This window comes from Vicugna pacos, chromosome X (assembly GCF_048564905.1).
Source record: "Vicugna pacos chromosome X, VicPac4, whole genome shotgun sequence".
NCBI lineage: Eukaryota > Metazoa > Chordata > Mammalia > Artiodactyla > Camelidae > Vicugna > Vicugna pacos.
In genome coordinates, this window is record NC_133023.1 from 102,434,902 (window position 1) to 102,506,990 (window position 72,089).

General features: G+C 36.1%; 1 long non-coding RNA gene across 3 annotated transcripts; it reads right to left on the reverse strand.

The window, feature by feature from the left end:
- Positions 1-1,785: 1,785 nt before the first annotated feature.
- Positions 1,786-34,956, reverse strand: LOC140691904 (uncharacterized). Of its 3 annotated transcripts, XR_012067522.1 has the most exons (11): positions 34,865-34,956; positions 34,480-34,593; positions 32,811-32,932; positions 27,322-27,378; positions 25,949-26,008; positions 17,014-17,129; positions 10,863-11,192; positions 10,105-10,243; positions 7,949-8,020; positions 5,187-5,305; positions 1,786-2,337 (listed from the first exon to the last, which is right to left on the reverse strand). It is a non-coding gene; the product is annotated as an uncharacterized lncRNA (long non-coding RNA). The 3 variants fall into 3 exon arrangements; XR_012067523.1 differs by lacking the exon at positions 34,480-34,593; XR_012067524.1 differs by lacking the exon at positions 10,863-11,192.
- Positions 34,957-72,089: the final 37,133 nt, after the last annotated feature.

Genomic DNA, 72,089 nt, shown 5'->3' on the forward strand with positions numbered 1-72,089 from the left:
AATTAGACAAGAAAAAAAGGTATACAGATCTTATTCCAAAAGATTAAATATAGAATACCACATGATGCAGCAATTCTACTTTAGTTTATAATGTAGAGAATTGAAAACATTTTTCCACAAACAAACTTGAATACAAATGTTTATGGTAGCATTACACATAATAGCAAAAATCTGGGAACAGCTCAAGTTTCCAATTGCTAAATGGATAAATTTAATGAAGTACATACATATATATGTATATGTATATATAAAAAAGGGAATATCATTTGGCCATAAAAAGGAATGATGTACTGACACATACCAAAGCATGACCCTGAGTACATTTTTCTAAGTAAAAGAAGCTGGTCACAAAAGACCACAAATTGTATGATTATATTTATATGAAATGTCTAGAATAGGAAAATCTACAGAGATAGAACACAAAAGTTGCCATTAATATATTTTACAATAATGTTTAAATTCACACATGCATGTATCTGTAGGCATACATATATAACGTTTGGCAAATACTTGAGTATATTTCTGTCTCCTCTCTATACTCGACTTCCTTTAGATTAGGGACTATATCATATTTTTTTGGTATCCCAAGAGTCTAGCAAATGCCCACACATGATATATTTCTAGAATGAACATTGCCATGGTAGTAAAATAATTTATAACTTACTTTTTTAGAGAAGAATTGAAAAAATAGGCTAAATTCACCTGAAATCAATAGGGTCACTTAAGTAGTATTTAAAGTAAGTATGGAAAGTTATCTAAATGTAAAGACTGCCGAAAACCATTTCTTAAAAATAATTTTAACAATATTAACTAAGGCACCATTTAACAATACTTTTGCAACCTTATTAGAAGGGAACATTTCTTATTAATCCTAGCAAGAGATAATCTAGTGTCCTAGTACATAAAATTAATTATTTTAATAATTGTATTCTAGTAAGTATAATTTCAGATATTACTTTTCACTTAAGTGTATGGTCTATTTTGGAATCTTAATTTGTTTCCAAGAAATTCTACTATAGTGACTCCCAACCTTTTTGGAATCAATACATGGTTTTTGTTGATTATAAATCCCCACTTTCTAAAAAGTGTTTATTATTAAACAAAAAGGTATGTGTGTTCTCCAACTTAATCATAGATTGCAGAAATTCAAAGACATAGATTTGCCACCACAAGTTGCTGATTGTTCTACTGTGGCTTCTTTAAAATTAAGATGATTAATCTGTCATTCATTCAACAAAAACATATTGAGTGACAAACAGATGGCCAGCACAATGCTAATCTTGACTTATAAAAATAATGAATTTCCTAAAATAGTTTTGAAGATCCCTGGTTAGCATCTACCACTTTTCTAATTCTTTGTATTATCAATTCCTTTATTGTTAGTAGTCACCAAAGCTCATAAAGCTGCTTTGGATTATAATTTTATATACACACAGAAATATATAGGCATACAAGTATACTGTTGTCTCCATACATATTCCCTCCCCTCAGTTGGCATGGCTAGGATCCTAGCCTTCCAAATGTCCAGAGAAAACAGTATAAAATCATTATTCTGCTTTAAACGAAGGGATTATCAACTATATGATGGATACATTTTAAGTATAAATGTCAATTATATCTCATTGCTCTGATTCCAGTGTGTTATAATTTCTCGGCATCTTCCTAGAGAATAACAGGGCAGTAAAATCCTTAAGTGATTCACCTAATATTTCGGCATGAAGACTTGCTTTATGGAGACACCCTCAGACTGAGAAAGAGACTAGAGAGAATTGTCAAGGTTTTTTTTTTAAATTTTATTGAATTATAGTCAGATTACAATGTTGTGTCAATTTCTGGTGTACAGCACAATTTTTCAGTCATACATGAATGTACATATATTCATTTTCATATTATTTTTCACCATGAGCTACTACAAGATCTTGTATATATTTCCCTTTGCTATATAGTATAAACTTGTTTATTTATTCTATATATACCTCTCATCATCTACAAATTTCACTCCCAGTCTGTCCCTTTCCATCCCCCTCCCCTCTGGCAACCACGAGTTTGTAGAGAACTGTCAAGGCTGATCTTCAAAAATAGTCCTTCATTGGGAAATATGTTGAAACATTCCCCAGTTTTCAGGTTGGTTTCTAAAAAGGTCATGACATTAACCACAACTGGGTAATGAGCATCTTCATCTCTTTCCTTCAAGATTAGAAGAATATCATTCTTACGGCATCCTGAAACACAGGACTCACACACTTCACCACACAATGTAACTTGATGATTATTCCCCTTGAATCTAGATAATGGCTGGCAGGCAGTGTCAGAAGTCACCAGGCGGCATGCTGTTCTCTAGGCCAAGGGACACAAAGAGCTCTGGTCAGGTAGTGGGGCAGGTACAATGGGCCCCAGGCACAGAAGGAGGCTGGTGGGGAGGGGCAGAGCATGCTGCTCAGGCTACGTGAGGTGCCATCAGCCTCAGGAACATACAGTCTCTAGTGAACTGCCTCATACCTGGGCAACAGAGGCACCCCTCTGTGCTGCCCACCAAGGCTAGGCTGTGGACCACCTCTAAAGTGATTTCAATCTTCTTAAATTTGCTGAGATATGTTTTGCCACCTAACATATGATCTCTCCTGGATCGTGTTCCATATTGCTTTAAAAGAATGTGAGCAGAATATACATTCTGTGTATGTCTATTAGGGTCAGTTGATCTATAGTATTGTTCAAGTCCACTATTGCCTTACTGATTTTCCGTCTGGATATTCTATTTATCGTGGAAAGTGGAATATTGAAGTCCCCTTCTATTATTTTATTGTTGTCTATTTCTCCCTTTAGTTCGGCGAATATTTACCTTTTACATTTAGGTACACTTATATTGAGTGCCTATATATTTAAAATTGTTGTATCAACCTGGTCAATTACTATCTTAGCCATATTAAGTCTTCCAATCCATGAACACAGTCTATCTTTAAATTTATTTAAGTCTCCTTTAATTTCTTTTACCAAATTTCTACACATTTTTCAGTTTACAAATCTTGCACTGTTAAATTTTTCCTAGATATTTTATTGTTTTTGATTCTCTATAATTAGAATTGTTCTCCTCATTTCATTTCAGATTGTTTATTGTTAGTATATATATACACAATGATTTGTAAATATTGATCTTGATGAATCTGTTAATTATATTAGCTTTTGGATTTTTTTTTAGGATTTTCCACAAGTTCATGTTGTTTGTGAATGAGTATGGTTCCATTACTTCCTTCTCAGGCTGGATGTCTTTTATTTTTCTTCCTAATTGTCTTGGTTTTAATCTCGAGTACAATGTTAAAAAAAAAAAGTGGTAAAAGTGGACTTTTTAAAATTCCCAATCCTAAAGGGAAAATTTTCAATTTTTCACCATTAAGAATGATGCTAGCTATAGGTTTTTCATAGATGAGTTTTATTAGAGTGAGGAAGTTTTCTTCTATTCCTAATTCCTAATTTGTTGATGGCTTTTATCAAGCAATGTGGTTGAATTTTGTCAAATGCTTTTTCTACATCTATTGCGATGATCATATGAATTTTGTCTATTATTGTTAAATTACCTGTTTCTTCTCCTAATTTTTTTTTGTATTATGGGTCTCTTTTGTTAGATGTGCATGTTTATAAACACTATTTATTCCTGATTAATTGATCATTTACCATTATAAATTATTTCTCATTTTCTTTAGAAATATTTTCTCTTTCTATTTCTACTTCATCTGATATTAGTACAGGTACTTTAGCTCTCTTATGGTTGCTATTTGTATTGCATGTATTTTTCTATCTTTTTATTTTCACCCATACATGCAGAATCTGACCACAGTACAACTGTTTTTGGCAGCTTCTTTTACAGGATTACCCAGTAAAATTTCTGGCTACTCTGCCATTTTTAACTCCACCTCATGTAGTATCACTGGGATGTTAGCTTTCCCTGACTCTTTAACAATGAGATCTCTGTTGTTTTGTACGATGTCTCTGGGAACTGATTTTTCCATGATCTGCTCTGAATGAAGTCAACCACTTCAGGCAGAACCACAGAGATGACAGTCTCAGTGTCCTATAGCACTTGTCTTTGGGTAGAACTTTTGTGTCATGGAGCTGAATTTAGAGGGTGGACAGAGTGAGATGCCAGTCCTTACAGCCTGTCTTACTATCTAGGGTAGAATTTATGCACCACAGCCCTGGGGTGTGTGATGGGAATAGCCCCTGGCTAAAATGCCACAAACTTCAACTGACCTTACTGTAATTCAGCAGATTTTCTTGAATAAGTGTTTCTAACTTTGTTGCATCTGTTTGGTGTTTGGTCAGTTTCCAGGGACTTAAATGGTCATCTTTGATAATTTTGTCCTGTTTCATTGTTACCTTTTGGGGGAGATGATTTGCTAAGTTCCTCATACACAAAAAGGTATGCTGAAGTCCTAACCCCCAAGAATGTGACCTTATATGGAAATGGGGTCATTGCAGATGCAGTTATGATGTGGTCATTCTGGAGTAGGATGGGTCCCTAATCCAACCCAATGTGACTGACATTCTTGTAACAGATGAACAGGCACAGACAGAGACACGGGTAGAAAGGTGTGAAGATGTTGGAGGACTGGAGTTATTCATCTGTAAGCCAAGGGATTCCAAAGATAGCTGGCAAACCACCAGAAGGCAGGAATAGGCAAGGAAGGATTCTCCTACAAGTTTCAGAGAGCATGCCTCTGCCAACACCTTGATTTTGGAATTCTAGCCTTCAGAACTATGAAACAATAGATTTCTTTTGGGTAAAGCCACACAGTTTGTAGTACTTTCTTATGGGTGTCCTAGGAAACAGATACATCCTCATGTTTTCAGGCTGTGAGTGGCCACCAGCATTTGTCCAAAGGAACTCTATAGCACCCACACTGCTGACTTTTCTCTTCCATCCATCCCTGAGTGCTATCCTCTCACATGTTGAGGTTTTCACATGACAGTTATAGGAACTGAGAACCATTAATACCTCCTCTTAAGTGCTCCTGCTCATAGAAGAAATATCTTCACAAGTCTTATCTTGATTCTTTTCCCACTGTTATATATGTTTATTAACAAGTAATTTGCATTTCCCAGATTCAATATTTAGGCAGAAAATATATTCCATCACACTAACTCTTCCCTTGTCACCTAAAGATCTGAGTCCCTCTACCTAAGTTGCTTACCTCACCTCCTGAGACACAAAATAAGCAGGTAAAACGCAGGATCTTAGAAGCGAAGAATGGAAGAATAATCAGTAGCTGGTGGGATGGAGAGAGTAGAGGACTCTTTCCCTTCTTAGACTCTGAAATGAATAAAAGAGTTACTTATCAGGAGTTGTCAACAAGACAGAGAATATTCTTGGTGCCTCATCCTCTTAGCTCCTGAGTTTTCTGAACTTTTCTTTGGATGCATGGTTGTTATTAGCACATTTCCACATTTTTACATTCTGTGATATGCTACTAGGTGCCTGCATTTCCTTGACAAACTGAGCCTGGAACAAGTTAGAGGGAAATATAAGGGATAATACCAGAACAAACACAGGGTTGATTTAAAAATATGAAAAATGGGTTCTGGAAGTTCTTGTGAAAAGAGATATAAGAGCATTTGTGTAAATATATATCAGCTACATTTCTTACTTTTGAAATATACGGTAATATAAGAGTGAGGAAAATGTAATCTGGATGCCTCCTTGTCTTCCTGTCTGCATCTGTTCCCTTGTTTTTTCAAATGTCCATAAAACTAGTTATCTTCTTTAAATGTAAGAAACATCACACATTCCCTAATATTTGTGTGTAATACAGAAAGACTTATGATAGCCTATGACCATAAATTCATGCTCTCAAGGGAAATTTCCAACTGAAACAGGTCACCTAGACTCTGTTTTGTTTCTTCCTAGCCCCAACTCAAGATATATTACTTTCTTTCTAATTTTCCAAAGCAATTCTAATAGAAATAATAGAATACAGTAGAGAGATGCCCCATCTAATTTGGATACTATAGATATAATGAAACTGTGTTGATGGGGAACTTTCCAACACATGGTACTGGGCTGGATTATTCTGCATTTAGTTTAATAAGACTGAATGATTAGAAGCATCTTTCACAGTAGCCATGTACTTATTTTAAATTGGTATGGGAAAATAATGGAGATTCGTTGTCTCAGGTGCTCCTGTGCATCATTCCCATCAGTCTACTAAATATCTATAACTCCCAAAAGACACGGCAGTATACAGCTCAGTCCCAGGGCTTGGTCATGGTCAATGAAACATATTTCAGAGAATAAAATGATTCTAAGTATCTTGATCCTTTCTTTAAATTTATTAAAATTCATGAAAAGTAACCAAAGTCAGATTACACAGAAACATTTACATAGATCAATTTCTCTTTTGTCCAATTCTATCTTCCTTGAAGTATTTGAGCTCTTGACATGCCTCCTTAAACTTCTTAAGCGGAAAGAATAACAACTCTAAACTTTCCTTCAATCATTAGCATGAGTACAATTTCTTCTCCTCTATTTCACCCACCCATCAGTAGTAGCTTCAGAGAAGTCTTTGTAGCAACCTAGCACATAGTAGGAGATTCTAAGACCCATTACACCATGAAGCTACACACAGATGCACAGACACATCTAATCGCATAATAATCTAAAACAAACAATAAAACCTTACAAGCAAAACAAGTCAAACTGATAAGTCATCAGAAGAACTCTAGCAACACACAATTCAAAGTCCAAACAAATAACATATGCACAAATCAATATACAAATAAAAACACAACAAATAACACAGTGAAACAAAAATAATAACAAAAAAATACAAAATTCCAATCAACATGCATTAAAAAATACCAACCAGAATACCAATAAGAAAGAGCATGTGAAGTCTAAAAATAAATTTAAACTCACAAAATTCAAAAGAAGTAAAAATCAAACAAAGCAAAACCCTACACATAAAACAAACTGGTAGGAATAGTAAAAGTATAACAAAAACCAAACTCCAAACTCCAGAAACTACATAACAAAATCCCCATACAACATGCCCCATGCACACACAGATGTGTGGATACACACACCAAGGTATACACAAACACATATACGACACCTCCCACCACAATATAATCACACAAAAAAAGCTTTAGAACAAATGTCAAAGAGTCACTGTTACCAACAAGAAAAGACTGGGGTAACAAGATCCAGCCCTTGGAGAAACCTTTGGAGTGCAGAAAGGATGGGAACAGACACTATGAACAGTAGACAGATGTGGTACAACATAATGTTATTAAGAAAGAAAGTAATTTCCTTCCATTTCATTATAACCTATACATCCCCCAACACCTTGAGGTGAGGAGAGACATGGGGTGCAAATCCCCTAATCATCATTTACCAATGCTTGATTGTAATTTAAAGGAATTTTCCTGGAAGAAGGCATCAGGATACTCCACATTTCCTAATACAGCAATGTAAATTAGGTAACTATTTCATTTCTGTGTGTGTGTCTCATGACAGCTGTGGCTTAAGAAGAGATACCCTTAAAACATGGAGAAAGAAAAGCCAATGCAATATTTCCTGATTTTCAAAAGGTCTGAGAAGGGAGTTAGGGTGATTGATCAAGACTACCAAGAGGAAACTGGATTTATACTCTACAATGGAAGTAAGAAGATTATGTCTGGAATATAGGAGATCCTTTAGGACATCTCTTAGTATTACTGGACCTGTGACTAAGATAAATGAAAAACTACAACAATCCATTCCAGGCAGGACTACAGATGGCCCAGAATCTTCAGGAAAGAAGGTTTGGATCACCCTACCAAGTAAAGAATCATGATCAGCTGAAGTGCCTGCTGAAGACAGAGAAAATACAGAATGGGTAGTGGAAGAGGTAATTATAAATGACAGTTACAATCACATAACCAGTTACAGAAATGTGTAATTGTATTTCCAACTTACTTTGTTATGAATGTATTTGTGTATACTATACAGCAAATCTGCTTGCTTCCTTCTCTCTGTTGTCTCATTATCCTGTAACATAAGATGCATTGACTTTAAATCATGGTAATTAAATATTTTAACCTTTACATCATAGTATTTCAGTCATGGGATATCAAGGAGAAGAGTAAACATCACTCAAGGACTTTACTTCCTCTTACGGGGAAGGGGTTAGTGCATTTGCAGTTGTACACAAGATAGTTTTATCATGTTAGGAAGAATTATGACCATGTTATTGCCTTCATTTGGAGATTAAGTAAGCTTTCAGGAGATGCATATGGGCTCCAAGTTGACAAGGGGTGGATTTTTTGATGTTTAATTTTATGTGTCAATTTGATTGGGCCACAGTGTGTCCAGATATTTGGTAAAACATATTCTGAGTGCTCCTGTAAGGGTGTTTTGGGGTGAAATTAACATCAAATTGGTAGATGGAGTAAAGCAGATTGCTCTCCTTAATTTTGGGCCTCATCAAATCAGTTGAAGGCTTGATTAGAACAAAAAGGCTCACCATCACTGAGTAAGAGAGAATCCCTCTTGCCTGACTGCCTTTGAGCTGAGACATAAGTTTCTTCCTGCCTTTGGACTTGAACTAAAACATTAATTCTTCCTGAGTCTCAACTCTGCCAGCTTTCAGACTGGAACCTGGGTTAGTTACTCTGGGTCTCCAGCTTACTAGCTCACCCTGCAGATCTTGGAAATTAACAACTTGGGACTTAGACTCTCTAATAAAGTGAGCCAATTCTTTATAACAAACCAATCTCAATCTCTCTTTCTTTAATAGGGGTGTGTGTGTGTGTGTGTGTGTATTACTAATGTGATAAAATCATCAAGGGTATACAGGAATATTCAAAGGAATTGTGGAGCATCTAAACCTTGAAGAGAGAGCTAGCAACACTCCATAAGAGGGTTAAAGGAGTTTGGGGTTCAGCAGGGAAGGGCAGGAGGGTGTTCTGGCTGCCAAAAAAGAAAGCTTGATTATTATGAGGAAAGCAATTAGGTGTAAACTCTTCAGGAGTTTTGAAAGTAGTAAGTGTATTTGGGTTGCGCAGGGAGGAAAGGCTAAGAAATACAAGAGATAAAGGTTCATGTTCATACCCCAAATACTGTTCTAACTGTGGTCAGTCCTTTTGTGGACAAAGAGCTATAAATACCTGAAGATCCCACATGGGAGACTTTTCCCAGGGGCCCTCAAATTCTGGATCAGGTGTTTTAAGAGGTGTTTCAGAGAGTATTAGGAGGCGACCCATCACTGAAAGGTGGGTACCCAGACTCGAGGGAGTGCAGCTCTGGAACTAAATATCCACCTACCACTACTAATGTCACCACAAATGTTGTCCACGTTATACATTGCTCTACTCATAAGGTGCCATTCACATATCAATCTATGTAAACAACACCTTCCTGAGTAGGGCACTGAACACAGTGTAGCTGAAGGTGGCAGCCCTGACCTTTTTTAACAGCAATATAAAACCCTGGAGAACCTGTAGGTGAGCATTTTTCCGGGACCCTCCTTCTCTAGGTTATAGAAGGCTCTTAAAGGGTCCCATGAGTTGAACCAGCACTAGGTGGGTGGTTCCAAGATTCAAAAAATGATACCTATGAGCACATGACCATATCCCCTCTCCCAAGGCCAGCACTGACATCGTACGTGTTGTGCATTACTTCACTCTAGGAGATGCCAATCATATCTCTAGCCACATGGATGGCAATTCCTGAAGTGGAGCACTGCACACAGCATAGCTAAAGGTGGTGACCCTATCTAAACCACAAAAAAAGCACCTTCCCTCACTATGGCAGTTTAATCAATACCCCAACACTCAGCCAATGAGTAATCAGCAGAATATACCCAAAAGATCTAGAAAATAACCAACATACTCTCCTCTCTCTTCTTCCTTTCCCTGACTGCTTATCCCCTCCCCTGCTGTGCATTTAATGAGACAGATTTTAGGACTGAGAGAGAATAAGCCTTCCTCCTTTCCTTTTCCCTCTTCCTCATGGACACAGAATATGTGCCTCCATTATTCAGCTTATTTTCATTTTGACCTAGCTGCCACATGCAAAATGATGTTGTACCTCCCCAAAGTCAGTTGTTTAGTAGAAAGAATCACACAACTCACTCATCGCATTTAGATATTGCAGACCAGATAGAGCTTGGATGGAACTGCTTGAGAGAATTATCTTCTTCTTCACACCATGAGTCTTCCTTGTATCACCACGTGGGCTTCAGCTTGGCATCCTCTGATCATACATGGAGGGCTGCAGCAGCAGAAACAGCAGCAACATTACACATGTGAAAGTCTGAAAGTCAACATGTAGACAAAGCAACACATGCAAATAAACATGCAGATAATGAAACAAACCAAAAGATAATCCACAAAAAATAGTGTAGTGCAAACATAAGAAATTAAAAATACTACTGAAAATTCTAAATAACACACATTTTAAAAATACCAATCAACAGAGCAGTAAAAAGAATGCACAAAATACAACAAATTCAAATACACAAGACTGCACAGGAAACAAACCAAAGAAGCAAACAAGCACATAAAATAGCAACAAAAAATAATGCACAAACTAAATTTTAATAAACAAAAACATCATAAACAAGAATTAATTAAAAAAAATAAAATGGAAACAAACCAAAAAAAATATAGAGTATATCCTCACACACACAAATGCAATGCCCCAAAAACATACACACAAAAAATTACTTTACTCCTCAATAAACACAAACAAAACCTGAGACCAAACTTCTCTAAGGTCCTGCTGCAACCTAGCACATATTATGGCTAGATGCCACCTACTGCATAGGGAAATGCTGAGCATGTAAGAAAATAAAAGAATGGACACTGTAAGAAGTAAACAGATGTGGTACCTTGATAACAATGTTAAGAGATGGAATAGAACAATTTCTTTTCTCTTCACTACAGCCTAAATTTTCTCATGGCACTGGGTGAGGCTTTTAGGGTCCACGGTGACTTGGAGATAGACAACGAAATCCACATATATCAGGTGCCTTCTCAACAGCCTGATCTGATTTAAAGAGCTTCTCTGGGAGGTGATGTGGCATCAGGTTATCAGGTTATGGCCCATTCCTTGATATGGGCATGTAACATTTACACCTTGGTTCTCAGGTTGTGCTTCAGTCTTGTAATGGCTTGCAGGGGCTAGTGCTTACTCTCTCCTCCTCTCTTCTGTGACAACTCTGGGTTAAGAGTAAAACTTCAAAGTGAGCTAAAGAACTGGCATAAAGACAGGTACATAGATCAAAAGAACAGAATAGACATACCGGAAATAAACCCATTCATGCATAGTCAACTAAGTGCCAAGAACAGACAGTGGGGAAAGGATAGTCTCTTCAATAAATGGCATTGGAAAAACTGAATATTGACATGCAAAAGAATAAAATTGGGCCTCTATCTTACACTACTCACAACAATTAACTTAAAATGGATTAAAAACTTAAACGTAAGACCTGCAATTGTAAAACTCCTAGGGAAAAACACCGGGAAAAGCTCCTTGACAGTAGTTTAGTAATGATTTTTTGGATAAGATACCAAAAGCAGAGGCAACACAAGTTAAAATAAACAAGCGGGACTACACTAAACTAAAAAGCTTCTGCACATAAAAGGAAGTTAAAAATTGAAAAGGCAACCTATGAAATGGGAGAAAATATTTGAAAACCACATTATCTGATAAGGAGTCAATATCCTAAATAAATAAGGAAAACATACAACTCAGTAGCAAAAAACTCAAATAGTCCAATTTAATAATGGGCAAAGGACCTGAATGAACATTTTTACAAAGAAGACATACAAATGGTCAACAGTTACATGAAATGGTGCTTGATATCACTAATCCTCAGGGAAAATGCAAATCAAAACCACAATGAGATATCACCTCATACCTGTTAGAATGAATATTATCAGAAAGACAAGAAATAATAAATGCTGGCAAGGATATGGAAAAAGGGAAATCTTTGTACATTTTTGGTGGGAAAACAGTTTGGAGTATCCTGAGAAAAATTAAAAGTAGAACTATCATATGTTCCAGCAATTCCACTTCTGGGTATTTATCTAAAGGAAATAATATCACTATCTCAAAGAGATATCCGCACCCCCATGTTTACTGTAGAATTATTTATAATAGCCAAGATATGGAAACAGCCTACATGGTGTCTCTCTATAGATGAATATATAAAGAAAATGTGGGAGATATATATATATAGATATATAGATATATAGATATATAGATATATATATATATATAGTAAAATCTTATTCAACCATTAAAAAAGGCATTTTTAGAACAATAGGATGCAAATCTCTGAATAATGCATACAAGAAGCTTTTCCCAGGGATGCTGCTATGTTGGATCTGGCCTCTAAAGATGTGTTTCTGAGAGTCCTCTGCATATAATAGCTCAGCACTGAAGGTGGTGCCTTACTCATAGGAGGGCAGCTCTGTGCCTGAAGCTCCACCCCCACACCCAGGACTACTACATGTAGATGTACATGTTGTACATTACTCTACTTCAAAAGCAAACTTCATAGTTTAGTTTGTGTGAATCATACCATTTTGAGTAGGGCACTGCACACAATGTGGCTGAATGTGGCAGCCCTGCTCAAGATATGCCTCATGCAGCTTTCATTCAACCTCTCATACCTTTAAGCTTTCATATGAGATCTGTTTGCTGAGAGCGTTTTCACCACCTTCCCATTCTGTTTCTCCAGGTGTTTTCAACTCTTATGACAATATGCAACTGTGCAAACTCAGAATGAAGTTTAGGATAAAGAATTTCTAAAAATAAATGCTCAAATCAAAAGACATAGAATGGCTTAATAGATGAAAACAAACAGGACCCATGTATATGTCACTTACAAGAGACTCACTTCAGATCTAGAGACACACACAGACTGAAACCAAGGAGATGGAAAAAGGTATTCCACACAAATGGAAATCAAAAGGAAGCTAGAGTAGCAATACTTATATCAGACAAAATAAACTTTAAAATAAAGACTGTTACAAGAGACAAGGAAGGACACTACATAATGATCAAAGGATCAATCCAAGAAGAAGATACAACAGTTGTAAAAATATATATACACCTAACATAGGAGGATCTCAATATATAAGGCAACTGTTAACAGACATAAAAGGAGAAATCGACAGTAACACAATAATAATGGGGAACCATAATACACCACTTATATCAATGAACAGAACATCCAGACAGAAAATCAACAAGGAAACACAGACTTTAAATGACACGTTAGACCAGATGGACATAAATGACATTTATAGAGCATTCCACTCAAAAGCAGTAGAACACATATTCTTCTCAAGTGCACACGGAACATTCACCTGGGTAGATCACATGTTAGGCCACAGAACAAGCCTAAGTAAATTTAAGAAAACTGAAAGCATAGCATACGTCTTTTCTGACCATGATGCTATGAGGCTAGAAATCCACTACAAGAAAAAAACTGCAAAAAAACAGAAATACATGAAGGCTAAACAATATGCTACTAAACAACCGATGGATCACTGAAGAAATCAAAGAGGAAATAAAAAAAATACCTAGAGACAAATGAAAATGAAAACATGATGATCCAAAACCTATGGGACACAGCAAAAGCAGTTCTAACAGGGAAGTTTATAACAATATAAGCTTACCTCAGGAAACAAGAAAAATCTCAAATAAGCCTAACCTTACAGCTAACGCAACCAGGGAAAGAAGAACAAACAAAACCCAAAGTTAGTAGAAGGAAAGAAATCATAAGGATCAGGCCAGAAATAAATGAAAAAGAGGCTAAAAACACAATAGAAAAGATCGATGAAACTAAAAGCTGGTTCTTTGAAAAGATAAACAAAATTGATAAATTTTAGCCAGACTCAACAAAAGAAAAAGGGAGAGGGTCCAAATCAATAAAATCAGATATGAAAAAAGAGAAGTTACAATCCACATCACAGAAATACAAAGGATCATAAGAAGCTACTACAAGCAACTATACACCAATAAAATGGACAACCTAGAAGAAACGGACAAATTCTAGACAGGTACAATCTCCCAAGACTGAACTAGGAAGAAATAGAAAATATGAACAGCCCAATTACCAGTACTGAAATTGAATCAGTAATTTAAAAAATTCCAGCAAAGTCCAGGACCAGGTGATTTCACAGATGAATTCTACCACTCTCATCACAGCCCTGACCTTCTCACTGGACACCTAAAGACAGAGGTTGCAGAGTTCTTACCCATCTCATTTGTATTAGTCCACTCAGACTTCTTTAACAAAGTACCATAGACTGGGTAGCTTCTAAACAACAGAAATTATTGCTCACAGTTCTGGAGGCTGGAGGTCTGAGATCAGGGAGCCAGCATGGTTGAGTTCTGGTAAAGGTCCTCTTCAATTTTGCCAATTTTGATTGGGGAAATAATTCTTAGATCAAAGGCATGAGCCATAAAAGAAAAAATTGAAAAATTGGACCTCATCCAAATTAAGTTCTTCTGCTATTTGAAAGATATTGTTGAAAAGAATAAAAAGACCTCATAGTACAGAATGGGAGAAATATTTGCAAATCATATATATGATAAGGAACTTGTACTCAGTTATAAAGAACTCTCAATATTCATTAATAAGAAGTCAAAAAATTAAAAACTGATAAAAGATTTAAATAGGCACTTCACCAAAATAGGTATAGGGATGGGGATTAATCACATGAAGAGATGTTCTACATTATTAGTAAATAGGGAAATGCAAATTGAGACCACAACAAAAACACCAGGACACATCTGTTTGAATGTCTGAAATTAAAATGATTAGCAGTAAAAAGTATCAGCAAAGATGCAGAGCAACTGAAACTCTTGTAAACTGGTAGTAGGAATGTAAAACAGTACAAACACTTTGGAAAACAGGTTGTTAGTTTCTTAAAAAGAAAGCTATATGACTACTGCATTATATGATCCAGCCTTTCAAAGAGAATTAAAGCATATTTCCATACAGATACTTGTACACGAAGCTCATAGCTACTTTATTTCTAAGAGTTAAAGTCCAAAACATTCCAAACTGGAGACAGATGATAATCAACAGGTGAATGCATTAAGGAAAAAAAAAACCTGTGGTATATCCACACAATGGAATACTATTCAGGTATAAAAATAAATGAATTATTGATTCAATAACAATATGTATGAATTTCAAAATAATTATGCTGAGGGAAATAAAGTAGACAAAAAAGATTACATACTCTATGACTCCATTTTGATAAAAATCTGGAAAATAAAACCTAATCTGTAGTGACTAAATGCAGATGAGTGGTTGCCTTGGCATGTAGTGGTAAGAGGAGGGGAAGGAATGAGGGATCACCAAGGGGCAGGAGGAATCTTTTGGAGAAAATGGACAAAGTTCCATATTTTGATTGTGGCAATGATTTCACAGGTGTATAAACATGCAGAATGTATCAAATTGCAGACTTTAAATTATGCCAAATATACTTTAATAATGCTTTTTAAATGGAAATGAAGAGGAATGGAATAAAATTAAGTCATCTCCCAAAATAAAGTCATCCCTTAATATAAAAAGCCCCAAATTAAAAATACACACTCATACACACAATTCAAAAAAGAAATACTTAAAATAAGCTAAAAAATAATCAACAAACAACTACACAAATAGTCCGTCCCTCCAAACAACTCATACCCCAATGTACCAAAACCTTTATAAACAATAAAAAAATCAGTCAGAAAAACATGGCACAAATAAATCAGTAATAAACCAAAATCAATAAGATTTTTGAAAAAATCCCTACCAACAATCCTCTATATAAGTCAAGCTCAATAAATAGGATTTAAAAAAATAAATAAAACAACTACAACAAGGTTCAAACAAAAACAATACATGAATATATCAATGAAAAAACATACTGCAAATACCAAACCATTCAAGCATATATAGACACTGAGGCAAAACATACAAAACCCAAATGAACTTGCACAAACCAAACTGAAATACAACACACACAGGTAAACACCCACAAAACAAAACTTAAAGAACTCACCCACAAATATTAAAGGGAAAAATAGCAAGATCCATTTAAAAAATCATACAAATTTAAAAATCTCAAAACACAAAGAAAATGCACACAATAAACACACACATACACAAAACCGCAACTAAAACTCCAAAGCACATCTCATAATAAATCAAAACACATAAACAAATCAAAACCAAAGAAACCCAGACTTGAACCCAAAACAAATAATTAAAAAATAACACACCCAACAAAACCAAAATTAAAACATTCACTAAGCAAGTCAAAATTCTAGCAAAAAAAAAAAATTCCTTCAAGCATACAAATAATACCAACCCAAAATGCCATGCATACTGAAACAGAAACAAAAAACACTAACTTTGCACACAGACTGCAAATGAAAGCATAAGAAACAGAATAATCACAAAAATAAATAAAAAATCGGGTACCAAAGTCTAAATAAAAAATATTACTAAGCAAAAACAATCTGAAAGCTCTAACCAAATTCAAACAATATAATATGTACATGAACAAAATAATGAATTCATGAACACCAACACACACTCATAAACTCTCACACCTTCTCAAAAATAAGCACACAATCCAATCTAAGAACAATCTACAATAGCATCACTGTCACTGACTGGGACAAATCTGGGGATGTAAGAGTTTCTGCTCAGGGAAATCTATAGAGCTCATGAGAGGGTAACACACCTTTTAAGCAGTAGGCATTGATTGTACATAGGTAGTAATGTAGTAATACTGGGACATAAAATAGAGGAATTCCTTTCCTCTTGGTCACACTATAAATTTCCCCCAAGATTTGTAGTGGGGTAATACATGTAACTGATTTGAAATGACGGCAAAATTCTAGAAATTTCTACCTGTCTGTTCAATGCACTAATGTGATGTGGGTTATATGAGCTCATCTGGGAGGGGGCATCAGGATGACAGTTCCCCACTCCCATTTCCCAGAACAATAGTGTATTCAACCTGCTTCTCAGTCACTGCTCCAGTCCTGAAGAAGGTCTCCGGGGGTCTGATGTCATCTATCTTCTCTGATTCTTGATTTTTCTTTCTTTGCAAAGACTCTGGCTAAGAAGGAACACCTCAAGGAATATGAAAGGGAAAAGACAAAGTGTCATTCTCATTCTCAGGAGGTCTGAGATGAGTACCTTTCCTTCTCTTCATCCTTTCACAGAATTCAAAAATCAAAATGTTAAATAGAGTAAAAGGAACTACCAAATTAAATGTTCTAGGCATCTTCTTAACCCCTATGGTTATGGTGAATTCCAAAAGAATTGATATAGCTATACAAAAACATGAATTTAAAATAAATACTTAAATATATGAACATATTGACGTACATATGCTTTAGAAGAAAGTTTTCCAAGTAATGAAGTGCATCCAAATCCCTGAGGAACAACTTATCTTCAATCTTGAGAGTAAAGAGCTTTGGGATATGGAAGGAAAGCAGGAAGGAATTTGAAAAGCCCCAAAGTAAAAGGGAAAAGCTTGGGAACTATAAAGAATGCAGCTAGGAAAGAACAGATTAGAGGTTTGGAGGGGCGTAAAAAGTACTTGGGTTCTGCAAACAGTAGAAGCTCTGAACGCACAGAGGGAAAGCCACGTCCTCACTACAAATTTTACACCCATGTAGGCACATCTCCTTTGGACAAGGATATACAAATCCTTGGAAAAACTCCATGGGTGACTTTTCCAAGGAGCCCTCAGTCCCTAAGCCTTACTCCTCAAAACCTGCTTATGAGAGTCAATTGAAGTAGCCTAGCAAAGGGAGATGCTTCTTGGACTCAAGGGAGGGCAGCTATGCATATGCAGCTATACACATATACTCACCTCCAGAGCCACCACATATTTCACATATGATGTGCATTACTCTACTCCAAAAAGTGACAATCATGTTGTAGTGTATGTGAATGACACTCTCTGGAGTAGGGCACTACACTCAGCTGAAGTTGGTGGCCCTGCCCATATACACACATGTGATTTGCATCCAATGTTGAATTTCCAGCATGTGACTGACTGCCTCACTGTCCTTCTCCCACCCTTCCTGAGTGAGTGTCCCCTTTCTTCAAGAAAATGAAAATAAGATTACCATATGATCCAGCGATTCCACTTCTGGATATATACTCAAAACAACTGAAAACAGACTGGAACAAATATTTGTACATCAACATTCATAGCAGCATTATTATTCACAATAGCCAAAAGGTGGAAATATCCCAGATGTCCATTGGTGGATGAATGTATATACGAGACATGGTATACAATACAATGGAATATTATTCAGCCTTTAAAAGGAATGAAATTCTAACACATGCTATAACATGGATAAACCTTGAAGACATTATGCCAAGCAAAGTATGTCAATCACAAAGAGACAATGTATTATTCTAATTATATGACGTACCTAGAATAGGTAAATTCATAGAGACAGAAAGTAGAATAAAGTTATCAATGGCTAGGGGTAAGGGGTCAACAGAGAGTTACTGTTTAATGGGAACACAGTTTTAGTTTGGGTAGATGAAAAAGTTCTGGATCTGGATGGTGGTGATGGTTGCACAGCAATGCGAATGTACTTAATCCCAATGAATTGTACTCTTAAAAAGGGTTAAAATTTGTTATATATATTTAACCACAATTTTCAAAAATTCCCCTCCCAAAATCCCAAATATATAACACCCAGAAAAATATAAGCACCTCGACAAAAAAAAAAAAACAAACTAAAACAAGAAATAATTAAGAAAAAAAAATCACACATCCTCAATACAAAGTAAAACCATCCTAAGTACACACATGCTGTTCAGAGTTAGCAATGCTAATAGATAAAATAGAGGAGTTTTCCTCTTCTTTCCCCTTTAACCTAAATTCCTCTGTTTAAGGTAGGCAGCAAATTTCCCTAAAAAGAAGTTGTCAAGTCAATCTCTAGTGTGGATTAAAAGAGAGGAGAATCCGGAAGCCCCTATGTAGAGATATAAAATGTACAGCTTGATTTCCATGCACTGCTCCACTCCCAAGGCTGACAGCACTCTCTCACTCTCTGAAGCTCTCTCCCCAGCTAGGTTAAGAAGAGACATCAAAAGTGGGATATAAAAACCAACTTAATATTTCATCATAGAAGGCTATCTGAGCACTGGTTCCTTCTTGCCCTTCTCCCTTCACATATACATTTGAGGGGAAAAAATGACAAGAGTCTAAAGAGGGAAATTTTGGATCATTTGATAATATCATCTATAATTTAAAAGTATATCTAAAAGAATGGAAATATTTAGGTCCATGAAGAAAAAAGTGGTTTCAGTTTCTGAGATTCAATAATGTTTTGGTCCAACTGTGGGGAAACTGAGAAGCAGGAGAGAATTTAGAGAGTAACAAAGAAAAAGTTTTGAAAACAGTGAAGGGAATTGATAGGTTAAAAAAAAAAGTTAAGAGTTTGGGGAGAAGGAGAAAATTGGGTTCTACAGAGTGGCAAAAGAGTGATAAGACAGAAAGAAAGGTTATGCTATTCTAGCAAGTCTTCTTTCCATTTGGTCAGGCCACTTTCAGACAAAGGAATTTAAATCACTGAATAACCTATGTGGGAAGCTTCTCCCATGGAATCTTAGCCTGTAGGTTTTAACCTTAGGAGGTACTTAAGAAAGTTTTCTGAAGTAGCCCAGTATTGAAGTGGGGGAAGAGTACCTAGGCTCTAAAGAAAGGAGCTCTCTGAATGCTGATAAACACCTGCCAGTCTTAGGGCCACCACCTATTTGTGTGTGTTTTGCCAAGACGATATTACGGGAACAAATTTATCCTCCCACCTGAAACAATGGAAAAACTGCCAAAATGTAGGAAACAGTTTATAAGATACCAGAAATCAGGCAGTGAAGGACAATGATCCCTGAGACATGGGCAGCAAACTATAAATGACATTTCGATCTACTAGGAATGAACAACTTTGATTTAAACATTTAAAAATAGCACCATTTAGTGTAGAGTGAAAATTATAAATGTAGCTATAAACAAATGGAGACATATTGTGCTCATGGATTGGAAGAGTTAGTGTTGTAAGATGTCAAATCTTTCTACATGGATCAATGAATTCAACTTAAAACTAATCAAAAATCTCATCAGGAATTTTTATAAATATCAAAAATTTGATTCTAAAATTTATAAGGAAGTACAAAAGAGCCAGAATAGCCAAACCAATTTTAAAAATAGATATAAAGTTGGAAGACTAACACTGTCTGATGTCAACACTTACTATAAAGCTACAGTAATCAGAGTATTAGTGAAAGAATAGAGAAATAGATCAATGGTATAGAACAGAGAGCCCAGAAATAGATCCTCATAAGAATTAAGAAGTAGGATGTGGATCAACTGGAGATATCACACATTTCTGGCAGTAGTTCAAAATGGTACATTGACTTTAAATGTTTAGCAGCTTCTTATAAGTTAAACATTCACATATGGCTCAGTGATCCCACTCCTAGATATTTACTCTAGAGAAATTAAAATTTGTGTTTACACAAAAAGATATACTTACTTATAGCAGTTATATTCTTAATTGCCCCAAATTAGGAACAACTCATATGTCCTTCAATAGCTAAATGGGAAAAAAACAAAACAAAACACTGTGGTACATCCATACCATGGAATACTACTTAGCAATAAAAAGAAGCACACACAACAACTTCAGGGCTACTAAGTGCATTATGCTAAGTGAAAGTAGCCTAACATATTCTGTATGATTTCACTTATCCAAGATTATGAAAACACAAAACTACAATGACAGAATGCAGATTCATTGTTTCCAGAGTCCAAAAGTGAGGGAAAGGGATTAACTGCAAATGGACAGGAAGGATTTTGGAGGCTGATAGAAATGTGTGGGTGTTAACCACATTATTGAATATATTTGTAAAAGCTAATTAATATGTGTGATATGAGGTGAAGTGAGATAAGTGGCTGTTTGGAGACAGAGAGCAATATTGACAAACATCAGTTGCCAATGATTCAAAGGCTGGGGGAATCAGGGTATACTAATTCTCTATCATAAAATGTACAATATACAAAGTGTTTCCCAAGAATTGCTGCAGTACTGAAATGGTCCCAAGGGCTGTGATGTTTGCCATCTTTTACCTTTCTCTGTTTTTCTCTTTTAGTCTCTCTTTGAAGAAGCTGGATTAAGATAGGATCCATTAAGAACAGAGAGAAAAGTCTATGCAATATGTCTTTAGTTCTAAAGGCATGAAAAGCGAAAGCTCTCACCACTTCAACAAATCTTTATATTTCACATTAACTAAACAAAAAAATTAAAATAAAATGTGCAAAGAGACTAACTGAATGAAAAGTTCTGGTCCCATCTGAACTGCTGCTGATATAGTGATATAGAGGATATTAAAGAAGAAGGAGCTTCTAGGTTCTTTAGAAGAGAAATGGCATTAGTACAGAAGAGAGAAAAGGATGAAAGAGAATGATGGGCCAAACCCAGATCTTGTTCCAATGTCTCAGGTCCTTTTTGGACAAACATATGTAAATGTTTGAAGAACCTGGATGGGAAGATTTTCCAAGTGCCGTCAGATCCTAGGTCTAGTCTTTTCAGCAGCACTTGAGTCTTTTGAGAGATTAGTGATTTGGCCAAAGTGAGTGCAGCTGTGCACAGACAACCACACCATCTTCCCACAGGGCCACCACATGTGGTTGTACATGTTGTGAATTACGACACTCAAAAAAGTGCCAATCATATTTTAGTATACTTGAATGGCACTCTTTGGAGTGGGGCACTTCACAAAGTATGGTTAAATGCGGTGACTGCCCAGATCTTCCCAGCCATGCTACTTTCATAGTCACCTGATGCTTCCATGTGTGGCCCCCAGGATTTATAAAAAAGGTATAAGAAACACCCACTCCAATGCCCTCCTTCTTGCATCTCTCCCTGCATTAGTATCCCCTCACCTGCTGCACGCTTGATTTGCAGGTTTTCAGGCTGAGAGAGAATGATCCTTTCTTCTCTCACTTGGATAAGATATAGCCTCATCTATGAATGAATGATGAATATTGAATTTAAAGTCATTACAAATTATGGTTTATATATGATTTGTTTTCCTCCAAAGTTGAAGTTCACCTCAGTACACCCGCCACATCCTTTTACATCCTAAACTTCAACCTCAAATTTCCACGTCCCTTAGTGGAAGGCAGAATTCTTGGTCTCCACAAGATGAATCCCCATGGACATGCCCTGCATAAGTTTCTCCCTTTCTGTGTGAGCAGGGCTTTTTAATTTTATGGGTTATCATTCACTTGATTATGTTATGTTTTATAGCAAAATGGATGTTACAGATGTAATTAAGGTTATTAATCTTTTGAAGTGATGTACTCTAAAGGTAGATTATCCTGAGGGAACCTGATCTAATTAAGTAAGCTCTTTAAAATAGGATATAGTATCTTCTCACTATCATCTCTCTCTGAACATATTCATTACCACTAGGATATTCTGGGTAGCTGGTATGGTTCACGTAAGTGGGGACAAGAACTTGCCAATATGTTATCAATGTCTTTAGCTTGAAAATACATGTCTGGATTTTCACCAGAGTAAATATTTGTGTCTAATCCTCCCCTTTCCACTTCCTTTTAGATGAAAGGATCTAATGAGTTGTCTGAATGTTTTTCCCAGCCTTGTTGGAAACAATTGAGGTGTTGGCTTGAATAAGAGGGAGAATGAGAAGAGGGAGAAGAAGAAGGAGAAGAGGAGGTAGAAGGAGGTGAAGGAGGAGGAGAAAGAAGAGAAGAGGAGAAGGAGGAGGAAGAACAGGGGGAAGGAGAGGATGAGGAAGAGGAAGAAATACAAGGAGGACGAGAAGAAAAAGAAGATGATGAATGATGATACAGAGACAAGAGACAAGAGAGAGCAGCCTTGAGAAGCAAACTGCCATGTTGTAGACAGCACCACATGGCAAGGAACAGCAGGGGATCTCCAGAAAATGAGAGCCTTAGTTCTATGGGTAAAAGAAAGTAAATTTTGCCAGTTTAGGAAGAGGACCTTGAGCTCAGATGATTTCACAACTCCAGTTGAGACCTTTATTTCAGTCTTGTGAGAGAGACCTTGAGCTGAGAACCCAGTTACATACACACTTCTGACCCACAGAAACTAAGGGATAGTAAGTGTGCATTTTTAAGTTGTTAATGTGGATTAATTTTCTATATAGCAATTGAACAATAAATACACCCTTGTTTGGAGTTTCAAACCTTAATGACAAAACCACAAAAGAAGCAGAGAAATCGTGCATAAATGCCAAGTGAGACAAGGAGGGAGGAATTGGTAGTTGACAACAAGTAGAAAGCAGAAATTTCTTTTCTTTCCCCTTCCCCAGAGAAGAAACAAAATATAAAATTTACCTGGATTGATTTCCAAGAAAGAAAATGGGCTTACTGTGTAGAAATGCCCTGTTCTTCCTCTCATCCCTGAAATTATCAGCCTTCTATCAGAGAGGATCTTTTTCTAAACTTTCCATTCTGAGCCACAGGCCTCCAAGTGTATATATTTTTCTGGCCTGGACAAACACTCTAAGATAAAATGGAAGGAAGGAGGCAAATAGATTCCAAGACCAAAAAAAAAATCTTGTTTTAAAAGCATGAAAACCAGGTTATGGAAAAGCTTATGGATTAGGGAATTGGAAAATTTGTGAAAACACATACCTGTCCATGTTACTCACAATGAGGATAGAAAGCAAGTTAAGAAGTCAGGAACACTTAAACTGAATTTCCCCAAGCCCTCCTGAATTCAGGGTCTTATCTTGGCTTCATTAGCCTAAAATGAGTTAAGTCTGCAGCTTACAGAACTGTAGGAAGTCCCACATTATCCATAAACATAGAAAACTCAAAATATTTATATTCACCCAATCATCATTTGCCCTGAAGTTGGCTGCTATGTGTGGTCATAGCCCTTTCTTCTTTATTCATAATAGGAATATTATCAGATGAAACAGAGTAGACAAGAAATTTTCCCAGTATCTATAGACTCTGAAGGTCTTCGAGAACTGTTAAGCAGAAAATTTGACCTCAGTCTCCACCACCCATGTCCTCAATCTTTCTTTACATTCATATGTTGGTCTGGCTTAGTCATCTAATTCACCAGGAAGAGGATTTAACAAAAAAGCTACAGATTTATCCACTATTTATATATAAACAATGAGATTATGGTGGCTTCAGTAATTTGTACCGATTTATAGCTACCATTATCCACTGTAAAAGGAAAGAGGCAGGGTCAAAGGTAGGCCTCCCTCTCTAGCAAGCCAGGGAAAAGTGAGGGCTTTCTATTTGTTGAGATCCAAACTGCCACGGCCTGAATGTCAGACAACAAGAAGAATGTTATTCTAGTTTGAACCCACATAAAAATGTAACTAAGTAAAAATGGGAACATATATCAGCTTCAGATCTAGATGTATCTCTATTCTTCTTAACTACAATTTCCCAAAGGATTAAGGTAGGGTATCCATACAATTTATTCCTTATATTTGTCACAAAATGTTGCAAAGAGTTGTTTCTAATTCAACTCCCTGACCAAACTTAGAGGGAGGCATTAGATCACCTCCCTCTGTACAACATAAGAACGTGAAATTAGTTTCTTATTCCTAAAATGTTTCTCCAGTTCACACAATGGCACTCAGGCATATGATGCTTATCATCTCCAAGCCTCCCCTCTCCAGAAAAGCAAAAGATACTTAATTTTTAAAATAAACCAAATAAAATAATACCAAAGAATAAAATTGGGTGCTATGTACAATCCTTGATGAAGTGATGACTTAGACCAGATTTAAACATATTTTTATAAGAATGGGTATCTTCTAGTCCTGTGAAAAAATAAGGTGCTTCAATACCCAAGAGAAAAAAAAAGTAAGCCTCAACAGGCTAGGGACCTGAGAAGCAGAACGTAATTTTCCATTGTCTAAAGAAAAGTCTTGAAAATGGGAAGGGGAGAAATGGGTAAGAACATTTTACCATTTGGGGGGTTTGGGGTAGGATATAGGTACCAAAAAACTAAAACCTACAAGTAGTGAGGAACACCATGAAAGTGCTGAAAGGTTTTGTTCTCATTTCAGTCACACTACTTTGGTAAAAGGGATAGGAACTCAAGACGAAACTCAATGGGAAGCTTTTTCCAGGACCTTCAGTTCCTAGGACTTGCCTCAGAGCTAGTCCCACAGACGAGAGAGTGCTAAGGGAAACGTTTGCTGTTTGCAACTAAACACTCCCAATACACCCACAGTGCCACCATCTGCGTTGTACATGTCATGCATTACTCTACCCACAGAGGTATCAATCACATCTAATTATACGTGATTGAGGCTCTCTGGAGTAGAGTACCACAAGAAGAACATCTAATGATGGTAACACAGCCTAATCACCCTTTCATGCTCCTTTTGCAAACCCCTCAGTATTTTTAGGCTGTGAGTGGCCACTGGCATTTGTACTAAGGACCACTATAGCACTCGCTCAACTGTCTTTCCCCATCCATCCTTCTCTAAGTGTTAACTACTCATAGTTCAGAGTTTTCTCAAGACACTTTTTAGAACTAAGAACCATTAAGCCCTCCAGTTAGGTTCTTCTCTTACTCATGGAAGAAATAACTTTGGATGCCTTAGCTGGTTTGTTTTCTCAATGTTATATATAAAGCATTAACAAGTAGTTTGTATTATCCAAATTCAATCATTTATCAAAAAATACACTGTGTATCACCAACCCATGCTTATCACCCAAAGATCTGAATCTTTCCACATGAATACATATCTCAACTATTGAACCACAGAATAAGCAGGGGAAATACACAGGATCTTAGAAGCGGAGAATGGGAGAATAATCATGGTAGGTATGACGGAGAGAGTAGAAATCCCTTTTCCTCCTCAGATCCAGGAGTGAAAAAAAGACCACTTACCAAGAATTATCTCCTTCTCTCTCCCTTTTCTGCCTTCGCTTTTTCTCTCTCCTCACTGCACTAGGAAGGGACACCAAAAGAAAAGTGACAGAAAGATTAAAGATACATGAATTTTTTAAAGACTGACAACAAAAAATAATATCACAGAGTACAAGTTTCTCAGTATGATTCACAAACCCTAATAAGTTGGCGACTTACATAGGATTGAAACATTCTTTTTTAAAACCAAGCATGTTTTAGACAAGGAAGGAAGGAAGGAAGGAAGGAAGGAAGGAAGGAAGAAATACAGACAGAAAATTATCACCATACCTGAGATAGGTAATATTTTGAGCCTCAGAGGGTTAAGGAGAAGGCTTAAAAATGGGAGGGAAGCTAATAGATAGAACAATTGAACAGATTTGTTCCTTAGGGTAGAGAATAGGCTCTGCAGAATGGGACAGCACAATAGCACAAAAAGCCTTCTTATTTCAGGCAAGCAAATTTAGAAAACTGGATTGAATATCAGAAGAACTCAGTGGGATGCTTTTAGGGAATCTTATGTTCTTAGGCCTTGCCTCTGATAAGGCACCTGAAAAGAGTTCTCTGAAATAATCCACTACAGGCATGGAAGGCGTGTAAGAGCGGCATGCTTGGACTCAAGGGAAATTATCCCCCTGCAAGTAACCAAACAGCCCCGGTGCACCTACAGTGTCATCACATAAGCCACACGTGTCAGGTATTTCTCCCCTAGCAGAGATGTCAGTCATTTTTAATTATATATGATTGTCACTCCCTGCAGTCGAGTACCACACACAGCATGTCCAGGGATGGCAGCCCTGCCTAAACAACAACTAATGTGCCTTCGAAGCAGTCCCTTAGTATTTTCAGTGATCAGTGGAATTTGTACATAGGACCTGTACCAGCTCCACTGTCCTTCCTCATACCCCCTCCTGGGTGCTGGCCACTTACATAGTAGACATTCCATATGGCAGTTTTTCAGAACTGATAAATATTAATTCTTATTGTTAGGTTCTGCTGCTTATGGAAGAAATATCCTTGCATGCCTTATCCTATTCCTTTTCCCACTGTTGTATATAAAGCATTAACAAGCAGTTTGTATTCCCCAGACCCATTAATTAAGCAGTAAATTTACTTCATGCCACCAATCCATGCTTGACTTACATGGTATGAGTCCCTGTACCTGAGTTACCTACCTCAACTCCAGAGAAACAGAATAATCAGGGAAAGTACACACAATCTTAGATGTAAAGAAAAAGACAATAAACAGTAGGTGGTAGGATGGAGAAAAGTAGAAATCGTTTTTCTTCCTCAGACCCCAGAGTGTACAAAGCCCATGCACTTAACAGGAGTGATCTGCAAGATGTAAAATGTACCTGACACCGGAGGACACCCTTACGTTCCTTTAGCTCTTGGGATTTCTGGGTCATTATCTGAAACGACATTGTTTAAAACATGTAATTGCATTATTTTCATTCTGAGATATACTATATGGTGCCTGCATTTCCCTGGAAAATCAGAGTCCAAGACACCACAATATAGGTACACAGATATGGTAAATGGAGACCAGAGGCTGGGGTTTTAGTCTTTAAGGTGACTATGGCGTAAAAATTAGATTGTCTCTATCTCTAGCTCCCTATCAAGAGCTACAGTGTACTCATGGAAGTTGCAATCCTCCAGCATTTCTCTAAACACACGTGGTGAGAACTTCGGGGCGCTGTCCCACCACTCCGCTTACTATCATAGACTGGAGGTTCTACTGCAGGCACAGTGTCTAAGAGTACTGGATCTCTAATATACTTTGCAGTAGACTGATTGTTGTGCTTTGGCTCCACATCAGGTGAGGCAAGTGGAGAAGAACAAGATCTACTGACACTGACAAGCGCCCGGCTTGCATAGCACAAATGTCACCCTGAGAGAAGCAGTCCTGCCTTTAGTGACAGCTCCAGATTAGTGATTCTACTATTTTTGCCCAGTGTGAGAGGCTACCCTGAATAACAGAGAATATGAATGCTCTCTCTAAAAAATAAGACTTTATTTGTAACAGAGTGTAGGCTATGTTAAACCCACCACAAACAAGACAGATTTTGATGATCAGTCAATAAAACGAGGTTGTAGCACTCTGCGAGGAATAAGCTGAGAAACAGTCCAGCTTGCTCGCCAGAGAGAACCAGGCGGAGAGAGAACTACTAAGAGCCCTCGTGCTATCTAAACAAACCTCAAAGACTTGCCTCAAAACTACCTGTGCAAAAGAGACGGAATTATTTAGATCAAACTCTGGAGCACTTTTTGCCTATAGCATTTTGAAAACTACGTAATAATCTGCTTGCAGTTAGGAAGTCTAAGGGCTGGGTGCGGTACACATGGAGGTAGATAGACTGACAGAGAGATCATTAAGAAAAGGAGTCGAAGAGAACTCCACCAAAACCACTGTCTTCTCAGAATGACTGTGTGCATAACAAAGCCTGTGCCCCAATAGGAAAAGCACAAAACAGTTTCATGCCACAGACAAAACTTCACTGATATAGAATTGCCAAGACAATAAACAAACTGGCAGAAAACAACAACAACAAAATAATCCCACGGAGGGGAAATCATCATCCAGGGTTGCTACAATTAGTCATATAAGATGTCCAGCTTTCACTGAAATCATGAGACATGCCAAAGGAAAGAAAAATGCATCCCATACACAGGAGAAAAGCAGACAAAAGAAACTTCATGTGACAGTTTCCAAATAGCATACTAGCAGATAAAGAATTTAAAGTCAACATATTTTCAAAGAAATACATAAACCGTTATTTGAGAAACAAAGGAAGTTACAGTGACAGGTATACCAGGATGTACATCTCATCAAACTGCATATCAAAAATTGGTACCAGTATTTCCAAAAAGACTTTAACTCTTCTCAACATTATTAGCCTCAATACTCCTCCTTCTAACTGAATGTCTTAAGATCCACTGATCACCTTATGCCTCTTTTTACTCTGTGCAGATTATCCCAAGATGAGGAAATATCACTTTCCCCCCTATTTCCCATGGGAAATAAAGTAAATTATAATAGAGGGGGTTCACTCTCCTATTGACACTGCAGATGTGATGAGCTCCATTATCAGAGAGTTTGACTGCAATATATTGTCCAATTCAACCTTCTCTTTTACCACCATGTTTCTTGTGCTAGATCATTCTCAACTTAATCTAGCAGGAACGCAGAAGCACAAGCATTAGCCATCATAGCCATGTACTAGTTTTAGGTCAGTAGTGTAGCAAGTTAGTTTAATACTCCCAGACATACCTGTGCACATGCACTACCAGTTTAATAGGCAGCTGCACCTCTTTTAAGCCAAGAAATTGATGTCTCAGTCACTGATCTGGATTTCTCACGTTCGAGGATAATCAGTACAGGCAAAACCATCACATAAAATAGCCTTGGTGGGGAGGGTATAGCTCAAGTGGTAGAGTGCATGCTTAGCATGCAAGAGGTCCTGGGTTCAATCCCCACTGCCTCCTCTTAAAAAAATCAATCAATCAATCTAATTACCTACCCCCTCAAAAGGAAACTAAAATATAAAAAGAAATTCCAAATGATAAAAAAAAACAAAACAAAACAAAGGGGCTATCAAAAAAAAGTCCTCAATTATTTTTTTTCCTTATATCATTTTTTAAAAATACACTCAATTTCTTACTGGTGATTTCTGGAAATCTCCCAGGGAAGAGAAATCTCCTCTACATAAAGCATCATGGCAATACATTTTTTTTCTTATTTCCATCAACTCCTATTCTCCTGTCTCGGGGATACATTACAGAGTTTGACAGCCACTTTGTGAGATCCCCTTTCCTTTTCACTTCTTAAACCAAAGTGTCTCAATATTTCCATGAATTTGCATCACAAAATCCCTTGGAACTATTTGGGCTGGAGGTGGGTATAGACAGTAAGAAAAGGTCAACAGGAAAAGCTGGGATGGCCTTCCATTGCCAAGGGAGAAGGAAACCTTGGAACATTGACAAACTGGAGATTCATTCTATCCCTTACCTAATACAGGACTTTACTCAAATAGTGCCTTCTCAGAGAAGCTTTCTCTGACCACTCTATTTGAAATTGTCACATCCCCTCCTTTCTGGAGCACTGCCCAACTCTCAATATATTTTATTGTTTCTCCACAGTACTTTGGGCTGTTGTGCACAGTTCACATTCTGCTCATTTACTAGCTATTACATATTTGTACCAACAGCTTCTTGAAGTTTTGCCTCTCCTATTGTCCTACTATATTTGCGGCATCTCACGTATGGGCTGGCGTGCTGTATGTAAACTTCGTAATTTTTCAATTGAAAAATCAGCGGATATTCCATCTAGTCTCAGCTGCCACATCCATGCCCAATATGGGGTTTTCAGATGTCCTGTGCTATATAAGCCCTGTGTAAAACCATGTTGGAATTCTAACAAAGGGCCCACCAGGGAACCCTGTTGCTTCTGTGAAGATGGAGTGACATTATATTGCTAAGTATAGAGAGCACCATTTTGACAGAGTCTTGGTATTACCTAAATAGGGAATTTTATTTAGCAGAATTTAGGTACAGCTATATCCCCAGTGCATGCCTCCTTCTCAGTGGCCATATCTCTTTATAATAAAGGGGTATAGACCACTTAATGACGCATTTTGGACAAATTTTCCTTAGGGAATTTAGTGACCAACAAAGTTGTACTTTTGAGCATTACCCTCCTCAGAAAGGCTCACTTCATAACATAGTGGATGTGAATGGCGTCTTCCTAAATAGGGCACTGCATACAGCATGGCTCAAGGTGGCTTCTCTGCCGAATCCACTCTACATTAACGTAGCTCTACTCACACCTGCCCAATCCCCACAGCCATGGCATGACATTCATCATTTTTTTTGTAAGAATTTGGCATTGCCCACCCTAGTGCCCTCTAAATTCCACCTCTAAGTTTCCCCCCAACTGCTCTATGTATCCTTGGATGTTTTTCATGCCCAAGAGAGAATAAGCCACTTCCTGGTCTTCCTTCCTCATTTAAGAAATATCTTTATTCTTTCAAGCTGTTAGGAACTAAGTATTGAAAATATCTACTTTCACCTAAAGTAAACCTAGTCAAATCCCAATAAAACAACAGTAATTAAATACTTACAATACCCCCACACTCCATGGTACCCCCAAATCCCTTCATTCTAAATCCATATAATATTAGTGAAAACACACTAAAACCCTTAGGAAGGAAAGGGAAAATCAGCCAAAGGTGCAAATAATGAGACAGCAGAAATCCCATTTCTTGCATCTCTTGAGAGGAAACTAACCATTTAATATATCACTGTTCAATTCCAAGAGAGAGATGAGCTTAAATCCTAGAGATATCCTTTTCCTACTCTCAGCTCTAGATTATCTTGGCCCTTGATCAAAGATGTGGTTGTTGATAATATATTTTCCCAATTTTCCATTCTGTGACACAGGTGCCTGGCACTCTGAATTTCCGATGACCAACTGAACCTGATAGAAGATGAGAGTATGTAAAGGTAACAGGAGACCACAAACCAGTCAAAGTCTAAGAGCCATGTTATTAGAGCCATGTTATACCAACCCTACAGACAGAGAGGAAGTAGGATTTGGAAACACACTTTTAGCTAAGCTACTTTCTATATATAGAGAAAAAAAGGTCTTAGGAAAGGGGCATTTAAATTGGATTTTCCCAAGTCTTTTTTTTCTAATAGATTTTCAATAGTTCCCAGTTCACAAAACTGTTAGAACTTTCACATCTTCAATAAATATATCTGAGCCATCCGTGATCGAAGTATCTGGTCTGTGATAAGAAGTTTGTTATGGACAAAATCCCCATGGCCTCTTTTAGCTCAGACAGTCTTTTGACGCGTACTTATTTCTACCTCAGCTATGCCCTGCAGCTGATTATCATTATATAAGGGAAGTGTAATGGAACACAGAGGATGCTTCCATCTGGTGAACAAAGAAACAACACCTGCATCCCTTTGTGTTTGTTTTTAGGCAGCAGAGTAAGAATACAGAGAGTTCTTTGAAGTGGGTAGTTTAGTACTGAACCCAACTGTATAGTAAACTTTAGTATATTGGTTCTGCTAAAGACTAGAAGAAAGATGAAAATAATATATTCCCAGGTTGCCAAGCCCCTGGGCTGACTGGTCCTCTTTTCTTTGTGAGACAAGGGGCACCTACTCTGACATCCCAACCCTACTGCTGAACCTAACTTTCATCTTTGACCTTTCTCAAATGGTGTCTACAAGAACCAGACTATGTCTATTATATTTGTCATTTGCAGGTTAAAGTACTTATGATCCATGACAAAGCCCAAAAGCAGCAGTACCATTTTCATATTCCATGGAACGTATTACTTCTATTTAGAAGCTGTACTGTAGCTATGTTTGAAATGGATCATTTGTATCAGCTTTCTCCACATACCTCCTCCCAAAAACCATCCAAGGCCACCTCCGCGTCAAACAAGAATCCCTACAAATTCCAGAACAATTATACAGAGATATACTCATATATAAACTCTCACACCTTCTCAAAAATAAACACACAAATAAATCTGAGAACAATTTTCAATGGTGTCACAGTCACTGCCTGTACATATCTGGAATAATGAGACTTTCTGTGTAAAGAAACCCTTAGATCATGTGAAGGAGGAAAGAAGATACCATAAGTAGTAGACACATATTGTACATGGGTAATAATGCTAGGAGACAAATAGAGAAATCCCCTTTGGATCACAATCTAATTTTTTTTTGCCAAGATTTGAAGTGGGAGTGAGGCCTGTGGCTGTTTGAGATGTAGGAATACCTAAACTCTAGTTTTCAATGACCACTGATTTGGTTAAAGAGGGCTTACCTTTGCAGATCATCAAGATTCTGTTTCCCGCATAAGAACGTAAAATGTATGTATAACTGGCTTGCCGTGCACTGCTCCAGTTCTGCAGATGATCTCCAACTACTGGCTATCTTCTTTCTCTCCTTCAGTGAGCAGGGGGTTGAGAATAGAAATCCAAAGGTGAATAAGATGGGGAAAAAAAGGTAATATTTTATCATTATCAAGAGTTCTACAGTGTAGTTCCTCCTTGCCCATCCATCTTTCACATAATAACTAAAAAATAAGTGAACAAGTATACACATAATAAATCAATAAATAAGGCTTGAGAACTATATATCAGATTGACAGAGCTTCAGCTAACTTAACTATAGTTAACCCCTAGTACTTTGGTGGCTTCAAATATTATTGAAGGCAAATCCAAGAAAGAAGAAATTTGGTTTTGCAGAGAGAAATATCAATGGGAAGACAGAGGAGCATCATAACTATACCTAATGCTGTGGTCTCATATGCACAGCCCTTTTTAACAAACTTTTAAATCCCTGAAGAATATACATATGAAAATTTTCCTAGAGGCCCCTAACTCCCTATGTCTTACTCTTTAGAAGTCACATACAAGGGTCATATAATGTGGCCTAGCACTTAAAACATGGTGCCTTGGCTCAAGGGAAGACCCGGGTAGCCATTCCTCCTCCTCTAGGACCACCACCAATGTTGTACCTGTTGTGCATTACCTCATTCCAGGACATGCCAATCATTGTTTTAGCCACATGAATGACATTTCCTGGAATGGGGTACTACACACAGAATGGCTGAAGCTGGCAACCTACCCATACTCAAATACCCCTCACCATGCCATTTCAATCAGTACCCCAACACTCTTAGTCCATGATGGATCAGAATAATATACTGAAAAGCATGGAAAACAATCAATTAACAACTCCCCTCTCTCTTTCACCCATCTCTGAGTGTATATCCCTTCAACTACAGTGCCTCTAATATGACAAATTCTAGGACTGAGAGAGAATAAATTTTCCTCCTTTTACCTCTACCTCTGGGACTTAGAATATTTGCCTGCATTATTCTGCTGAGTTTCAACTTAGTATAGCTGGCCATGAAAAACTAGTTTGCATTCCCCAAAAGTGAGTTGCTAAGTGGAAAGGATCACTCTACTCACCCATCACATCTACATGTTGCTGGCCAGATAAAGCTCTAATTGGAAGAGAGCAGGAAAGAACTCTCTCCTTCTTCCCAGCTTGAATATTTCTTTATACTAGCATATGAGGCTGACTTGGGCATCCTCTGGTCAAGAACACAGAACTGCAGTAGCAGAAGAAACAGCCATGTACTTCGGTTAGGAGAACAAGGCAGTTTCTTCCTCTTAGACTTTCTTGTGTCCAGCCCCAGTCTGTCTACCGGGCTGTTTTGATATTTTCATCACAGTTCTTAGTCTTGGAAGTGGATCATGGTCAAGGAAACATGGTTTATCCAACAAAACTATTCAAAATATCTCAAATCTTTCTATTGAATTTACTAAGGTCAATGAAAGAGGCTACAGCTATATTCTTCTACAATATTTACACATACAACCTTCCCTTTCTATGTACTTCTCTCATACCCTAAAGTTTTTCCCTGGACTGCTACTTCAGTCACCACAATGGAAACCAAATACCTTACAATAAAACAAACATACCTATTTATCAACCACTAGGCATAGTGCCATTTTTTTCCTCTTCCTCTGTCTCCTCTTTCATAATAACTTCAAAGAAGGCATGGCCACGGCCAGACACATCAGGGGTAGTTGAACCTAAAAGCTCAGATAAGGCCGAAACTCAACAATTCCTCACCTCTTTAATACTCAAGGTCCAATAAGAAGGAAAAAACAACAGTAATTTGAACAATAAATATAAAATATAACAAGTTGGTAAGTAAACTAGGAGATTCAAGTAATGAGGATTGGATAGTATAAAGTAAAGAGAACTTTAAACGATGTAGTAACACCAGATACATAATAGCAGATGTGGCATTATAGCACTATATAAAATTATATAGAGCAGCCACTAACCCTCAGGCAATACCTGATTTATCTCAGTGTTGGTGTCTGGTCAATTTGTTGCTTGCCTTCTCTCATTCATGTTGTTATTTACTGGTTCTTGGTATGTCAAGTGATTTCCTGTTAAACAGAAAATGGACATTTGGAATATTAATTATATACTGTGATGCCTTATCATATTTATTCTTTTTGTTAAGCAAACAGTCTCTCCATTGAGGGGCATGTAAAGTGTGTATGTTCAGCTTCCTACTGGGCCTTGCTCACAACACACTAGCAAAAGTGGGACACTGATTCCTTGAAGACAGGTGGGGCAGAAGTACCACTCCCCCACCTCAGCCCCACTGACATTATTCCAGAAAAAATTGGGGCACCAACCTGCATGGCCTAATTACCTCAATCTGGGAATGTAAAATCAGCTCCCTATCAGGCCCTGCTCTCACTAGACAGAAAGGAAATGGGTCTTAACTCCCCTGCTTTACTGCTGTTTCGTGAGGGTGGACACTCAGCTCCTCACTGGGCCCTATTGCTCTAAGGAGCAGAGGAGAGCAGAGTGCCAACTAGCACTGCCTCCCTCCACCTCTTTCTGCCTCTTTGATGTGAAGACGGGGCAAATACTCAGTTCCCCATTAGACTTGATATTCTCCAATAAAAGGGACCAGGGCTCCTTGGATAAATGATTAAATTTGCGGATAGGGCAGGGAAATGACAAGAGAAGCCTGGAGCATCTTATAGTGCCAGAAAGTTATGGAGAGCTCAAAAAACAGAAAGATGGGGCCATATCAAGAGGACACAGGAGCCAACCTGAAAGAGTTCCCAAAGGCCAAATCTGGAACAATATTAGCAATAAAATGAATATTGCAGTGTTTGACTATAACTCCAAATACAAAGTAAATACATTTAAGTCCATACTGATACAAAAAAAAACTTAATAAATAAATTGAGAAGATATAATCTTTTTTATAAAATAATTTCAAATAATATATATAATGCCCCTCCCAGAGGTGGCACTTAATCCCACTTTCCCCCTACCCCTACAATCCTGGAGTATAGGCTTTACTTAGTAACTAACTTTCAAATAATAAAGAATGAAAAAAGGAAAATATATTAACTTTTCAGTGGAGATATCTGACAAACACTAATATAAAAAAGCGATAGAGGCTGATGTCATCAGTGATGTCATGAATATGTCATGGACCCCCTGATGTGATGTGATGGGAAGGGCACTTCATCTCTGTGGCATTTTTCCTAAAACTCAACATTCTGAGTTTAATCTTGAGGGGAAAAAGCCCACATGACCAATTCAAATTGGAGGACAGTCAATGGATAAAGAAGTTGTGGTATATTTATGCAATGGAATACTACTCAGCCATAAAAAGAATGAAATAATGCCAATTGCAGTAACACGGATGGACCTGGAGATCATTATTCTAAGTGAAGTAAGCCAGAAAGAGAAATAAAAATACCATATTATATCATTTATATGTGGAATCTTTAAAAAAAACAGACAAATAAACTTCTTTACACAACAGAAACAGATTCACAAGACATAGTAAACAATCTTACAGTTACCAGGGAAAGGAGGTGGGAAGGGATAAATTCAGGAGTTTGAGATTTATAAATGTTAGCCACTATATGTAAAAATAGATTTTACAAAGTTTCTTCTGTACAGCACAAGGAACTATGTTCAATATCTTGTACTAACCTTTAATGAAAAGGAATATGAAAACAAATATATGTGTGTATATGCATGACTGGGACATCGTGTTGTACACCAGAAATTCACACACTGTAAACTGACTGTACTTCAATAAAAAAGTGAAAAACAAACTGGAGGACAGTCAAGATGGTACCTTACTAGTATTCCTCAATACTATGAAAGTCACAAAAAATAAGGAAACATGGAGAAATTGTCACAGCTTGGAGGATATGGGAGATATGAAGGCTAAATACAATGTGATATGCTGTATTGGATCTTGGGAAAGAAAGAGGACATTAACAGGGCGGTGAAACGAAACAAAACTAGTGAAATCAGAATAAATTCTGGACTGTAGTTAATAACAATATACTAATGTTGGTTTCTTAGTTTTGAATAATGTATCACAGTAATGTAAACTGGTAACATTAAAAGGAAATTGAAGCTGGATGAAGGACATATGGGAGATCTCTGTACTACCTGGAAACTTCTCTGTAAATTTAAAATTACTCCAAAATAAACATGTTTTTTAAAAATTAAGTGGTATATTCTGAACTAAGATTGGAAGACTCAATATTGTTTAGATACCAATTTTCCCCCAATTTTAGATCCGAAGAAATGTAAATTAAATTTGCCACCTGTTATTTTTTTGGTAGTAATTTACCAGTTGACTCTTAAATTTCTATGGAAATCAATCCAATTTGTATGAAAATAGAATATAACCAAAATAATCTTGAAAAAATGTATTTGTAGGAGTCACGCTATTCAGTTTCAAGATTTACAATAAAGCCAAAGTATTCAAGAAGAATACAGAGTTCATCAATGGAACAGCATAGAAGAGTTTAGGTTTACTTCTATGTATATTTAACTGTATGCTCAATTGGTTTTGACAAAGGTAGCAAGACAACCTAATGGTGAAGTCTTTACAATAAATGTTAAAGTGAGATCTGGATATTCTCAATAATATAAACCTTGTCTTCTTGGAAGATCAATCATAAACCTAAACCTTAAAGTAAAACAATAAAGCCTCAAAAAGAAAACATAGCAAATATTCTTGTGACCTTGGGGTAGGCAAATGTTTCTTACAGACTACATAAAAGCACCAAATATAAGATAAAATATTGATTTAAAATGTTAATTAAATTAAATTCTGTGCTCATCAGAAGATATCGTTAGGAAATAAACGGTTACACCGAGTATTAGGATAAAATATTTTGAGTGTACACAGAATACATACAGCATTCTTGCAACTCAAATAAAAAGATCAACACCTAAATAAAAATTTGCAACATATTTGCACTGTTATTAAACAAATAGTCAACAATCACTTTAAAAGATGCTCAGAACCATCAATTATCACAGAAATGCATATTATAGCCATAATTAGATACTACTGCATGTGCATTAGAAAACCTAAAATTAAACAGACTGACAATGACCAAGTGTCAGTGAGAATATGAAGCAACTGGAACTCTTGTGCATTGCTGGTAAAAGTTTAAGTGGTACAATTATGTTAGAATATTATTTGGCAGCTTCTTGTAATGTTAAATATTCACCCACTTTATGATTCAGCAATTCAAATGCCAGCTATACTTACCCAAGAGAAATTAGTAACAATTAAAAATGAGTATAGAAGATAGAATTCAAATTACAAATACTGACAGTTACCCACAATATCTAAACATATTTCAGAGTACAACTGTACTTTAAAGCATCCCAGATTAATTTTTCTTGATTTGACAATATTTTGCAAGGCTCCTCACTCAAACATAGACAAAATGAGATATAACGCTGTACAATCACTTAGTAACTATGATTACTTAGTAAGTATGATCAAAGGAGAGAGTCAAAATGCACATAAAGAAAAGTTTCTGAAAGAGTAAAGGGCAAGAGAGGGGAAACAGACAGAATGTTGGCTGAGATTATCTCAACAGTTACCTCTATTTCCTGGGTTTGTGTTTCCAATTTGCCTCCTGATATGTACAGTAAGGCTTTCAGAAAAAAAGTACCATTTAATTGCAGAATCATGTCACAAATGTTTGAACAGGATGATTAGTGTACAACAATATTTCCCAAGGTTATAGATTTTTCTTATAAGCAAAATCTTTTGTAATTCCACAGCTAAGTCTCTTGGAAGTTTCAGGGCTCGACCCATTAAGTTAAAATTTGTTTTGTCAATGGTGAATTCACCGTAACCATTTTAGTTGAAAAGGCTTTGGCAGGCATAAATAATGTAAAGGGAATGAAAGGGAAAGATAATAGAAATGAACATGAATGTCCACATGTTTTGACTAGAAAACCCAATTTCACACGAGAATGCCAATCACTGCATGCATTTTTCTATTTTTAATGTTTAATATTCAAAACAGATGCCTCAATTCCTTAAGCCTAATCCAACTGAATTTTATTCTGTCATTTGTTTTTGTGCGTGTGATTATGACTATGGGGAACCATTGTATCATCTAACTGTGCACATTTCACTATATGATGGGCCAAATAACCTTTCTCTAACTCTTTCATCAACAACCATTCAGTGAACCACTGAGCAGCCAGAGAACATCATGACTACAGTAAAAATGAAGGGAAATTCATAGTCCCTGACCAGCCAACCACCACTTGATTCATGAGATTCTATTCCCTAGCCTCTATAATAACCCTATCTGGTTCTCATCTGGTTCTCATTCTGATTCAAATAGCTTTGAACCTCTTTTTGTTTCCCCTCCATTTGACTCTACTTTCATTTAGTATGAAATTATATGATGATAAACAGAAATTTACCTTTTGTAAGTCTATTGTATGTCAGTGGGAATTGTGGAAGTATATTAGTAGACTGGTACCACCACTGAAATTATTCATAGTTAGAGATCAAGCCTCGGCTTGTCTCTGAAGATTAATGTTTCTCATACAGGTATCATCATAATGACTCTGTAGGAAAGCAAAAATTGCAAACTCTAGTTCAGAAATTATAAAAACAGGATTTACTCTCCAAACCTGTTAATAGCCTTTTAGAAAATTCATTCCATGGAAAGATTTCTGGTATAGAAATGAAAGACTCTGACTCTAGCTAACTCAAGGATCTCATGAATTTTCATTTTAGTTACAAATTAACACCTGCTGGCAAAAAGTACTAATTATTTAGCAAATTGCAAATTAGTGCTTGCAATTGCAACAGGGATGCTAATTTTCAGTTGCTAAACGCTATTTAAAAAGGTTTTTGTAAATCAAGTCCTTTAACATTAATATCATCATATTTTCACCATTTTTTAATTGAAGCTTGTTACCTTAATTCTGAATTTCTACATAAACCCCAAACTGAAATACAAAAAGGAAAATAAAATTATCGATGGAAGGTCTGTTGCATGTGTATGTAATTGTACACATTTGTGCGTGTGTGTGTGTGTGTCCATACGTGTATGAGAAGGTTGTATGTGGGGATATGGTTAGAGGTGTTTGTGTGCAAAGGAAATATATTTAGACTTCACAATGGTTTCATAACCTGTTTTATTCAAAGTTATAATTAATTTATCACTGGGGGTGTGTGAGATGATTTCACAGAATCACTTTCCTTGTTTTGAACTTCCTGTGAGAGTCACCAGCTGCAAAGGTACTGCTTAAGCTGAAGGGAGGTGGGGCAGGGACGATCTTATCAGGATCTCCTAGAAAGAGGGAGATCTTTATAACGCCGGTCCCCTCCTAACTATAGAGACTCTGATTAGGCTAGTATTTGCTGCAAAATACCCCAACATATTCCTAAGTGTCCACTATAAGATAGTGAATCAAAGGTCAAATACTCAATCTTATATTATATATGCTATTTTTGATGTGATTGTTAAGTGAGGAAACTGAAGCTCATGGAAGTTGAGTAACTTATTCACCATTACATGTCAGGTAAGTGGCAGAGAAAAGGTTTAAAACCTGGTCTGTCTGGTCAAAATCCCATTGATTTGTAGAGTACTGCATTTTTTCCCCAAATATGTTTATTTGAGGTATTAATAGTTAAAGTGAGAAACCTCAAAAGATTTTCTTTATTAAATAGAGAACACTGTTTAAATGGACTGAATAAAGAAACAACAAGAATATGCTTATGTGGTAGCTCCACTTGTACACATTTTCATGAATTTTCTTGGGTAATTTGCATTGGGAAGTCATATATCCATTTTCCTGAATTTTAGCACTATGCAAATTATAGGAAAATCCCTCTTATTACAATGTCATACATAGAATTTTAATTGATAATATGTATTATATGATACCCACTATAAATAGATGTGAAGAATTCCTGGTAAATATCTGTGTGCAAACCATTTCCACATCATCCGCTAACCAAATTTTGGACTGTATGCTCCTTTGAAATTCATACTTCCTAATTCTCTCCTCCCCTCACTGGTACCACAAACAATATGTTGACTTTGGTCCTCTCCATGAAACTGCCTCTTTTGTTTGCCAGAGACCTACTTCCTATGCCCTTTTGTCCTTCAGCATACTTCCTGTGGGTTCATTTCTGTATTCAGTTGTGTAAGACAAAGTTCTTTGGTCATCCTTGGATTCTAAGATTCCTGTCCTTGCTATCCTTTGACCTTCACAAGATCATCCACTTCTCTGAAACTTCTCTGATCTATTTATCTATAGCAAATATTTACTGAGGGCCTATACCATGCACGGCACTGGTGATAAAGCAGAGGTATACACAGGACAGCAGGATTCTTGAAACTGTTATCTATCAGGATTGTTTAATTCTATGTGTCCCCTGCCAGACTGTAAGCTTTACGCCGCCATCCTCTGCCTCAGTACTTCTCACGCACCTGCTTTGGCAACTAGAATTGTAAACAGTCTTTTTCCCTCTGGCTTGTCTCTACCTGTTTGCGGGTTAGTGCCAGATTTGCTTACAGTTTTGTCAGTTTAAGCTTTTCCAAATCTGTGCCTAGTAAGATTATGTTAAGATGGTGTTGATAAAGAGTCCTTACCTGCCTTAAGTGGGCTCTCATCTGAAATGATCATGAAACTTTATTCATTGCAATTTATTTTGACCATGAAACTTTACTCACTGCAATGCATTCATTCCTTCATCAAATATTGTTGAGTGCCCATCATATGCCAAGCGCTGTCCCGGAAACTGATGCAACTCCAATTTCAAGCTCACCATATCCTCTCCCTTAGACATGGAACAGTACGTGGACATAAAAGAGATTGTAAACAATGGTGCAAATGGGACTATTTCCTTCTCGGCAGCACAATACCATAAATTACCTCATGATATCTTGCTTCCTTTTATTATTGGCAGTGAAATCATTTCATATTCAAAACTCAGCAGATCATGTGCTGCAAAGCCCAGATGTTTATGACTTTATTAACTGAAATTCACTTCTGTTATAATTCATTGACACAGACACGTAGCCAGTGTCAGTGCACATACACAGACAAAAAACACACTGACAGTGTGAATGAGGGATTATTCTCTAACTATTACTGCTCTAAATATTATCACTTGAATTTAGGTTCTTTTCATCTGCACTTGTTCTTGTATGATTATGTACTTTATACAGATATATGTTAGCAATATGAATGAATTATCTCTACATGCCTGGCTTATAGCATATATCATGTGGTAAACTTTATTTTCTCTAATTTAAAAAAAGAGGTTGTGAATCCTTTCTGAGGTGTACCATGGGAACACTGTTGTAGATACGTGCAAATTAGTTCAAAGCGTCACATAAAGGCTTATTTATCCTACCAACTTTCCCCAAATCAAACTTAAACACCCTTCAGAAGAGAGGAGAGCATTAGAAAATTGAAGGAAAATTTACTTAAAGCTTTCACAGTGCATTGCACATGATAGAGTCTCATTAAAAAATTGTCAATTTGATGAAATGAGAGGCAACTCAACCTAACCAATGATGTGGGATCATGTATCATTATGTAGTACATACGTAAATAAGATTACGTTTGATTTTTTTCCCTTCAGTTGAAGAGACAAGTTAGAAAGTCAGGTTTTTTGTTTTGTCGTTTTTGTTTTTGACAGAAAGTCTAAATGTAGTCATAAATTTACATAACATTTAACAAAGGGCTTCAGATGAAGGCCAATCAAATCTCAGCACATTTGAAGAGACTGGATTATAGCTGAGAATAAATCTGTACTTGGAAATAGGGAATGCTCAGCTCATTCCTGGGAATTATGCAGGAAACTACAATTACCTCTAATCAATGAGAAATTCTTAACAACCCCATGTATATTCAATTTCCGCATTCAGATATTTCCAACTGGACATATATTTGATATCCTTTTTTACTTTAGTGGATTTTATCCATTGATTAGTTTGCTGTCAGAAAACATAATTTTCTATGAAGACAAAATATCTTTGTTTTGAAAAATATTTTAGTCCCTTTTAATGCAATATGCCATTGACTTGATCCTCAAATATTTTTACTAATGAACACCAGTTCTACTTCTTGCCTGAACTCCATAATTTCAGTGATTTGTTTACTCAATGATTCATTTTGCATCCACTTCTGAATCAAATATTTAAGGAGATCTTACTGTGTGCTAAGCCCTGACTTAGGCATTTATACATGTAATCTTCCATGTACCAACCCATCTCACAAAATACTTGATTGAGTTTGATTCCCCAGTGTCCTACAAAAGGGTCATGTTAATGTGACATTTCCAGGCATCTCCTTACTGTTTATTTTTCTATCCTACTGTCTTAATCATGGAGTCAACCTTATCTACCAGATAAAACTCTCTTGATTTTCTTCTTAACTGACTGTTGTGGACAAAATCAAGGATGATCCCCAGTTGTCACTGCCTTTGGCAGTCAAGCCCTTTTGTGATATACTCTTTCTGAGTGTGGGTGAGACCTGTGACTTGATTCTGACCAAAGGAATATAGTAAAAGTGATGTTAGTCCAGTTCTGAGATTACACTATATAGGAAAGTGGCATCTGTCTAGTTACAAGATTGCCTCACTTGCTAGCTTTGATGGAGCAAGTGGCTATGTTGGGGAGTCCCATGTTTGAAAGAATTGTTTGACTTCCAGCTAACAGCCATCAAGAAAATGAGGCCCTCAGTCCAAAAGTATTTACAGGAAGCTGAATTTCACCAACATCCACATGAACTTAGGGATAAATTCTTCCCCAATTGAGCTTCAAATACGACCATAGTCCCAGCCAACACCTGGATTTCAGCCTTGTGAAACCCTGAGGGAGATGACCTAGCTAAGCTGTACCCAGATTCCTGACTCAGAAACAGCGAGACAAAAAAATGTGTGCTATTTAAGCCACAAAGTTTGTGGTAATATTGTCACACAATAGATAACTAACACCAGTGTTTCCATTTTAGTGCTCTTCATTGGTTCTCCTTTTCTTCATCCTTTGTTTAAATATACATGTTCCAAAGTTATACACCTCATCGATCTAGTTTCCTCTTCCTAATTTCTATGGGTGCTATTCATGTAAAGCCATCATCTCTTGCTTTTACCTAATAGATTCCAATTGGATTCCATATCAGTATATCTTCATTTTTGTCCAACCTCTACCCTGTTTTCAGAACTGTTATTTCAAAGATCAGGTTATGTCATTTCCCACTTTTAAAAAAGCATCTGACCAAAAATAAAATTGACCAATGTCTCACACATTTAACTCACAATGGATTAAACATAAAACTATAAAACTTTGGGGGGAAAACAGCATAGAAGAAAATCCTTGGGATTTAACATATAGCAAAGAATTCATAGGCTTCATATAAAAAAATCGATAAAAGGGAAAATTTAAAAACTTTACCTCATAAAATATTTTTTCAGCAATTTTTTAAATCAAATATTGCTCTGAAAGCACATTTGAAGAGGATTAAAATACAAGCCATAAACTGAGAGAAAATATTTGCAAACTACATATTCAACAAAGTACTCATATGTACAATATATAAAGAACTCTCAAAACTCAACAGAAAAAAATTAGAAAATTTGAAAATGACATGAACATTTTACCAAAGAAGATACACAGATGTCGACGAAGCACATGAACAGTTCATCAACATTATTAGCTGACAGGGAATTGCACATTAAAATAACAATGACATATCAGGACACACTTACCATAACAGCTTGAAAAAAAAATAGTGACAACATCAAAAGGGAAGATGTGGAGAAACCTGAGTCATTCGTACATTGCTTGTGGGAATATAAATCAGTACAGCCACTCTGGAAAGCAGTCTCGCAATTTTTAAAATAACCATGCAGTACAATACAACCCAGCAACTGTACTCTTGGGCATTTATACCAGAAAAATGAAAACATGTTCACCCAAAACATGTACAGGTAGCACCTTTATTTGTAATAGCCAAAAGCTGGAATCATTCCAGATGTCCTCCAACAAATGACTGGTTAAACAAACTGTTGTACATCCATGCCATGGAATACTACTCAGCAGTGCAAAGGACTAAACTGCTGCTAACATACAACCACCTGGATGAGTGATCAGCTGAGTTATGCTGAGTGAATAAAAAAACAGTCCCAAAAGGCTACAAATTAGATGACAGAAGACAGATTGGTGGATGGGATTATGAATTAATTAGGGGTTAGGGATTAGGTTTAGGGATGGGAGTGGAGGGGGTGGTGTTCATGGTTATTAAAGGGCAACAAGAGGGATCCTTGTGATGCTGGAACTACTCAGTGTTTTGAATGTAGTAGTGGATATGTGAACCTACCAGGTAATGATAAAATTGCAGAGAACTTCACACACACACACACACACACACACACACACAAGTACAAATAAAACAAAATTTGAATAAGATCTGTATTAATATCAATTTCCTGGTTGTTTTACTATAGTTTTGCAAAATGTTACCACTTGGGGAAACTAAGCAAAGTATACAGGGATGTCTCTGTCTTATTTCTTACAACTGCAGGTGGATCTACTATTATTTCAATAAAAAAGTTTATTTTTAAAAAACACTTTAGTGGTTCGTCATGCTCTTAAGGCTGAGAATAGTGGAAGCAGTGTTCTTGCTGCAGACATATGCACATGAGTGATACAAAATTCCACAAGATATCCTGCACTGAATAACCTGTACTGAAGTTTCATTGCATCGTGGACACAGGACATGCTATGGTATTGCAGATGCAGACAGATCACACAGAAGAGGGAAAGCTATACTGTACTCAACAATAATGGTGGTTGACCTCAGTAATCTATAACAGGAATCTTTGTTTTTTCCTTCTTAATTTGATTTTTAGAAAATAATTTTTGGTTTACATTAAATTTACTTGGAATTTAATTCTTTTTAATCTACAAATGTTTTCAAAACTGAAAATAAAATTCTTCATAAATTAGAAAGGACTTGTTAATGAACAGCAGCAAAAGGAAACAAACCAGAAGTGCCTCAGAGTCTTGGTAAGCCCCTCACTGTTAAAATGTTTGCATTTGCTGCCTTTGGTCTCAGTTTCCTTGTTCCCAGCTGGAAAGTTCCTCTGCATTATCATGGAGATGAACAGGGTTTGTCTGATCAGATTTTGCTCTAAAATCCCATGACAGTTGTGTAGGCTTTGGAACAAATCTACAAAGAAGAAATACACACTATAGGCTTACTGTACATGACAGTGAAATCATCAGATCCATTTCATAAGATTGGCCTTTAATCAAACTCAAAGCAAAGTTGGAAGATAATCATTCCTGGGAGCTTACAGAGGCCCATATTTGCACACAGGCACTCTCAAAGGACTGGTGTAACTATTTTGATCCCTGCTCTTTTTAACCGTCATACTGTAAGGCTTTGTAGAACAGAAAACTAATGTTTTCCTTTTGAAGATAATGACAAAGTTTGAGCTGACTGCTTCTAGTTTACCTATTAAATTCTTTAATATATACCTGTAGACATAGAGTTAAACTAGTAACAATCTACATGCCCTGAACAAGGCTGTGGTTAGAAACCTTTCCTTGCTTCAACATGCTTATGGGTCCCTTTATCTATATTTTCCTCTCTCTTCCAATATCAAGAACTATGAATAGCTAACAAGTCTTCCCTCCCTATGACCCTCAACCAAAACAGTGCACAATGAAATGTAATGATGATGATGATAACTGTAATTTCTTTACTACGTCTCAAGCTATAGGCTCATTAAAGAAATAATTATATCAATCATTTATTTCAATTGTGAAACAATTCAACTGAGAATGAAATTAGAGGTTTTGTGAGAGTGCAAAGTAGAGGGAGCTAATCTAGTCTGAGGTCACAGAAGGCCTTTCCTTAAAAGGGTAACTGAGAACTAAAGGATGAGTAGTTAAACAAACATGGGCGGAAAAAGAGTGAATAAAACATTCCAGGTGGAACAAAAATCATCTCTAAAGGTGAAGAAGTCAGAAAGCAGCATTGAACATTTAATGAAGTTAAACAGTCTAGAGACAAGGGGGAAAAGTAGCAAGAGAAGACCCTGAAGATGCAAGGATGGCCCGAGTGATGCAGAGAACAGGTCAATGTAAAACTTGTGATTTTTTAACAAAATGGAATGAAATAAATTGCACGTATGCTTTAAGACTAGATTATAAAGAGGGTATAAGTATGGATAAACAAAGAATAGATAGGAGGCTACTGAAAACACGTGAGTCAGAAATGATGGTGGCTTGAATCAGGGTGGTAGCAGATTGTACAGGGTGGTCAGATTCTAGCTATTATAAAGGTAAAATAGACAAGACTTGATGGAGAATACGTGGGAATGGGGTAGGGGTATGGATCAAGTACTGCCTTTAGGTGGCTGATTTATGTAGCTAGATTGATGGTGGTCACATTTGCTGAAGCTGATATGTTTGGTGGAAAGACTGGGTTCAATTTTAGACATATTTAGGTTCAAATGACTGTTAGATATCCAAACGAAAACATGTGATAAGCATTGTAAAAAAATTAATAAATGGAAACTGCAATTAAATAGCATAGGGATTCCTTCAATGTCTTGGCTATTACAAACAGTGCAGCTATGAACACTGGGGTGCACATATATTTTCAAATTAGAGTTTCCTCCGGATATATGCCCAGGAGTGGGGTTGATGGATCATAGAATAAGTCTAGTTTCAGTTTTTAAGGAATCTCCATACTGTTTTCCATAATGGCTGAAACCAACCTACGTTCCCACCAACAGTGTAGGAAGGTTCCCTTTTTCCCACACCCTCTCCAGCATTTATCATTTGTGGACTTTTGAATGATGGCCATTCTGACTGGTGTGAGGTGATACCTCATTGTAGCTTTGATTTGCATTTCTCTGATAATTAGTGATATTGAGCATTTTTTCATGTGCCTATTGGTCATCTGTATGTCTTCACTGGAGAATTGTTTAGATCTTCTGCTCGTTTTTTGACTGGGTTGTTTTTGTTTGTTGTTGGCTTGTTTGTTTTGTTATTGAGCTGTATGAGCTATTTGTATATTCTGGAAATTAAGTCCTTGTCAGTTGCATTGTTTGCAAATATTTTCTCCCATTCCATAGGTTGTCTTTTCTCATTTTATTTATTGTTTCCTTTGCTGTGCAAAAGTTATTAAGTTTTATTAGGTCTCATTTGTTTATTTTTTATTTTATTACTATTGCCTTGGTACACTGACCTAGGAGAACATTGCTAAGATTTATAACAGAATGTTTTGCCTATGTTCTCTTCTAGATGTGTTATGGTGTCCTGTCTTATGTTTAAGTCTTTAAGTCATTTTGAGTTTATTTTTGTGTATGGTGTGAGGAAGGGTTCTAACTTCACTGATTTACATGTGGCTGTCCAGCTTTCCAAACACCACTCATCGAACAGACTGTCTTTTCTCCATTGTATATCATTGCTTTCTTTGTTGAAGATTAATTGACTGTAGGTGTGTGGGTTTATTTACAACAACCACGACATGGAAGCAACCTAAATGTCCATCAACAGCTGTCTGGATAAAGAAGTTATGGTATATATATAAGATGGAATACTACTCAGTCATAAAAAAAGAATAAAATATAGCCATTTGCAGCAACATGGATGAAACTGGAGATTGTCATACTAAATGAAGTAATCCAGAAAGGGAAAGAAAAATACCACATACAGTGGAATCTAAGGGGGAAAAAAAGGACACAAATGAACCTATTTACAAAACAGAGACAGACTCATAGACATAGAAAACAAACTTATGGTTACCCAGGAAAAGGGGTTAGGGAGGGATAAATTAGGAGTTCAGGATTTGTAGATACTAACTACTATATACAAAAGATACATAGTAGCAACAAGGTAATATAACAACAAGGTCCTACTGTATATCAGAGGGAACAATATTCAATATCTTGTAATGGCCTATAACAAAAAAGAATATGAAAAGGAATATACATGTACACCAGAAATTAACACAAGATTGTAAATTGACTATACTTCAATTAAAAAAAAAAAAAGAGTAGTGAGGCCAGAAGGGGGAGCTCTCACACCCTGTGACAATAGCCAAGCCCCAAAAGAAAAAAGATTCCTATTCTTTCCTAACAAGGACTCTGCCAATGAAAAGCCATGAGCTCTTTGTTTACTACAGCAGCATCACCACCCTCCTCACGTCTTTTCCCTCTCTTTTTTTTTTTTTCCATTTTTTTATAAACTGTTCTCCTTTCCTTGCAGTGCAGGGACTTGCACTTGGCTTGCTATTGTTGCAGACCCCAAATTGCAATTGTCTGCTGATTTTGAATAAACCAATATTTGCTGGAGAAATACCTGGCAGTCTCTTGGTTTCAGGTCAACAGCATCTAAATATGGATCTTGAACTCAGAGAAGAGGTCTGGCCTAGAAATATTTATTTGAAGGTGTTTTTTGAAGAGTGAGACTCCTAGGTGAGATCACCTTGGAAGAGAGTAGAGTGAGAAGAGGGCCTAGAACAGAGCACCAAGGAACTCTCACATTTAAATGTCAGGGAGTGAAGGATGATCCTATAAATCAGAATAGCAAAAAGAAAGAAAAGAACCTAGAAAAGTAAAAAGAAAATAAAAAATGTGTGGAGGTCATATATGCCAAGTGTATCAATAGTGAAACTTTACCACAATTGACTGAAAGGTTAATTAAAATGAGGTCTGAAAAATATGAACTGGATTTACATACAGTATTTTTTGTTTTTAACACACGTAATACAACTACTACCACTACTACTACTACTTCTGCTTATAACAAAAATCAATATATCTTGAGTACTTTGTTTATCTTTCTTCATTTATGCCTCACAACAACTCTACCGTTATACCCACTTTACAGAAAAATAAACTGGGTCACAGACAGGTTAGGTAATTTGCCAAGGCCATGTTCTTAAGTAAATGGTAAAGTTGGGAGAGGAACCCAGGTATGGCTTAATTCAACATTTATCAACTTAAACTTTATACTGTAACATTTTTTTCCAAGGAAGGAAAACAGAGCAAAATAAGAGCCATGGTAAACAGAGGTGCAGCTAAAAGAGTGATGAACCAGAGACTGCAGAAAGAAGATGTAGATGCAGGAATGAATGGGAAGAAGAAGGGGAATCTTTCTCTGTAGAATAGTCTACTATCCACGTACCTTTCACTTGTATCCAGGGTGCAGATGAGAATGGCTCCTTGACACATGAATCTTTAAGGAAGAAAATTCAGTACTGGGTTCCTGTTATGTTTCCTAGTGAGGGGGCCTAGCAACATGTAGGAGGTCTCTTTTCATAGGGACCAATGTGATGCTTGATATGGCATCTCGGATTCCTTTAATGTCCTCTCAGCCTCAACTCTGATTCAAGTAAGAATTCCCCAATGAAGACATACAAATGGCCAGTAGGCACATGAAAAAATGTTCAATGTCACTAATTATCAGAGAAATGCAAATCAAAACTACAATGAGAAAAAAAAACTACACAGAGAAAAAAAAATGTGACAATGAGTGTGTATATGTCCGTGAATGACTGAAAAATTGTGCTGAACACTGGAATTTGACACAACATTGTAAAATGATTATAAATCAATAAAAAATGTTAAAAAAAAACTACAATGAGGTACCACCTCACACCAGTTAGAATGGCCATCATTCAAAAGTTCACAAACAATAAATGCTGGAGAGGCTGTGGAGAAAAGGGAACCCTCCTACACTGTTGGTGGAAATGTAGTTTGGTGCAGACGTTATGGAAAACAGTATGGAGATTCCTCAAAAGACTAAAAATAGAGTAATAAATGATGTAGCAATCCCATTCCTGGGCATATATCCAGAGGAAACTCTAATTCAAAAAGATACATGCACCCCAATATTCATAGCAGCACTATTTACAACAGCCAAGACATGGAAACAGCCTAAATGTCCATTGACAGAAGACTGGATAAAGTAGCTGTGGTATATTTATATAATGGAACACTACTCAGCCATAAAAAATAATAAAATAATGCTATTTGCAGCAACACAGATAGACCTGGAATTGTCATTCTAAGTGAAGTAAGCCAGAAAGAGAAAGAAAAATACCATATCACTCATATGTGGAATCTAAAAAAAAAAAGACAAACTTATTTACAAAACAGAGACAGACTCACAGACATAGAAAACATACTTATGGTTACCAGTGGGGGAAGAGGGTGGAAAGGGATAAATAGGGAGTTTGAGATTTGCAGATACTAACTACTATATATAAAATAGTTCATCTAACAAATTTATACTGTATAGCACAGGGAACCATATTCAATATCTTGAAGTAACTTGTGGTTAAAAAAATATGAAAATGAATATATGTATGTTCCTATATGACTGAAGTACTGTGCTATATACTAGAAATTGACACATTATAAACTAACTATACTTCAATAAAAATACATTTTAAAAAACACATTAAAAACAAAAGTAGGAGTTGCTGTGGAAATTTCATGAGGACTTCAACTCACTTCATCTTGACACTGCATCAAGCACGCAATGAATCTTTTGTTTCCTGCCCTAGGCCTTCTCTGAGGCCATGAGCTGAGACAGTGGTTAGAGCCTACTGATCATGTATGAATGTGAACCCCAGAAATTCAGGAACCTCTGCCTAAGCGCTTCTCCCTGTCAATACCAGGACAGACAATTCTGAGGAGCAGCTTTACATTTTTCTCTGGATGCCCTGATGATCTAATGACTTTAGTTTTCTCTTAAGTTTTGACAGTGTTTTCCTTGGTCCTCACTTTTTCAAGATAAGTTTGGCTCGAAAAGTCTGATAAAAATCTGATTTTCCTTCTCTCTTAAGGGACTTGATGTTTTTGCCTAGATGCCCAAGAGGTTATCTCTATTTTTCTCCTTTAAAATTCAACAGTTTTACTGCACAAACCTTCTTGTTTATTGTTCCAGGTTACTTTTCCCAGGTCAGTGGTGTACTCTTCCCAATATAGTATCGGTATTTTTATTTCATAAAAGTTTTATTGGATTATATTTTTTATAATTTATTTTTTTAATTGCTATATTTTTTTCTTCAGGAATCCTATTACGTGAAGATCGTCAACAGCAGCGTTTCATATCACATGGCAATAGCGAAACTAATTTAAAAAATTCAAGAAAGGAAATATGAGGCAAGAATTCTATATTAAGCCAAGAGGAAACAGAAGACGTGAGGGGCTCCCTTGCTAAGAATAGCTAAGAATATATAAGACAAGGCAAATCCTAAACTTCCTTGGAAAATCTACAGGGTCTGTTTGAGAACAGCAGCTGAAAACTGGAGGAGATTTTTTTGCACAATCCATTTTGTGGGTGGATGCAAGGAGCCTGCTGTAAGGCCTGAAAAAAATATAACAGTCTGGGTCCTATGAACTCTCAGAACAAATCAGCTAAACTCTCCCTTAAATTCTTTTATCTTCTTCTTCATTTATTTTTTAAGTTTATCCTTTTCACATTTTATTTCTCTTAAGAAGCATCATCTTGTGTTTATTTGCTCTTGCAATCCTAATATAATCTATTTTTGAAATGACTTTTGCTTATAATTATTTTCTGGGTATAACCACATCATCCTAGTTTATCTAATTCAAATTTACATTGTTCTTTCATATTTTCTGTTATTTTGTTAATCCTTTTTAACCTGTTTTGAAATACCAGATAACACATTTTATTTGTTTTGTGGCTATGTCTTTCTATAAATGCTTTCATTGTCTATAGTGATATTATTCTGCACCTTATCCTATTTTCAAAATTACTCATTAGTATAGGATTCTCTCATGATAAGTTTTGATTATATTTATGTGAAATTCATTTTCCTAAACTTTTAGGAGGCTGGGGTAGGTTGGAATAGATTTTCTTGCTTCATGGCTATGAAGTTCCCTTTCTTCAATTTTTGCAAAGGGTTCAAACTAAATGACCATATTTTTTCAGTAGTCTCTTCGCTCTTTCTCCACTGTTGTATCAACTATCTCTTTCCTTTGCCCCTGATGCCCCTGTTTTTCTGAATTGGGACTCTGCTACCAAGGATTGCTCTTCAGTGTAGGGCTTTTTACTGACTGATAAATTATGAACACATTTTTAAATTAGAGCTAACAAGATTTGCTAATCACTAGGTATGGGGCATGAAAAAAGGAGAGGCTCAATGATGACTCCAAGGTATTTATTTGGCCTGAGCAGTAGAAGGATGGCTTTTCCTTTAACGGGTATAAAGGACACAGGTTGAAGAGCAGATTGAAGTGCAGGAGGGATGGGGATTGAGAGTTCAAGTTTAGGCATGTTGATTTTAAGTAATATGTTAGACATAAAAGCGGACATATCAAGTAGGCAATTCGGTCTGGGATTCAGGGAAGATGTCAAGACTGAAGATACATATTTGGGCATTGTCAATAAATACATGGCTTTAAAACCATGACAGTGAATGATGGTTACAAGGGAGTAAGTGGAATTTATACTATGTAAATGGATAGTAAATGTAAATGTGAATCTCCAAACAAAGGAGACTAAGAAAGAAGAGCTAGTGAAACAAGGGAAAACTGAAAGTGTGGTACCTTAGAAGTTAAAGGGAAGAAAGCATTTACAGGATGAGGAAGCAATCAACTGTGACAAAGGCTGCTCAAATCTACATCAAATAAGTGGGACCTACGGGCTAAATTATGCTCACTTCATGCCAGCTTGTGATTTCTCATTAGTCTATCCCTGTCAATAGAGAAACTGATTGAGTCCCTGGATTGGGAAAGTATCTGTTTCAGTCTCAGAACTAGTTAGAGGAAGGCCTGCTATTAACACTCAAGTCATCTTACACCCAAATCTAGTGTTTTTGTTGCATTTCACTAACATTCAGCATTAAATCATCAAGGTTTCCTTTCTGAGAAGTCTTGAATTATATTAATGAGTTGATAGTTCCAAAACTTTAAAACCCTTTCTGAATATTAAGCATTAGGTTTAACTCAGTTCATTTAAGTCTAGGGAAGGCTGTCATAAAAACCTTCCTTAAGAACTCAAATACAGGGATCCTAGATCATCTGAAATCTCACGCTACCAGACACCCGGAAGACCAGCGTGCAGTGAATTACAATAATCAATTCCAAAAATAAGGAGAAAAAGCACTAATTAACCACATCACATCTTTTTTGAGCAGGGGTTGTCATCTGGTAATACTGGGAAGATGCTGAAAGCACGTCTTAGTGTCAGCTCTAAGATAGTTATCAACCTACAGATACAAAGAGGATAGTGCTCCAACATGGAGTTTGAAATTCAGAGATGGAAGAAAGTTAGTGAGAACAATTTCCTCTAATGAAATCCTTCTCAACGCTGCAAGGATTAATCAATAATGTTTCACAGAGAGAAATACTTGAAAACCTCCTAAGGCCCCTTTGGAACACTTTGCTCTTCTGTCAATGTAATTAGCTTTCTCAGCTGCATGCGAATTTACCTGTGTAGAGCCACATATTTATTTACCTGGGTTATTTTACACAATTCATATACCCCTCTGAGCTTCAAGATACTTGTTTTCAATTTGGAAAAAAAAGGTTACAATGCAAGAAGTACAGAGACTACCATAGCAAACACCTATTTACCCATGGCCTAGAATGTGATACATATAATTTTGCTATACTCATGTCATATATTTTTAAATATAAGCAACTAAACTTTTCTGATACTTTTTGTCTCTAGAATTTCCTCCTCAATCCTATTCTCCTGCTTTAGCCCCTCCCCAGAGGAAACCATGAATTTTGTGTTTATCTTACCAATCCACATTTTATAAATAAATACTTATTTCCATAAGTACTATATATTGCTGTTATATGTTTTTAAATTACATAAATGGTATCCATACTAGGTGTATCTCCCTATAAATTACTTCACTCCACATTATACTGTGGAAATTTATTCTGTTGAGGCATAGAAGTCTAGTTCACTATTTTTAACTGCTACATAGTATCATACTTCATGAATATACCAAACTTTATTTTGGTATTTTTCTATTGATAGACATTTATTTCCAATCTTTATCACAAACTGTGCTGCACTGACTTCATGTATGTCTCTTTGCACTCAAATAGGAGAGTTTCCCTAGGAATTATATCTAGAAGTAGAATTGTTGAGGTTCAGTGTATGCATATCTTCAGATTTTCTAGCTATTTCTGAATTGCATTCTGCAAAATAGTTGGCCTAATTTACACACTCATCAGAAGTATCTACCTGTTATTGCCAGATTTTATAGTTTTCCCCAGTCTGAAGAGTTTGAAATGGTATTTCACTAATGTTTTTATTTACATCCCCCTGATTACTATAGAGGTGTAGCATTTTTTCATATATTTATTTGTCATTCAACTTTCTCTAGTGTGAATTACTTATTTGTATGCATTGTCTATTTTTCACCTGGATTATTCACATGCTCTTATTCACTTGTAGAATGTCTTCATATATTTTGGGTTCTAATCCTTTCTACATTGTTTATGTTGGAAATATCTTCTCCTAAGCTGTCCTTTGTCTTTTAAACTTTTATGATATTTTTTTTTTGTCTGTCACAGGAATGTTTTAAATCTTGATGTCATCATTTTCATTTTCTTTGTATATATGTATTTTTATTGACACATAGTCAGTTTACAGTGTGTCAATTTCTGGTGTACAGCACAATGCTTCAGTCATACATGAACATACATATTTTTGTTTTCATACTGTTTTTCACTTAAGTTACAAGATATCGAATAGTTCCCATCATTTTCATTTTAAATAAATTTTTTAAAAGAAATCTTTTAAAAGAAGTCCTCTTTCCCACAAGATCATGAAAACATTTTCTTACACAGATTTTATACCTGTTTAAAGTTTTTTGGTTCACAATTAGGTCTTTAATCCATTTGGAATTTATTGTTGTGTATGGTGTGAAGTAAGGATCTAATTTTAGCATTTATGTTTTTCAAGTATCGAGCAACTAATCACTCTGATTTTCAGTTTTCTAATATGTAAAATGGGGATGAAAATGCCTAAGAAAATACTTGTAAAGATCATGAAGATACATAAATCCACTTTCTACACTAAAGTGCTATCAATATTAAAGTATCACCTGTCAATCTTCAATATCATAAGGCAAGATGCAAGGAATCAATATCTGAAACATTCTCCGCTACAGTAATAACGGAGATGAAAAAAAAAACTGACAACCCCAAGACCCCCAAGATTAAGGTTGCTAGATTTAGCAAATAAAAATACAGGATGCACAAATCTGAATTTCAGATAAACAAGTGATTTCTTAAATATATTTCCCCTATAATATATGGACTTCTATACAACAAAACTTTTGTTTACATCAAATTTAAATTTACTGTGTGTGTTAGAGGTCATGGAGAGGCTCCTGGAGCTGGATCCAGGCAATCATAGGCTCTTCACCCCCTGTCCCTAGAATGTACATTCCACCCACTGTCCCCACACCAGGAATTACTTCAAGGATGTAGCCCTGAAAGAGTAAGGTGTTATTGAGACCATCTGCAGTGTACACGTGACTGAGCCCTGTTAAGGCCTCTGTATATTCTCTTAAGATTCTGGTGGGTACATGCTGAGACCTACTTGTCTTGCAGGCACCCAAGACAAGCCTGTAAGTTCCCTTGCTTATCAACACTGCCAACTACCAATATGGAGTAGTCTGCCTCTTTCTTCAGTCATTCTTTGACCTCTCTGTATGGGGTTCAGTTTTGAATTTCATCCAGGGAACTCATGAGGTTATGAACCAACAATATCCTATATTTTACCAGGTAACCATACTCAAAAAGCTTACATTTCTTGAGATCAGGGAAAGATGATCCAATGTTTCAATTCTCCTCAATCTCCAGTTCCTTCAGCAACACCTGGCTCCTAACTTCTGCAAGTGAATGACTTCTTTTACTTGACTGAAAAAATATACCTTACCCCAGGTCAATTTCCACAGTACTTACACCACCTCAGTGGGCATGTCTAAATCCACGAATTCTCCATTTGCTCCTGCTGCTGCCATTAGTCTTTCATTGTCAGCTATCTTACAGAAGACACATACTAAACTAATTAGATTCTCACAGCAGTTCTGTGAGGCTGAGGCCAGGTATTATGCTATAGTCACTGGAACAAGAAAGAAGCTGAGGATCTGAAAACTAAGTGAAATATGTAACACTGGATAGAGCAAAACCCAAATGCATTTTCTTGAGTCCTAATCTAGGGCTCTTTCCATCCCATCACTCACACTCGCACTTCAATCCCTGGCACCCTACTCACTGTCATCACCAGAAGAAAGAGAAGAAAAGGAAGTTATTATCAGGTCATAAAGGTAGAACTGAATTAAGAAATCAATGGGCATTAATATATATAAATGGGAGCTAATTGAACAAAGGAATTGATGGTACTTGAGATAATGCTTCAAGGTGAAACAAATCCATCCATTTCAACTGATGCATCTTAAAGATTGAGAAGCCCTACTTGAGGACTTTCAGAATTTTCTATGGCTCATTAAATACACTTGACTTGCTCATATGGCAAGTTCAGCCATGCATACAGAAGAGAAAACAAGTAACAGCAGGGTTTTCAGTATTCAGCATAGCAGCAGGTTTTTACATTTGTGCTTCCAAAACGTTTTTGTTATTGATTGGTCAGTTTGGAATTGTTAGTTATCCTGGTGCAGAAAAATACATAGACCAAAATGCAACCGAGAAGCCAAATGGATTTCACGCTATGGCAGAGCGTTCCATAGAGAAGTCTCAAGTGTATGCTTGACGTTTTTCCTATTATCTTTTTTTCTTATGCTGATCACACAGCAGATAGCTCCATTACCTCCTCTGGCTCTGTCTTTTCTTTAATTTCTCAAGTTTTAATAAGGTAAATACTGAAAGTCTAGTTCATACCTGAGTAGAAAGATGTGTAAAGTGCAGACAAATCCTGCAAAGCAGTGGTTTTCCAACTTGGCTGCATATTGGAATAAATTTGTGGAGCTTGAAAAATAATGAAGCCTGAGTCTCGCCTTTTTATTTAATTGATCTGTGGTGTTGTCTGATCATCCAGGTATTTACCTAGGTCATTAAATACGCAAACAAGTTTGAGAACCACTAATTTAGGAAAGCTTGGCTACAAATTAGAAGCATTTGAAGGAGCTTCTAAAAATCCCCAATGCTTGATATACCTCAGGTCAATTAATAAGAATATCTGAGGGTGGGATCCAGACATGTAATTTAAAGTTCTCTCAGTGATTGTAATGTGAAGCCAAGGTTGAGGATCACTGCTTTAGTTTTAGTGCCTTTTCATGCCCTTTTCTTAGCATTTAATTCATTGGAGGAGGACAGAAAACAATTATGCGTTAATCTATTTAAACTCACATTTGATTAAACACAGTGAATTCTGACTTATCCTGAGTGCTTGGAACATATTTGTTTAATGCATGACCATATTTGAAGACCTTAACACACTGAAGACACAGTGGGTTATAGTTAAATATGTATCCTAATAACATGATTTATCAAAAAATGTGTACTATGTATCATATGCATAGTATAATAAACCTAGGTATATGTGATGTTAACTCAATGCTTGAGACAGGAGGGAAGGGCGAAAGGTACAACCGCTGAAGGAATGACATAGCAATTGAGGACAGGACAGACTGGTAAAAACCAAGATGGCAGAAGATTCAACTTCTAGTAGACCTTGAGCCTCATGGCACATCCATAGGCACCATGACAGTTCCTAGCCTAACCATAAAAGGTCAAAAAGTGGGTGGGGGCCCGATTCCTGGAAATTCCCACCCCTTCCCCAAAGTAGTTGGAATAATCCTTCCACTCATTAGCATATGAAATTACTGAGGCCACAAAAATCAACAAACCCGCACCCCATGGTCGCTCTCTTGCTTGACTTCTGAGACGGCCCACACTCTGTCTATGGAGTGTATATCTACTCTTACTTTAAAATAAACACCCCCACACCTCATGGCCTCTCTCCCTCTTGCCTTTTGAGATGGCCCGAATTCTGCCTATGGAATGTGTATCTCCGTAGCCACTCTCCCTTTTGAATGAGGCAGATAGCACTCTGTCTATGGAATGTGTATCTCCCTGAATAAACTTGCTTTTACTTTACAATGTCTCGCCATTGAATTCTTTCCTGCACAAGGCAACAACATACTCTCCATCAACATGCTTATTCTAATTTCTGAATTTTACTTTACACATAACTGCTAAGATGAAATGCGGGTGCTTGTACCTGCTCCCTATGATTTTACCCAGTAGTCAAAACAAAAGTACATGCGGGTGATGCCCAACCATGTAGGGTTGTCAGATTTAGCAGAAAAAAGAAAAGAAAAGGACTCCTAATTAAATTGGAATTACAAATAAAAACAAGTATCATTTTTAGGGTAAGTATGTTCCATGCAGTATTTTGGACATACTTACACTAAAAAAAACCTTATACTTTGTTTCTCTGAAATTCAATTTAACTTAGGTGTCCTGTATTTTATCTGGCTACCTGAGACCAGTCCAGACTGTTGAGCATGCAAATGCCTTTCAAATAAAAAGTGAGAAAAATGAAACTATTAATAAAACATGTCTAATGGCAATAAAACTTCTTAGATGTTACCTTTTAAAACTTATCTTGCATTCTCTAATAAAAATAAGACTTTTACTTATCAAATTCTATTTTAAATTCAGTGACTAATATTTTATAAATCTATCAAGCACAAGGTTTTTAATTTAAGACTTAGTTAAAGTTTACAGGTGGTAACTAACCACCTGCTGAAGCACCGTAGTTTTCAGAAGCAACTTACTTTAGATTTTCATCCTATTTAGTGTGCAGTGCATTTGGGAGCAGATCCAGGAAATAACAATATCAGTATTACTTAATCACCAGCAGAATTACAAGTGGAATATTAGTGCACAAGATAGAACTAACCATAAAATAAAATGTATTTTAAAATCATTGATGAAGCTTACTTTAACATAACAAAATGATATATACATCATCCAATGGATTTGATGCATATATGTTGGGTTTTTTTCTATTTAAAAGCATCATTGATGTGAGCAGATGCAAAACACAAGATACTACTTTAGCAACTTGCTGAATGTAAAGAGGACTTACTGAGGAAAGGGATTAAGCAAACCACTTTCTTATGAAACACCCCCATTCTATAAGAAAGACCACGGGAGAATATAGATAGACTGGGTCTAGGACTAACGATACTAGTGGGTGGGTCAGTATCACTTGAAACCTTTTAAGAAACACAAATTGCTAGGCTTCTACCTACACCTACTGAATCAGAAACTCTGACCCACAAGAGAGCTTTAACAAAACCAGCAGGGGATTCTGATGGACACCAAACTTTGAGGACAAAGGTTTGAATCCTGCCTCTGTCATCACCTACCTAACTTATTCACGTCCTACATTTATGGAATCTCAAGTCATCATTCCTAAAAGGAAATAAACATTATCTGCACTGTAGGCAGGCCTGTTAAGAGAATTCACAGAGATAAAGAACATGAAAACACTTTGTAAACCTAAAAGACCACAGAAACATGGGCAATCTATTATCTGTCATGTGGAAATTTCTTTAAAAAGCTTTTGAAACTCATAATGATATGTATTCAATATATGATAAAGCATGCATGTTTGTCCTTATCATTTTTTGGATATTTTGACCATCAAATATCAGATATAAAAAGGAAAATCAAATATTCAAAATTAAAATGCCATTGGCCCTTAAGCCATTGTTTCTGTCTGCTAAAAGCACCTTATTTAATTTCAAATACTTTACTGAAGACTATATCCCTTACTACCATTTCTAAATGGAACAGCTCTAGTGATGATTTTCCCTATATGGGAGTACATAGTGGGAAAAACCTATAGTGAGGACCAGTTTTACTGGGTTCAAGGACTGGCTCTGCGGTTCACTCACTGTGTAACATTAGGCAAGTGTCTGCCCCTCTACACATGTTGATCAATTTAACAAGATGAGTTCTGTGAGCTCTTTAAGCTCTAACACTATGCTGAGTATATTTTAACATCTTAATGCACCCTATAGTCTTCCGTTGCCAGTCACCACCTGAATTATTCTGATCCCATTCATATTATTTTAGACTTTTAAGGATTCCAAGACGTCTTTCTTAAAGAGTCCAGGGAATCATTAAAGAGAAATGAATCTCTAAAAGCATTTATCCATCTTTAAAAATTTTAAGGTATTCAGACTGACATTTTATCTAACCAAATTCATAAGACAAAGACTTAGAAAAGCGAGCTCTGAGCTCAGTCCACTGCAGCTGTGTCACTGCTTCCTGAAACCAAATCTCTACTCCATGGAAACAGAAGATTCCCATTTAGTAGGTATATTGTATTGCTACTTACAGTAAAAACTCTTAAGTAAAATATGCTTTCATTCTCAGACATTTGGATGACTGCTTTAACCAAGAAAAATCTCAAGGTCAGAGGTAAACCTTTTGCAAGAGAATCATAATCAAAAATCAATGTTTCCAGCAAAATATATCGGCTTTGAACATGAAAAGCAATAAGAATTCAAAAATATTCATTAATGTATAGGCATCTCTCCAGAATATTCATTGACTAGTAGAGGAGTGTTTATTTATTGCTTTAATAACTTCAAGGAGTTCTCAGCCTTTAGAAAATGCAGAAGGATACTGAGATCTATATTTCAACCCTTTTAAAGTACCATTTTAAGGAGCTGTACATAGTGAATTTTCTCATTAGAGAAAATTTTTTGACTATGTACTGTAGTTCACTTTAAACTGAAATATGAACTATTATTAGCCTATGTCTATAGAATACCATTAACCCACATCAGGAAAAAATATATATATAAGCATTATCTATGTAGATTTTCTCTTTGAAGTTATTCTCTTGTATTTATTATTTATGCCCACATCTTCCAAAATGAATCCTAAGTAGATAGTGAGGTGGACAATACATGTTTATTCAGTGTCAACTGTGTTGTTAGTCCCAGGCCAGGTGTTATAAATGCAATGGATAATAAAACATGTATGATCTCTTCTGTCACCGAGTGTACCATCACTTGAGAGAGACAGACAATAAAAAAATGCAGAAATAGATTAACACAGAAATAAAAGTCACAATAAGTTAATTAAATGAAATAGAGGGTGCCCCAGTAGTGAGTTGGATGGGGATCTATTTGGAATAGTCAGGAAAAACTCTGTGGATATTGTGGAGCTGAAACATGGATGACAAGATAAACGCAAGCTAGGTATGGCATAGCCCTGAAAGAAAAAATAAGATGTCTTTCTGGATGAAGAGAATAATGGCCAGTAAAAATGAAAACTAAAGGAATACAATAGTGAACAAAGTTCTATCCTTATCCTTATGGAAGACATGGAAGACTTCAAGGAGTGCAGATATTAGACAGACAATTACCAATAGATATAAATAAGTCAGCTAGGTCCTACAATGGAGAGTTACAGGGAACTTTGGGGACATAAAATAATGAGAAATGCCAAACACAGATTGTAGAAATCATGAAAGTCTTCAGACAATAATGTTTAAATCTGAAAATTAGGAGTCAAACTAATAAACTGCATACATGATAGAAAAGATGGACCATCACTGGAGGATTGCAAAAATGTCTATGTAAGTGAAAGTATGAGGTCTCAGGAAAGAGCCACAAAGTAACTGCGACTGAAACACGGTGCCTCTTCTCATTATGATCCTACCAACCCCCAAATTCTGGTAATAATTTAGCTTTGGTGAAAAATGAACACATTGATTAATATTAGTCAAAAGCCCCCCCTGCCACTTTATGGTTAATACTCTCACTGTAAATTAATGTAATTTCTATTTAATTATAAAAAAAGTCCATTCAAATAGAGAAATTCTTAGAAATTCTTATCAGGATTAGAAGTGTTTGTTAAAATTAAAAAAAAAAAACTTCCTTAGAATCTCTAGGCTATGAAAAAGTAATTTGGAGCATTTCCAAAGAAGATTATTCTCCACAAATGCAGGCACCATGATGACCATGTGAATTGTTGTATTTTTGATGCTTTGTATCTGTTTTAACAGGTTTTAAAAAAATTTGTGGTAAAGTATGTACAACATAAAATTTACCATTTTAACCACTTTAAGTGTACTGTCAGTGGCATTAATTACATTATATAACCATTATTACTATTTATTTTCAAAACTTTTTCATCACCCCAAACAGAAACTCTGTAATTATTAAGCAATAATTCATTTTTCCCTCCAAACAGCCACTGGAAACCTGTAATCTATTTTCTGTTTCCATGAATTTATCTATTCTAGATGTAAAATGTTTTTGTAATTGTGGGTAGCTGAGAACATTTTACAAATAAAAAGATTGGAACAATCTTATTAATATATGTCTGAACTATATGCACATGGTTGCTATTTGACCAACTTCCCCAAGAGTGAGTATGGGTAGTTAAACTATAAAATTCCTAGAGTAAAAAGTTCATATGCTATATAATAAACAAAGGAAATAAACATATAAAGTATAATACAATAAAGAAAAACAACGGTTTGGGACTCAGGTGGAACTAGGCTTGAACCTGGCTCTGCAATTTACTAAATATCTACATATAATTCAGCAATTTATTTAACCTCTCTGCCTCTTTCATCATATGCATATTGGATGATGTTGCTGATAACTATGAAAGGGAAAAATACCAAATTGATGTTCATGGATCAATCTCAGGCAAATAAGGAAAGCAAAGAAGTCAGTGATAAGCTTGGTCATCTAAATCTCTCTCAATCAGATCTAATAATGCATAATGTTACTTGCCATTTAATCCCTTTCAAAATGCCCAGAAATTTCAGATCTGTAAGAAGTTAAACTACAGTTTCTGAGAAACTCCATCATCACTCTGTACATAAAATGTTTTTGACACAAACTACTCTCATGACTGGGGTGCAAGAAAACTGGAGTTATGGTTTCCCATTTGTTTTATCTCTGTGTTTGTTTTGTGACCTTGTCCAAGTTAGCCTCTTTTTTTTTCTTTTGGTAAAATACCCACACTGTCCAATAAGAGTATTCAAATGATTTATAAAGTAATAAAAAATTAAAATACATTGGAAAAAAATTATTTGGAAGACCAAAATATTATCTATTAAGTACTCAATGCAAAAAAATCTAGACATATGAAGACTTAGAATTATAAAACAAAAGGATGAGGAGAGGTAAAACGAGTTTTCTAAGTTTCAATTTTACCCTAATATTTCATCTTATTTCATTTAACCAACGTACACATTTAGCAAAAGAAGCACATCCAAAAAGCCTCGAACGTCATGGAACTTGGTAAGAGAACTTGTGTTTATACAGTAGCAACAGCAATAAATAGATTCTCAGCAGTGGTGATAGATTATTCACAACTCTCCCCAATTCCACATCCAGTGACGTCATGTTGTGAGCTTGAAGTCAGCCATGGTGGGAGCATTCACATCCAGGAAACTGGGAAACTGTAGGAATCAGGACATTTCTTTTTTTCAGGAAGTCACCACCATACCACTGGTTCTTGGCGACAATTACTTACATTATGGCTATAGAAGGAAGAAATGTGGAGGCACAGATCTCTACTGGGCCTGAAATCGTGTACAAAACTTTTTCTATGATTTGGGAACACTTTTGGTAATAGTGTTTTTCACACTTTAATGTGCACAGGAATCACCTCAGGATTTTGTTAAAATGCAAATTCTGATGCAGGAGGTCTGAGATTATGTATTTTTTACATTCTACCCAGGGAAGTCTATGCTTTTGATCCAAGGATCACATGAGTAGCAAGAGATTATGGGACATCTAATTAATTCCCTTCAGCCAAACAAAGCCCCATGGGGAAGGGAGGGGACTTTTGCCAGCAAAATTCTTTGGCTATTGGTGTTGAAACCAAACTCTTGAAAATCCTCTACATAAATATTTTTGGTTAATGTTTTAGTGGTGGAATAGTACAAAAGTATATTGTATTTCTTCTACAAAACACAACAATTTCTCCTCCCTAAATAATAAGCTATTTATTCTACTAGAAATTCTACTTAAGTTAATACAAATTCTCCAGTTAAAAACTGAAGAGCAGTGTTGCCTTACTGTTCTATTTCCCTCTCTCAAAGCCCACCAAGAGCACAGAAAGAAGAAAGCAGAGTGTGTGTATGCAGAAGGGGGTAGATCTGTCCTCAAAACCATGAGGAAATGACCACAACATCAATACACAACTCTTGAAACAAGTCCATGAAACACTATGAAATACGATGCAAAACAAGAGAGAACATTCAGACATAAAGTACACACCTGTTTACACCTTGAGAAGGATTCACAGCTTGTGCAAAATAATTATTGCTAGCCTTAGCATTATATTCAATAATCCTTTTGAGTAATTAGGTTTAGAAAGATGGACAGACAACTGGAGCAACAGGGAATATCTCTGCAAAACTGCAGAATGGCATGATATATGAACTTGAAGAAGAAACATGTTTACTTCTGATCTAACCTTATATCCAGCTGGGACTGTCAGAGGGGAAACAGAATAAATGACAGAAAGGAAACAATAGTCATTATAGCACACAACAAGAGAGCCCACAGCTTAAAGGATTTGCTGTCAATGACCAATCACTTGAATGCCGGTAACTGAGAAAAGACATGCAACTAGACAAAAGGCGAATAATAATACCAAAGAAATAAACATTAAGTTAGCCAAAGTAATTGAGAAAAATGTTATTTTTAATTAAAAGGAAGAATTTTGCAAGCAAAAGGCCAGAAAATAACACGTCACAGGGAAAGTTATCCAAGGAATGAGAAGGCAGGTTCAGACAATTATTTCTTCAAAGTCTCAAAAGAAAATTAAACATAGCATGAGGTAGATAACAAAAAAGATCTCTAATAAGAAGAAAGTTCAAAACTTAGTGTATACAATGATGAAGATGAAAAGCCAGTAGAACCTAGAAAATAAGTGGGAAAGAAAATTCTAAACAGTATAAATGCAAGATCATATTAGAAACAACATAATTGTATACAAACTTCATTGAAAATATACCGAGGCTTAATGGGAAAGTATGAATAAATTGCACTAAGTAAAAGCACAAGGCAAAAAGGATTATAAAATATTAAAAGCAATACCTGACAACCGGACAAAAGATTTCCAGCTCACACAGAACTCGTATTCCTGAAGAATGAAGCAAGACACACACATCAAGGCTAAAAGAGGCCTAAATACCCAGATAAAAAGGATATACTGTATCTCAGGGAAAAATGGTACAGAACATTCAGCATGAGAACCTATCTGGAAGAAGTTACTGAATTTCAAGGATAAAGAAAGATACATGTGGGCATTCAGGAAGACGTAACAAGTCAATTACAAAGAGGGCTCTATTCTCTACTTGCCATGACAGATTAACTGATACTAGACTTCCTCTCCTGCTCTGAAACTAAAAAACTGGGCAGAATGCATGACACAGCTATTTCCAGACAGGGGACAACAATCAGTTTCGGACTGTGATCTCCAAAATAAGGAAAACAAATGAACTAAGTACAAAAATCACCACAGTTGTATACCTGGAGGCAATTCTGGACCACAGAACAGGGATGGAAAAATAAAGCTAAAATAGTGGTCTTGCTGACTTAAGGAAGCAAAGGTCAGAGTTTGGGGAGGATGAACCATCTATAAATGACAGAGTAGACAACTAGAGAGACAAGAAATATGCAGAAAGAATTGAAGATTTCTGCATAGAGTTTTCCTTAAGATTTGGGGTAAATATCAAGCTCTGCATGTATAGCATGAAACTCCAAGAGATCAAGTAATACATCCTGGATATTGTAAGCTTAACAATTCCTAGAGTTCACATAGGACATGGAGACTTCTGAGTTCTAACCAGCCAGATGAAGAGACTGGGTCGAACATCCAGAGCATTAAGTAGAGATCCCAGATGGACTTATGCTTTGGGAGTAAGTCTGAAATAGCCCTAAAGTAAAATTCATTCTAAACATGGTGTAAGAAAATCTAAATACCAGCTTCAGAAGGGTCAAGCAGGTCTGCAAGTAACCTAAATCACTGTCAAAAAAAAAAAATACTAACACTTTTTTAGGAAGATATCAAAATCTACACACTTAACCGTGCAAAATGACAATGTCTTATATACAATAAAAAGAAGCAGAAAAATATACTCACTCCTGGTAGAAAAACAAGTCATTAGTAACAGAGTCAAATATGACAGAGATGATTTTAAAAAGCAGAAAGATGGATTAAAACAGTTGTTACAGCAATGTACAAATAGTTAAAAGTAAGGCATAAACTAATTTTAATATAATTGATATTAAATTAATACATTATTATTAAAATAAAGAAAGAAAATTAAATTCTTAGAGAGTCAAAATACAACATTTGAAAGGAAAAATTTATTGCCTGGATGTAATAACAGTTAAAACACTGCAGAAAAAGAAGTAACTGAAACTGAAGACATGACAATAGAAACTAAATCTAAAGAAGACAGAAAGAATACCATAAAAACACAAAGTGCCTCAGAGATGTACAGAACATGTAACAGTCTAACAGATGTAATTGTAAATGGAGAAAGCTAGGGGGCAGAAAACACATTTAAAGAAGGCTAAGGTTATCAGCAAAAATAGTAGGAAAAAAACCTTCAAAAATTATTTTCTCCATAAAAACAATGAAAAACCTGGCAAAAAGTGCCAGAATCACCAATTTCCAAACCCTAGAAATTAACGAAAGGCTTGCAGAAACCCAGGTAGCACTTTTTCAAGAAAAAAAAAATGGCTGAAACTCTGTAAGGCCACTCTTTCATAGCAACAATAAGAACACTGGCCAAAAAAAAAAAAAAAGAAAGAAATTGACAAGGTCAATTTGAAATAACTCTAGAAATTAACCAAAGGCTTGCAATATTCTGAGAGGCATTTTTTTTTCCAAAAAAAACCTAGTGAAATACAGATAAGAAGAGCATCTCTTGTTCTATTCCCATACAAAGTCATATCTGCAAATATTTATAACAGTTATTAATAATCACCAGAAACTGGGGGGAAAAATCTAATTTGTATCAAGTTATGAACAGACAAACACATTGGGATAGAACTTCATCTTCCCAAATACATGAAAACACATTCCAGTTTCTAATGTGTTAAAAATAAAGAATAAAAAACAAGAAAACCTCCCTCATTGATTTAGTTTCTCTAGCCAGCACCCTACCTCTCCCTTTTCATTTATTGACGACTTTTCAAAATCTGTTTACAATGGCTGCCTCTTCGTTTTTACTTTCCATTCATCCCTCAATCCTTTCAGTCCTATTTCTGCCCCATCATGCTACTGCTGATGGCCTTCATGTTGCTGAAGTCAATAGAAACTTTTGAAATATGGTGGAGTCTCAGTCTCTCAGTGACATTTCCATATGTTAATTCAAATCTTTTCAGTTATTATTTTACTAAATTATATTTTTTCTTACAAGTGAAATCATTAAGATATTTTTAGTATTGTATATAAAATATAGAACCTTATAAATATAATGCCTTCATAAAAATATAATTTTCTCATAATATGTTTCATCAGTTACTATGGCTAACATTCCTTTCAGGTATTATGGATTATATTTTTGAAATTGAAAGTTAATAGAGTTGGTATGTTAAATCCTGCACCACAGCAACTTTCTGGATTTAATCCCATTGTGCTGTAATTGGATGTATTTTGTATTTATTATATTCAGTGACTAAAGTAACAGAAAAAAAGGATTAAATGTGTTTACATTCCTCTAAAAAGGGCACCAATGCCTCTTCTTGACCTACTTTTAGAATGTCTGTATATAACCTGAAGATTTATTAAAATAAAGAATTGCCATAGTCAGATTGAAACTGTTCTATATAAATAGCATTAGTGTTCATGTTATTAATGATTAAAACTTTGAACAATAAGCCACTTTCTTTATAAAATGAGATAATGCATGTGATAATGCTTTAAAAATACTCAAGTTTAAATCCATAAATTATAATTATGATGACAATTATATTCTGTAAAGCCGAAGCCATTATAAGACATTTTGAAGTAAATTGCTGTGAAGAAGTCCTGTTGCATTGCCAGTCTGGAGTTGTTCAGCTGGCTTGGTCTGTCCATGCTTGGTAGCAAGATAGCATTTCTAATTGTTTGTTATACCCACCCAATTCAGGTTTCTCTTTTACAGCCATATTTGAAGTTTACTATTGTCATTTGTTTGTTTTCCTTTTGGGAGATGATAAAGACAATAACAAAGATTAGTTGAAAAGAATGAATTCATTCCTGATCAAGAGGCTTAATGTGATGATCAGAATCAAGGTAAGATATGATTTCTGCTCTTCGATACCAAGCTCTCCACTCTTGAATGCGGGCAAAATCCTTGGCCAAAATGGACATAGAAATGTTTCCATGCTAGTCCTGAATTTATTCCCTTGCACTTTTATTTTTAAATCATTATCTTTTGATACGTCACTATCACTGATTCATCCAAAAATACATTTTTCATCATCATATCACATGAAACTTACCTAGCTTAACTCTCAGAGGAAAATTTATTTCAAAGTTCTGAGAAATTCCTCACTATCATGCCAATGTACAAATCAATTTTCTTCCAATTCTGCAAAACATTTCATGAAGTCTAGATACATCTTACTATAAATCATCTTCTGCCGCTGCTGTGGGAGAAGTTTCATAGACCTCTCTTTCCTTTATCAGGAAAGATAACATCTTCCAATTTGAAAGCTAAATGGAAAAGTCAGCTCCTATTCTGAAATAATTTACACTATAATTACTCCCTATGCCATGATATCAGTAATCCATCCATTCTACATCCTTCATCTAATAGCAGGAACTCTAACTCAAAACTTTCCAAGTATGGTGCTAAACATTTTTCTTTTATTTCTCTTTTGTTTTTTACTATTAGTGTTTTAGGTACAATTATATGAACATTACCTCTAGAACTCAATCATGTGTCCATAGCCTACCTTTTCAGATCCTTTACATCAATAAAATTGAAATATTTACTCCATATTTGATTTCCTCCCACTTTTCTGAACCTCTGCCTGTGATCAACTGTTCCATTTCACTTCTACCCCTGGTCTGCATAATATAACAGAACCAGACAGATTTTGGTTTTAGCCCCAGGTTCATCACTTATATGGATGTATGACCTTGGACAAATGATCTAACACCTATGAACTCAATTTCTTCACATGTAAAACTAAAGTGATCATTGGTGCTCTCTGTAGAATTGTTATAAAGACTTAGCAAAACTATACATGAATCAATTAGCACAATATTTGACATAGAATAGACATTGATAAATAGTAATAGTTTGTAGGGTGCCAGTGTATACCATTTCTCCTTTCCATGTGCAAAAACTGAACCAATAATTGAAAGAGAACAAAGAGTCAACAGACGAACAACAAAGAAGCCCCTTATTCCTGATAATACTAATATTGAAGAATGAAGCTTAGATGTTTGACAACAATGGGCTTCCTAATACTCTACTCTAGAATTAGGCGGACTTACCCCAGTCAGTCTTAGGCAGCAGTCAACAATTATAGGCTTATTCTTACAAAAGGCATCATGTAAAATTTATGGTATGGAAAAACATGACATAATTTCCCCTCTCTGTAATCAGCCTTACTACTGAAGGAGAGCAGTGTCATCCCAAAATATGCCTCTTTGGCATTAGTATTATCTTGAACTGGTTATTTTTAAGAAACAGCAGATACAAGAAAAGCTCTGAAAACTGAGTTCAAGTACCCTTTTATAAGAGTCATTTACATTTATAAGGGAAATATCCATTTGTAAGAGTGTCTTCCTCTCTGTACTAGAAAGAAGTGTTGACTAAATCTCTAGAAACTTGTCAATGGAGAAGGCAGGGACTTAAATCTGCATAACAATCATATTCTTGTTTATTGGGTTTTTTTATAGCCTACTGTAACTGACTTCCCATCTCACCCCAACATCTTTTATCTTTAGCTGAAGTTAGTATTTAAGGTGGAGGCTTGGGCTTTGTGGGGGTTATTTGGTTTTCCTGGGTCTCTCCCATATATAGGAGGTATACTTGTTACTGAACTTCTGTTTGTTTCTCCTGTTAATGTCTTATTACAGGGGAATCTCAGCCAAGAACCTAGAAGGGTAGAGGGAAAATTATTTTTCCTCCCCCACACTACCAATAATAGTAAGGGGAGAGGGAGAAATCTTTATATGCCCTGTTCTTGATTCTCCAAATTCATGAGTAGGATAAGTCACCTTACCTCCCTTAGGGAGAAATGAATGAGGGCCTGAGAAGAGGCTCCTTTTCCTTCAAGGTCCAGTTCATATTTTATCTCTACACAAAATCTTTCCTGACTCTTGAACTCTGAAATACTTTTTATCCTTCCTTGGTTAATATGTGTGCATTTCTTAAAGCACAGACCACAGCATTCAAGAAATGCTCACTATCATTTATACCTATGTTATTTTCATCCACTGTGCAACAATTATTTCTTGATAACTCTCACTGTATCAGGCAATGTGGCAAGTGCTGGTGACCATGACATAGTTTCTATCCTCCTGAAGCTTAAAAGCTGGTTGGGGGAATGGACAATAATTTCCTTGAAAGAATAATCTGTATCTGTCCTCTTCTTTGTAATCCCTAATGTTTGCTCAGTATAAGCTCATGGAATTAATCATAAAAAATTAATAAACAAAAACCTCAATTAAATAGAGCTGGTAGGCTGGAAGCAGGGCTCTCTGGTCCAGTGATAATAGCAGAGCCCAACAGGAAGAAGATTCCTTCCCAGGCAAGGACTCAGCCAACAAAAAGATATGGACTCTTTGTCTACCACAGCCCTCCCAGCTTCTTTTTCCCCTTTAAAAAAGCCTTCTCCTTCTCTTGCCATGTGTGAATTTGCATGTGGCTTTCCATGTTGCAGACCCCAAATTGCAATTGTCTGCTGATCCCAAACAAACTCAACTTCGCTGGAGAAATAACTGATAGACTATTTGTTGCAGATCAACAGGATAAATGAATAGTTCAAGATAAAAGTCACCATTTGCCTCAGTACTGGGAGTCAAAATAAAAGCAAACATATTTTCTGTATTTGACATGTCATATTTTAAATTAATAAGTACTCAAATTATACTTGAAGTATTTGAAATATTAGTGATTCTGCAAAACATGTTTGCATACAAAACATGAAGTGCTAATAAACACAACTAAATATCATTAATATA